This window comes from Triticum aestivum, chromosome 7B (genome assembly GCF_018294505.1).
Source record: "Triticum aestivum cultivar Chinese Spring chromosome 7B, IWGSC CS RefSeq v2.1, whole genome shotgun sequence".
NCBI lineage: Eukaryota > Viridiplantae > Streptophyta > Magnoliopsida > Poales > Poaceae > Triticum > Triticum aestivum.
The window spans coordinates 55,438,349-55,510,437 of NC_057813.1; positions in this window are offsets into that span (position 1 = coordinate 55,438,349).

Here is a 72,089-nt window from a genome sequence, read left to right on the forward strand (position 1 = left end):
CGCTCGCCTTGATGGATGTCTTTGAGAATTGCTTGGCCTTGCTCTGGCTCGACGCAACGCTGGTAGACACCAGTGACGCTGCCACTGACCAGCTCTCTGTTGACTATGGTGTAAGCTGTCGCTCAGCGTTGTACTTGCCGAGCAAGGATTTCATCAGTTGGCAGCTCTTTGCTCACTAGGAACTTGAGGATGGGCTGGGCCCGTGAGGGTGCTGCTATTTCTTCAATTGCCAGTACTGCGACTTGGACGAGGGCGGCTGGGCTGGGAGGCGGCGGGCTGAAGTCTGCAGCCGCTTGCTGGATTGATGAAGTCCCCGGGCCGAGTTCTGGAGTCTTCGGATTGGTCGCCGCAGTCCCCGGGCCAGGTTCTGAAGTCCCCGGGCCGGCTTCGACCGCGGCGTTCTTGGAGTCATTTGTAAGAATTTTCGTGCCACCTGCTGGGGCTCTTGAGTCGGATCCGACTTCTTCGGGGGGAGCCGGCACGAAGATGGAGTCTGATTCTGGTGAAGGCTTGACAGACGGCTTGAGGAGGCGCCGAAGGGCGACACCAGATGGTATTGCTTGGCGGGTGGAGCCGATTCGTGCCAGGGCGTCTGCTTGGTCGTTGTCATTTCTTGGCATGTGAAGGAACTCGCACCCCTCAAAATATTCGCTGAGTTGCTGTACAAGGAAGCGGTAGCTCTCCATGTTTGCATCTTTGGCGTCCCAATCGCAAGATTACTGCTGGACCACCAAGTTGGAGTCGCCATAACACAGGATCCAGCGAATGCCAAGTTCTTTGGCAAGCCGGAGCCCGTGAATGAGCGCCTCGTATTCAGCGACGTTATTGGAGGCGGCGAAATGGATCTGCATCGCATATCTGAGCTTGTCGCCTTTGGGGGAAGTGAGGACAACGCCTGCTCCCAAGCCGGTGCGCATCTTGGAGCCGTCGAAATGCATCCGCCAATGGGTGGAGTCGGGCGCTGGTGGCAGGTACTGGGTCTCGGCCCAGTCGACGAGGAAGTCGGCCAGTGCTTGCGACTTGATGGCGGTGCAGGGCTGGTATTAGATGGTGTAGGGAGCCATCTCAATGGCCCATTTGGCCACTCGGCCAGAAGCATCTCGGCTTCCGATGATCTCGGCTAGTGGGGCTGTGCAAACCACAGTGATTGGATGCTCCTGAAAGTAAGGCTTTAGCTTCTTGGCGGCAAAGTGCATGCCGTAGCACATCTTCTGGTAGTGGGGGTAGTTTTGCTTGGAGGTCGACAGTACTTCGCTCAGGTAATATACCGGTCTCTGGACAGGTAGCGCCTTGCCTTCCCCCTTGCGTTCAACTACAATGACTGTGCTGACTACCCGACTGGTGGCGGCAATGTATAGGAGCATGGGCTCTTTAGGAGTCGGGGCCGCCATCACGGGGGGAGTAGTCAACATTTTCTTCAACTGGAGAAAGGCTTCGTCCGCCTTGGGGTTCCACTCGAAAAAGGTCGTCTTCTTCATGAGCTGGTATAAAGGGAGAGCCTTCTTGCCCAGCGGACTGATGAATCGGCTGATGGACGCCAAGCAGCCGGTGAAGTTTTGCACATCTAGCAGTCGGCTGGGTACCTCCATCCTCTCGATGGCCTTGATTTTTACAGGGTTGCACTCTATGCCGTGTTCGGAGACTAGGAAGCCAAGGAGTTGGTCGGCTGGTACTCCAAAGACGCACTTCTCAGGGTTGAGCTTGATCTGGAATCGGCGCAGGTTCTCAAAGGTTTCCTTGAGGTCTTCCAGCAATGTTCCATGCTTTTCCGTCTTCACCACCACATCGTCCACGTAGACGTGGGCGTTTCTGCTGAGTTGCTTGAGGAGGCACTTCTGCATGCAACGCTGAAAGGTGGCGCCGGCATTCCTTAGGCCGAACGTCATGGTCAGGTAGCAGAAAGCTCCAAATGGCGTGATGAAGGCGGTCTTCAGTCTATCAGCCGGGTTCATCTTGATCTAGTGATATCCTGAATATGCATCTAAGAAGCTCAACAACTCGCACCGGCTGTGGAGTCTATCACCTGATCAATTCTCGGTAGAGCGAATGGGTCCTTGGGGCAAGCTTTGTTGAGGCTTGTGTAGTCAATACACATCCGCCACTGCTTGTTCTTCTTCAGCACCAGGACCGGGTTTGCTAGCCACTCTGGAAAAAATACTTCCATAATGAAGCCGGCTGCCAAGAGTCGGCCTATCTCTTCTCCAACAACTCTTCTCTTCTCTTCTGACAGGCGGCGCAAGGGCTGCCTGACGGGCTTCACCTCAGATCGGACATGTAACTTGTGCTCGGCGAATTCCGTCGGTACACCTGGCATGTCTTTAGGGGACCATGCGAAGATGCTCGATTCTCACGGAGGAAATCGACGAGCTCGCCTTGCTATTTGCTGTCAAGGTTTGCACCTACGACAGCATACCTCTCTGGGTGCTCCGGGTCCAAGGGTATCTTCTTCATTTCTTTGGCCGGCTTGAACGAACCTTCAGCTTCTGACTCCTTGGGGTTGGGCGACATCTCGGGCTGCTTGCCGACCATTGCCACAACCTGGTCAAGAAACCGCCTCTCAGCTGCGATCACCAGGGACTCGGCTAGTCGACTGCTTTCGGCCGCGCAAGCGGACGACTTTCTGTAGTCGCCGGCTATGGTCAGATTCCCCTTGGAACTCGGCATCTTCATCTTGAGGTAGGCGTAGTGGGGGACCGCCATGAACTTTGCCAAAGTAGGCCGGCCAAGCAATGCATGGTACGGGCTTTCGAGGTCCACCACTTCAAACCAAACGGGCTCTCGGCAGAAATGATCTTTGTCTCCAAAGAGGACGTCTACCAGGATCTTGCTGATTGGTGAGTAGGAAAGGCCAAGAACAATGCCGTGGAACACAGTCCGGCTGCTCTGAAGCTGTCTTTGCTTGATTCCTAACTTTTCCATGGTATCCTTGTACAGAATGTTGATGCTACCGCCTCCGTCTATCAGCACTCGCGAGAAGCGAGCGGCCTGCCTATCTGTGGCAAAGGTGGCACCTAAGACCAGGGCGTAGGAGCCCGGACTCGACATCACCCCTGGGTGATCAGCTCTGCTCCAACTGATAGGCTTCTCGGACCAGTGCATGAACTCTGGAGTACTTGATGCTACTACATTCACCTCTTGCTGCTGCTGCCGCCTGCTGTGTCGATCATCAGCCACACTGGTGAACACCACGTGGGCTCCGTGCTCTTCTGGGTACTCGTCTTGTACTGCGCCGACTGGCCTGACAGCTGGCTGCTGGGGCGGTGGTGGAGGCGGCGGCCCAGCAGGCGGGGGAGGCAGGAGGCCGTCTCCCTTGGCGATTTTGGTGAGCCAGTGGCATTTCTGGGTGGTGTGGCTCGACGGCTTCGCGCCGCTGTGGAACTTGCAGGGGCCATCTAGAGTCTGCTCGTAGGAGAAAGCTGGCTGCCAAGCCAGCCTGCCACCCTTCTGCTTCTTCGGAGCTGGCTGTCCCTCAGGCTGCTCTTCTTCGATCGTGGCCACCTGCCGACTGCTGGAAGCCGGCTGAGGGGCTTTGTGCTTGTGATCATTTTGATACGGGCGCCGGCTTGATTCTCCAGCCGGCATCTTGGGAGCTGGCGTCAGCACTTTTTCGGAGGCGTCTATCCAGAGCTCGGTCTTCATTGAGGAGTCGGCCGTGGCATACTTGTCCGCGATCACCAGTAGCTCATCAAGGGTTACCGGCTCGTCGCAGAGGAGTCGATGCTTGAGGAGAGTGCCTTCGCGGCACCCGGCGGTGAAGTACTCTATGGCCTAGACCTCGTGCACTCCTTCGCAGGAGTTGCGGAGCTCGGCCCAACGCGTGAGGTAGTCGCGGGTCGATTCGCTGGGCCCTTGTACGCACAAGGAGAGCTGTCGGGGCTTGGGAGCCCGCTTGTATGTGCTGGTGAAGTTGCGTATGAAGGCTTCGGTGAAGTCTAGCCAGCTGTTGATGCTGTAAGGCTTGAGGCTGTTGAGCCAGGTGCGTGCCGTGCCTTGGAGCATCTGGGGGACATATTTCATGGCAACGCGTCGATTGCCATTCGCTATGCGAACGGCGGTGGAGTAGTCGATCAACCAGTCTTCCGGCTTCACGGAGCCGTTGTACTTGGGCGTGTCTCTTGGGAGAGAGAACCCTTTGGGAAAGGGCTCGTCACGGATGCGGGGGCCAAAACACGGCGGGCCGACATCATCTTCTTCTTCCAGGGCCAGGGATCGCGCTAGGCAGTCGATCCGATGGCGGGCATCATTCTCGCCGACTCCTTCGCGGCGACCAAGTCGGCCGCTGAGAGTCGGATGATCGATGGGCAGCGGGGTAGGATATCTTTCCCCGCGAGGCGGAGGCGGCGGTAGGTCACCTCGTCGCTCCACTCCTCGGGGGCGGCCTTCTGTGTCGCGCTCGATGGTAATACGAGTCTGGTTGCGGCTAGCAGCCGACTCCTTCTCTTGTCTTGTACGGGCGCCATCCACAGTCGACGTGCGCGACGTTGCGCCATGCTCTCGATGAGGGGGGCTTACAACTCGGACGTTGGCTTCATGCCGGGTTGTGGCTGCATCGATCAGCTGCTGGATGCGTCTGGTTATGTAGGGGAGCTCGTCGGCCCCCAGTCCGTTTAGCTCATCAACGATCGACTGGGCGGCACGTAGGTTCTTGAGGGGCGTGGCGTAGACCGGGCGGTCCGCTCCCAACATGCTAGCGATGGCCGCGCCGTGTTTCTTGACGACACTGACTCGGCTTGGCCCTTCTGGAGGCGGCATGCCGAAGGCGGCGCGGTCGACTTTGCGCTGGTGGGCCTCCGTGAGGCGTCTCATGGTGGCAATCTTCTGGCCCTCCGCAAGGAGTGCAAGGCGGCGTGCCTCCAGTGCCTCGGCGTCACCGTCCGCCGGGATGGGGGCGGATAGATCGTGCAAAGTGGCTTGTAGGGCGTCGCGGGCGTTTTCGTCGGAGGTGGCGCCGTGGCTGATGACGAACACTTCGGTGACAGTGCTGCCGCCACTGTCGGCTCGTGGGAGAGGATCGTTGAAGACGATCACGTCGGAGGGGAAGGCGTCGAGCGATGCTGTGTCGGAATCGACAAGCATCGGGTCGGTGGAGCCGACCGACTCCAAGTCCGCGGTAGGCTCGCCGGAGACGTGGAGTTGGTCGAGGAGGCTGACGAGGCGGCTCTCGGGGCAGCCTGTGCCCGCATTGGATGCGGGCTCGTCGGAGATGCGAGCCTCGCCAAGAAGATCGGCAAGGCAGCTCGCTGCGCAGGCGTCGTCGATGCTTTGCAGTGCGTCGGGGCAAGCTCCATCGGGCGTGCCGGGCTGGCTACGCTCGCTGGGGAGGAAGAGGGTTCCCGTCCAAAGCAGGTCTCCGGACGACAGTGCACCAAACCCCACGGTGGGCGCCAAATGTCGGGTGGTTGGTGCGACATATGCCAAGGGATGGCTTATCATGGTGGGGGCGAGTAGAACGTCGCCGGTGCCTGGAAACGGATGAGGCGAAGGCATGCACGCTGGCGAACCTTACCCAGCTTCAGGGCTCTCCGTGGAGATAACACCCCTGCTGCTGCTCTGCGGGGTCTCCGCATGATCACTATGGCAAAGTGAGTACAAGGTTGCTCCATGAGATGTTTCCTGGAGGTAGGAGAAGGCAAGGCTAGCTTCCTCCTTCCTATATGATCTAGTCTAGTGCTAAAGAAGAGATCCCCCTTGCATGGGTGCCCCGTGGGGCTTTATAGGCCCGCCCCTAGGGATACAATGGTAATCCGGCTGGGTGCGGGTCCCAGCCGTCTGTCTCTCAGGCCGCCGTCTTCTCCGCCGACTGCTGGGGCCCGCCGACAGGCCTGGTACTGTAGCCGTGCTTCTAATGATGCTGGCTTGGTCATGGGGTCGTGGCAACAGTGCCGCTGCCTGACGGACGATCACTGTTGCCATTCCCTGTCTTGTCTGGTTAATGGCGTGTGGGGCCCGTGGGAGGGGCTGGCCGACTCCCGGGGGCCGACTCCCAATGGGTCCGTCTGGTGGCGCTCTTGCCATCTTCTGTACCCCCGCTGACGGGTGGGACCCGCCGTCAATGGGCCGTACATGCAGGCTGTCGTGGGCACAGTGCACCGCCCACGGGGGCTGAGGTCTGGGCAGGCATGGCAACAGTGCCACGCCGGATGGAGATCTCCATCGATACGGCACACTGTAGCCATGCCAGCCCTTCATAAGCGGGAGGGGGACGGGCCACGCGGTGACCGTACCCCGTCCCGTCCATCGTGGCGAAGGCAGGAGGTGGTCGGAGTCGCGGGCCGACTCCCCATAGCCGGCTTCTCTGGAACTCGCCAATAGGAGTCGGCTCCTCTCGAAGTCGTCCCTGGGACTCGGCCGTGAGGGACAGTCGGCGGCCTTGCCGCCGACTCCCAGAAGGCGGCTCCTTATCGCGGGGTCTTGAGGGGCACAGTCCGCCCCGATGTTTTGAAAGGTTCAAGGGCTCGGGTTAGCCTACCCATGGCCCAATACTCCGACAAAGGGATTTGGCTGAAACGGCACCAACATGCAGGAACAGGGGCATCGTGGCCATAGAGGAGGTGAAGAGGAGGCAGTGGAGACGCGCGAGGTAGGATGCCTACGAGGAGGTGCTCGTGGAGAGGCAGGGAGGCAAGCAGCAAATCGATGGGGAGGGCAAGTCAGGTCCGGTGAGCTCGCAAAGAAGGCCGGGCGTTGGCAGAAGGAGAGTTGGCCGAAGAGGACGGCTCGGGCAGGAGTGATAACCCACAAGTATAGGCGATCGTTTGTAGCCTTCTTCGATAAATAAGAGTGTCGAACCCAACGAGGAGCTAAAGGCAAAACTAATATTCCCTCAAGTTCTATCGACCATGGATACAACTCTACGCACACTTGACGTTCGCTTTACCTAGAACAAGTATGAAACTATTTTGCGAGAATAAAACTACGAGTACTTTGAGAGAATAAAACCATAAATAAATTGCAAGGCAATAAAAGTGGATAGCTTTTGTCAATGAGAAAGTCATTTGTCCCTAGGCAATATAACAAGTACCGGTAATCATTCTGGTAATTTTATATGAGGGAGAGTGAAAGTGCAACTATCCCTAGGTGGTTTTGGTAATTCCTAACAACATATAGCTCAATGAGCTAATGCTATTCCAAGATAAATATTTCAGGAAATCTCAATGATTGGCATGGCATGGATGAGAAAAGTGGACCCCTCAAAATGCTAAGGACAAAAGGATTGGCTCAAGCTCAAAGCTCAAGACTCTTCATTTTCTATTTTAGTGATCCAAGATCACATTGAGTCTATAGGAAAAGCCAATACTATCAAGGAGGGATGAGGTGTTGCTTAATGAGGTTCTTGCTCAAAATGCTTAGTGATATGCTCCAAAGCCCTCAACTACTTTCTCACATCCACATATGACCTAAACCAAAAGTCAAACTCGGCCCCACCGATTCTTTCTATCCGGCGCCATCGAGTTCAGATGTCATAGCCACTGCCACAAAGCCTAGGCAAATCGGTCTCACCGATAGGGATCTCGGTCTCACCGAGATGGGATTGTAATCTCTCTCTTTCCCTTTGTAACGTTTCGGTGTGACACCCCAAAATTTTTTAACATTGTTTTATTAATTAAAATTTTGCGAGGAAACTTAAACTTTTCTTTTCTGGATTTTCTTTTGATTTCAGAAACTTTCTTCCCTTTATTTTTGTGGAGTTTTACCCCAAGTGAGATCTTTTCAATTATTGTTGGACTTATTTTTCCCTCTCAAATAAAACAATTCTTTTATCAGTGGGATTATTTGCATAATTATTTTCCCTGATGCCTTATTTCTGTAAAAATGATTTTTCTAAGCTTCAAGGCCTGTTTTACACTGCAACCCTTTGATAAATTCATTTAAAAATTCCACCAAAATTTGGAGAGGTCATGTGATGTTTATAAACACTTTTATGCAAAAATATATTTCATTACTTGGATATTTTGAGTTCTACACCAAGTTTTCAAATCTGGTCCAGAGGACAGTTTTGCACTACAACCTATTTAAACATTTCTTTAAAACTTCTACCAAAATTTTGGGATGTCAACAGGAGTATATTAGTTAACTTTTTGCAAAAACCTAGTGATGTTCTTTGGAAAAATTGAGTGAACCATCCTCATCTTCATTCTGGTCCAACTGGATGGATTGTACTACAACTATATTATAACTTGCTCCTTTTGCTGTGATTCCTTTTCCGACTTGTAGCCCTTCCTGCTAGAACCTTAAGTCCAAGAGGTTGGACTCATTGGAACAATTCTAGTACATGCAATCATGCCTTGTTCTTCCTGTCCAGAACTGAAGTTTTGCAAAACTTGCACTAGCAAGTTTCTCCTTTGGGCAAACTAACCTCACCACCCTCTCTTTCATCTAAAGAGACCCCACTCTGGGAGATTTGACCACCCCAAGAAACGCCTAGATGCATGTGGCATTCTGTCGAACACTTTATGGGCATGACCAGATTTGACATGAGTTTTAGTTTGCACAATGATCTTGCTTCCCTGGCCTAACCACCATGTCAATAGACTCTTAGCTATTCGTAACCTAGGTCTGCTGATTTCCAGCCTCACCCGAGACCTCTAGCACGCCCTGGCATTTCGTCGAGCACGTCCCGTGCGTGCTCTGGGCGCGAGCAGAGCATGCATTTTGCACGTGCCGCGCCCGAGCCGACACGTCGCGCCCCTGGTTTTGCCCACGCCACAGAGCCGCGCCACGCACTCTCCCTCTCACCGCATCATGCCAAGCAGCCCTGGTGCCCTGCAGCACCACTGTCAGAGCCTTGGCGGCACGCCGGCATCCGCAGTGCGCCTCTGCCAGGTCGGTGCCACCCAAGCCTCTCCAGCTCGCCACCTGCCCCTGGAACAGCTTAGCCTCATCCTCTCGAGTGTCCTCTAGCTCTCGTTGTCGCCACGACGCCCTGACGCTACAGGGAGGAGGTTCACCGACGAACTTATCCGGCCGCCGCAAACCGACCTCGTTGTGCTATATAAGGAGGCCCCCGAACCCATTCGAGCACGGAGGCAACCTCAGGCCATCCCCATGGCACCCCACAGCCTGCAATCGTCGGAGGAAGGCCTTCTTCCCCGTCTCCGGCAACTGCAGCCGCCGCCACCGCCCCGGCCATTCCGGCACCACCAGAGCCTCCCCCTCTCCACTCTCTTCACCAGGAACTCCCTCTCCCCCTCGTGAATCCACCCCCCTGCTCGATTTTGATCGGGAGTCATTCCGGGAGAAAAACCACTTTGCCCGACGACCACCGTCCGCCGCGAAGCTCACCGCCGGCAGCTCCGTCCACCCCAGAGACCATATCAACCACCGGAGTGACCATCTTGATCCCCTGAGCACGTGGATGGCCTCCGTTTTCCGAACGGTGCCGTCATTCGCCGGCGAGCCTCACCGGAGCTCCGCCTCTGTTTCGGCCGGAGGAGGCGACGCGCCCGTGGACTGGTCAAACCTGACCAGTGGGCCAGGCGGGTCCACTGTCAGTGACCCAGTGCCGATCCACGCAGGCATAAGTGGAAACGTATTTTTAGAATACGCCTTCGATGTGGTCAGTCCGAATCGTTTTTCTTTTTCTGTTTTATTTTCTTTTTAAAACAGATTTTGACCATAGCTTTGACTGCCTATAACTTTTTAATGACAACTCCAAATGAATTGATTCTTTTTCCTACCTCTCTCAAATTTAATCTAGTTTATTTTAAGATTTATTTGAAAAATTTTCAAACAACTTTTTTGTGCTGTTTTGAATTTGTGTGTTAATTCAAATTTATTTAAAATAGGACTTTGGAGAGAGAGAAGCAAACTTTCAAAAGTTTTGGAGTGCACCCTGCCTTTCCACACATTGAAGGCAAGCATTCTGAACCCTGGCATAGTATTTTGCATGCATTGTTTGACACAATCATGACACCACCTCAATACGTGGGACTCATTATTTTATGTGGTCATGTGATCATTTGCATGAATGTTTATTGGAAATTTCCTTGATGTTGGAAATGGACATGCTTGTGATGATGATCATCCTCGTATGCCTTTCGTGCCTACCGGAAGGAAAATGGGAAAGTCTCTGTCTTGGGTAGACCCGAGCTTGTCCCTAGTTCCTCGTCGAGACGAGTGTGTCCGGCATGGCATGAGGGGTATGATGAGTGGTGACTCTTTCTGTTGGATGAAATATATTCGTTATGCTAATCATGCAGGGAATACTTAAAACCTCCTGAGTCGACCATAGATCGAGTCTTGTTCCAGCAAACCCCATACTTGTTTCGTACTACCACTCGTCTCTACAACAAGTAGAGTACGGTTCAGTAAGTTGTCAACCTCTTTCTAGCACACACCGTACAGAGAGGCCATGGTGGAAGATACCGGTTGTAGCTGGTAGGCAGGCCACCTGGTCCGGGGGCATGGGTGTTTCCGGTTGAGACCGAGAGAGGAGGCCACCCCTTAGATCATGCAATATAAATTTGATACCATGCTACGCGAGGTTGTAGCCTCCCCACTTAAAGTTTTGCTTGACATGTGTCGTGGGTGATTCCAGACACCGGTAAGTTAAGTTGGTGTGTGCAAGTTAGGTGTGTTTTCAACTAAAAGGCCGTAGACGGAATTAGTCCCGATGGACTAAAGGAATCCGCTACTCGTGGGTAAAGAGTACACCCTCTACAGATATTAAACCTATTCAAATAGCCGTGTCCATGGTTAAGGATTACAGTCTGGGATGGGTCAAGTGTCGGTCCTAGTGTCGGTCTTCGGAGGAGAAAACTGCTAAACCAGAACATGGATCGTGATTGGTGATTTATGATAATTATGACTATATGGACTAACCCCTTTATAATGTTTGAAGTATTGAGTATCCCTGGAACGGTTTTACCTCCAGGATATTCACTGTGATTTATTTTATAAGCCCTTTGTGTGGTGTAGCTGAGACGCCCGACTGTGGCATTTATTTTATAAGCCCTTTATGTGGTGTCGCTGAGACGCCCGACTGTGGCATTTATTTTATAAGCCCTTTATGTGGTGTCGCTGAGACGCCCGACTGTGGCATTTATTTTATAAGCCCTTTATGTGGTGTCGCTGAGACGCCCGACTGTGGCATTTATTTTATAAGCCCTTTATGTGGTGTCACTGAGATGCCCGACTGTGGCATGCTTGTTATTTATTTCATAATTTTATCACTATATGTTATTGCATATCCATAAATAACTTGCTTGGATGCACCAGAGATTCTAATATTTTTGTGACTGACGTCATGATCATAAAATATTTTAGTACAGAATTATCATTGTCATATTATACCCGTGTTCATAATGTTTGCGAGTACATTCAAAGTACTCACTGGCTTGTCCCTGGCTATTGTCTTGGCCAGATTTCTTGCGCGGAGAGGAGCGACCGTGATGACAGCCCTGGAACCTAAGCAACGGTGATAGCAGCCTCGCGAAGATAGGAGTTAACCTGGTCAGCTGTTCCTGTGGGAAATGGAGTCCCATAGACACCGATGATTCACAACCCGCTTCCTCCATCAACCACTAGAAACCATTTGTTGTACTCACAGGCCATAATGGTCTTGTACTACATATTTTGTATTTTTGCTTGGAGTTCTGTAACAAGTTGGTGCCTCATCAGCTAACAGTAATCCTGGGCTGGTGAGCACAAATGCCATTTTCTAGGAAATTAATACCCGAAAAACCAGTCACCACATTTGGTCCCACCGAGATGAGCGATCGGTCCCACCGAGATTACAATGTAAACTCTCTGTTTCCCTTTCGTAATGTTTCGGTCCCACCGAGATGAGCGAATCGGTCCCACCGAGTTTACCTGACCAACTCTCTGGTTAGCTTATTACCAAAATCGGTCTCACTGAGTTTGTGTAATCGGTCTCACCGAGATTTTGTTATGCCCTAACCCTAACCATATCAGTCCTACCGAGTTGCATGTCGGTCCCACCGAAAATCCTAACGGTCACTAGATTTACTGAATCAGTCTGACCGAGTTTCACAATTCGATCCCACCGAGATTGGTAAGTTGTGTGTAATGGTTAGATTTTGTGTGGAGGCTATATATACCCCTCCACCCCCTCTTCGTTCGTGGAGAGAGCCATCAGAACACCTACACTTCCAACTTACATTTTCTGAGAGAGAACCACCTACACTTGTGTTGAGGTCAAGATATTCCAATCCTACCATATGAATCTTGATCTCTAGCCTTCCCCAAGTTGCTTTCCACTCAAATCTTCTTTCCACGAAATCCATATCCTGTGAGAGAGAGTTGAGTGTTGGGGAGACTATCATTTGAAGCACAAGAGCAAGGAGTTCATCATCAACACACCATTTGTTACTTCTTGGAGAGTGGTGTCTCCTAGATTGGCTAGGTGTCACTTGGGAGCCTCCGACAATATTGTGGAGTTGAACCAAGGAGTTTGTACGGGCAAGGAGATCGCCTACTTCGTGAAGATCTACCCCTAGCAAGGGTGGGATAGACAAGGTTGCTTCTTCGTGGACCCTTCGTGGGTGGAGCCCTCCGTGGACTTGCGCAACCGTTACCCTTCGTGGGTTCAAATCTCCATCAATGTGGATGCACGATAGCACCACCTATCAGAACCACGGCTCAAAAATCTCCGTGTCTCCAATTGTGTTTGCCTTCTCAAACTCCTCCCCTTTACCTTCATATGCAATTGTGTTAAATTCTGCTGCTATACTCTAGAATTGCATGTGTAGGTTGATTGTTTGACTTGTCTAAGTTGCGAAAACCTGCCAATAATTAAAATTGGGAAAACGCTAAGTTTTTATTTGGTCATGTAGTCTAATCACCCCCCTACGATCCTACAAGTGGTATCAGAGGTTTGGTCTCCATTTGCTTTTATTTCCATAGCTTTTGGTAGTCATAGCCTTGGTTTCACAACCTAGGAGAGTATGGCGTCTAGCGAGGGAAATTATCACCGTAGAGGTCCTTACTTTGATGGTACTAATTTTGCTAGTTGGAAGCATAAGATGAAAATGCATATTCTTGGACATAACCCCACCGTATGTGTATTGGCTTGCAAGGTGAATTCTTTGATGGGAGAGAACCGAACCGTGAAGCTAGCGCAGAAGAGTTGAAGATGCTGCAATACAACGCTCGAGCTTGTGATATCCTCTTCAACGGATTGTGCCCCAAAGAATTCAACAAAATCAGCCGTCTTGAGAATGCAAAGGAAATTTGGGACACTTTGATTGACATGCATGAAGGTACCGACTCCGTCAAGGAATCCAAATTGGATGTGCTTCAAAGTCAACTTGACAAGTTCAAGATGAAGGATGGTGAAGGCGTCGCTGAAATGTACTCTAGGCTTGCTCTCATCACGAATGAGATTGCCGGCTGAGGAAGTGAAGAGATGACCGACAAATTCATCATCAAGAAGATCCTAAGAGCCTTGGATGGAAAATATGATACCATGTGCACATTGATCCAAATGATGCCCAATTACAAGAATCTCAAGCCAACGGAGGTCATTGGAAGAATTGTTGCTCATGAGATGTCACTCAAGGATAAGGAAGAGCTCCACAACAAGTCAAGTGGTGCTTACAAAGCCTCATGTGAAGCTCCCACATCATCAAGTGAGAAACAAACCTTCAATGAAGAATTGAGCCTAATGGTGAAGAATTTCAACAAGTTCTACAAGAGTAGAAGCAAGGAAAGAAGTTCCAAATCAAGGTCCTACAATGACAAAAGATCTTCGAGTCGAGAGTGTAATTGCTACAATTGTGGAAGACCCAGACACTATTCCAATGAGTGTACGGCTCCCTACAAGAGAAGAGAAGAACCACCTAAGAGAAGAAGTAGAAGAGAAGAATCACCACCAAGAGAGAGGAGGAGTAGAGATGATCGTTATGAACGAAGAAAATCCCATAGAAGCAAGGATTCGGAAAGGAAGGACAAATCATCAAAGAGCTACACAAAACAAAGACATCAAGCTCATGTTGGTGAATGGGTATCCGGCTCCGACTCCGAACATCACTCCGAGAGAAGCTATAACTCCGACTCAGAACATACTCAAGATGAAGGTGTTACCGGTCTAGCACTTGTGTCAACCAACTCCTATGACATATTTGATTCACCAAATGAAGGACTTGGAAGATGCTTCATGGCTAAAGTCCCAAAGGTATTACACCCCGAGTATGTTGATTTCAATAGTGATGAAGATGACTTGCTATGTGATGATGATTTACTTGTTGACAACTCTAGTGATGAATACTATGATGAAACGTCAATTAATCATGCTAATCAAGATAAAACGAATGACAATGATAAGGAGAAGATTGAGCTTCTAACTAAAGAACTAAACACTCTTAAGTTAGCTCATGAAACTATCTTAGGAGATCATCGAGAACTTTTGAGGACTCATGAGAAAGTATGTTTTGAAAAGCTCAACCTTGAGCAAGAACATGAGTTTTTAAAGGCTATCAATGATGATCTTCGCAAGAAAAGTTCTTCTTACATTGCCAAGCGTTTACTCTTATGTACCTACATGCCTCAAGTCAAGTCTAGTAACAAGAACAAGAAAGGTTCTTCTTCTAGTAGTAACAACAATCATGCTAAATCCAATGTTGTTGCTTCTAGTAGTTCTCTTAATTCCACTAATGATTCTCTTAGCCAAGTTACACTTGAGCAAAAAAACAACTTATTGAAGGGAATTATAGAGAAAGGTGTTTACAAGAGCCTTGCAAGAAGTAAACAATTCGAGGAAATTGTACGCAAGCAAGGAAGGCACCGGAAGAACCAAGGTGTTGTTTTTGAACAAAAGTTCAATGCCAATGGAGTTGAGTGGGAAGAAGATCAATACCCCAAGGCGAAGTTTGTTCCTCAACAAGAGAAGTATGATCCTACTTCTTTCAAAGGGACACAAGCTCAAGATGATCTTCCACCACAAGACCACAAGCAGAAAGGCAAGGACAAGCTTCAAGAGGAGATTGATGCATTTGAAGAAGCTCCTAAGGCCTTGGTCAAGTGGGTTCCCAAGACTACATCAAGTTCTACTTCATCAAGTATGACTACAACTCCAAGGTTTCCCATCAAGATGGTGTGGATCCCGAAGAAGAAGAACTAGAGAGTTGTTGAGGGTGACTCCGCCAACATACTTCACTCTTATCATTTTGGCGAGGACAAGTGCAACCAACGTCCACATCTTGCACGAGTTCATGGAGTCACAAACCCTCTTGTTGGTAAGACAAGGGACAAGGTAACCTAATGCTTTCATAGACATCATCTTGTGTGTGCATCACTCTATGTCTATGGATATCCTTGTTTGTTCCTTGTGGGACTAACCCGTGTAGGTATTGAAAGTGCAACTCACTCCAAAGGATTGCTCCAAAAGATCTACATCAACATAGGTCATCCACATCTTCAACACCTACATGAAGTCATCATTGACAAAACCCAAGGTTAGTTCATCCCTCTTAGGGGGAATCTCACATCTAGGGAGAGCTTTACTCTAAGAATTGAGCTAAACCAACCCTAATGACGTGAACACATCAATGCATTATGTAAAAGTGGCAACCCCACTTGAGCTTAAACGATGAGTATGACCTATGATCAAATGTTCTCACTTGACTCCTAAGTCAATATACTCATATATAGATGACCTAGTCATCGCCAATTGCTTGATAGATGCTAGAATTGGTTGTGCATGCTTTGCCATATATTTTATCTGCAATTCCATTGTGTGAGCATGTCGTTTGCATATTTTACTCATTCGAGGACATCCACTTGTTGTTTTGCTTGTTTGGCTTTTTTTTGCCAAGTGGATGGACAAGAATGCCTAAGAATCTTCTCTAGCTATCTATGCTATTCTTGTCTCAAACTCTATTCATGTTATATCACAAAGTTTTATCAAGTCAGATTCGAACCACTATGTGTGAGGAGCACTCGGAGTCCCCAATTCCTCATAAACTTAAACTTCCAAAATGTCTGTGGACATTTCGGTCTGACCAATTCATCCATTTCGGTCATACCGAGATCACTAAGTCGATCTAGGTTTTCAATCTCGATGCAACCGATTTGAACTTTTCGGTCACACCGAGTTGCAGCAACTGCTTGCAGTTATGCATCTCGGTGCCACCGAGTTGTTCCACTCGGTCACACCGACAGGGTTAGGCTATATATACCCCCAGGCCAAAATTGGAAATTTCTCCAAATCCCTTCGCCCGCGCTCAGCCTGCTCTGCCTCCCCGGGTCTCCGGATCGTCCTCCTCGTCACCAGCCACCTCCCGCCGCTGGTCTCCGCCATCGTTAACGGGAATGATCTCCGTTGTTGCCACTGTAGCAAGTCCACCACCGGTCCACCGCACTTAGGGTATGGACTTGATCCTTGTGCTAATCTCACTCCGATTCCTAGCACATTGTTTTGCCATGTATCTTGCCACGTTTGAGATCATCCTATCCAGGGAAATAGATTAGTTTTGACTGAAAATTTAGGGTTAGGTTTTCGCTGAACTCATCTCGGACCGACCGAGTTGTAGAAATCGGTTCCACCGATTTGGCTTAGGCCATTGCACATGTGATTCTCGGTCTGACCGAGAATTCCAAATCGGTGTGACCGAGTTCAGGACTTTGTGAAACCCTACAGCCTCGGTGCCACCGAACTGTGACTCGGTCTGACCGAGTTCACTAGTTTAGGTTCCAAAAGCTGCTTCGGTATCACCGAGTTTACAAATCGGTAGATCCGAAATGCTTTCTGTGGAAAACTAAAACTAAGTTTTTGACTCATTCTTTTGCAAAAACTTTTGTGCTCTATGATGCTCATCCCCTCTACTTCATCTATATCTATTCACAGGGTCTGCTCTCAGAGTTTCCACTATGTCAGATCAGAGTGACAGTCAGATCAGAGCTGAAGAGCAAGTTCACTTGAGTGAGGGCACTAGTCCCTCCAGTACTTCAGATGAGGGTAGCAGGAGCACACCCAGCAACTTTGCAAAGGCAGCCACCAGGGCTAGAAAGAAGAGAACCTAAGATTCTGAAGGTGAGGACTATGTGGCAGATGAGGATGAGGCCACATCTAGGAAGGTGCTGAAGAAGCAATATGGCACAACTGCTGCCATTAAGCCTGGTATGAACATGAAAGTTCTAGCCAAGAGGACTCCTATGTTGAAGGTCAGAGCAACAACTCAAGAGACTTTGGTATCTGAACCCAAAGAGCAAGTAGTGGCTGAGAAGAAAAGGAAAGAAAGAGCTAAGAAGACTATGGCCAGAGTAGTTGGAAAACCCTCTATGATGGAAGAAGAGGAAGAGGTTGCTGCACCAGTTGAAGGAGTCCTGGATAAGGGGGTATCCGGACAGCCGGACTATATACTTTGGCCAGACTGTTGGACTATGATTGAAGACTTCGTCCCGTGTCCGGATAGGACTCTCCTTGGCGTGGAAGGCAAGCTTGGCGATTCGGATGAAGATCCCCTTCTCTGTAAACCGACTCTGTGTAACCCTAGCCCCCTCCGGTGTCTATATAAACCGGAGGGTTTAGTCCGTAGGAAAAGAACAATCATAATCATAGGCTAGCTTCTAGGGTTTAGCCTCTACGATCTCGTGGTAGATCAACTCTTGTAATACTCATATCATCAAGATCAATCAAGCAGGAAGTAGGGTATTACCTCCATCGAGAGGGCCCAAACCTGGGTAAACATCATGTCCCCAGCCTCCTGTTACCATTAGCCTTAGACACACAGTTCGAGACCCCCTACCCGAGATCCGCCGGTTTTGACACTAACATTGGTGCTTTCATTGAGAGTTCCTCTGTGTCGTTGCTGTAAGGCTAGATGGTTTCTCCAACCTTCAACAACGCCGTTCTGGGTGAGACTTTTCTTCCCGGACAGATCTTTGTGTTCGGCGGCTTCGCACTATGGGCCAACTTGCTTGGCCATATGGAGCAGATCGATAGCTACGCCCCGGGCCATCAGGTTAGGTTTGGAAACCTAAACTACACTACTGACGTCCGCAGAGACTTGATCTTCGACGGATTTGTACCCATGTCAGGAGCGCCAAACGATCACGACATGCATGACCTAGATATGCAGTTGGACAGTATTCGGGACATCGCACCTGCTACAGCTCCGGACTTTGTTCCAGAGCAGGTCGTGCCTTCCGAGGACGGGTGGATGGGCCCCACCCCGGAGGCCGCACACTCATCGGCGTTGGAGCCGAACATGGACTCCTCTCCTAAGGAAATCTATGTCTCCAGACCCCCGGACTCGTCTCCGGCCGTATGTTTCGGACTGCGCGCATCCGTGCCCATCAAATCTAAGTGGGCTTCGGTTATGGAATTCACCACCGCGGATATCTTTCAGCACTCACCCTTCGGAGACGTGCTAGATTCATTAAGGTCTCTCTCTCTGTCAGGAGACTCCTGGCCGAACTATGTCCGGCTCGAGTGGGAAGCTGGCGACGAAGAAATTTGTTACCCACCCACCACCCACTTAATAGCCACGGTCGATGACTTGAACAACGTGCTTAACTTCGACTCCGAAGACATCGACGGTGTAGACGGCGATGCAGGAGGAGAACAGGAACTAGCGCCCACAGGGCGCTAGACTGCCACCTCTTCATATGATATATATATATATATATATATATATATATATATAGTGGATACTCCCAAAGAAACCAATAGCAATGAGGCAACAGGAGATAACCCCTCAGGGAAGAAATCAAAACATGGGCGTCATCAGCACCGCTCCAAGCCCCGCCACAGCAATAGCGGCACTGGAGAAAACAACCCAGATGGCACCGAAGAAGGATAAAATCCTGATCAGCCTACCTTCAAGCAGGCCGAACAAGAACACGGGCAGGTCCACCCAGATGAATAGGCGACGGACGGATACTTTGAGGACGATAACTATATGCCTCCTCCCGAAGAAAAGGTGAGCCCCGGTGACAATGAATTGGGCGTACCGGAGAATCCCATAGCGCAGGAGCGCTTCAAGCGCCAGCTTATAGCCACTGCAAGAAGCCTGAAAAAGAAACAACAACAGCTTCAAGCTGATCAGAACCTGCTCGCAGACAGAAGGACTAAGGCCCGGGCAGCCGAGGAATACGGACTCGAGCGCTGAATAAAATACTACCCAAAGCGCAGGCCTACACCCCGCCGACAACACACTGCGGCAAGGGGCTGCGTGCAAGACCAACATTACATACCAAGCAGTAACATAGAAAGCGCCCCGGGCACATCAGCAGACAAAAACAGAGTCCGCAAACCTTGGTGCAACAAATATAAGCGTCCCAAGGCAAAGAATGATGCCCAGGAAACATCGATCAACAAAGGAGCCCATAGTCCTCAACCCGTCCAGTGGGAGAAGAGACTTCAACATCTTAAATTGGGCCCCTCCAGCCTGAACCGCATACTTGATCGCTCCTGTCAAATTCATGGTACCCCAGGAGCGGCAGCCAATCATACCAATAGAGAATGCTGGGTCTTTAAACAGATCGACAGGCCGACACGTAAGAAGCATGAAGAGGTCCCAGGGCAAGAAGCCCAGATTATCAAGTCTAGGGGTCGATCACTCAAGGATCATACCCACCAATAAACTCATTTTCGAGTGTCGTCACTAGGCGCAAAAGCCAGTTAGGCCCCGCCACTCTAGAGATGGTCTTCGGATCACCCAAAATTGCCATACCAAAGAGCTAACTTTCGGCATTACACCTCTAGGCAGTAGCTATTCAGCACCGCCAGGGCACACTGCAACTCGACGCATTATCACCCAATGCCCACAACAGTTTAAAAACAAACCAGACCTATGTGATGTAGTCACAATTGCAGGAAAGACTGAGCTTCGCCTCGGCGCCGAAGAGTATTCGGCTACTTTATTAACAGAAGCAGCGCGTCACAGTTTTTTCAATCGAACTTGTATTCGACAGCCGAACTCCCGGACACCGACAAAGGAGTCCGAACTACTTCATGATACCCCAGCCTGATCATGGCTCATACAGATCCTCCAGCATAAGCTGGACGGGTCACATCCCACGGCTCAACCACTGCTCACACACGCCTTTTAGCATTATTTGCAGATTCACCTTCGCGCATAACTGGACCGGCGACTTGGAATCAACTCGGACACACACAGGGGGAATCTCCACCCCACCTGAATACAATTCGGATATTCCTCCGGACCCGCGCATAGCTCCCCACCGCCCCGTCCCAACAGGTTCTAACGTCTTGCCTCTCTTTTATAACATGCACCATACTCATACGCATAGACGTATTACTTAAATACAGCATGTAGAGTCATTTGACGCTTATCTGCTATTATTTCTCAATGACATTTTGTCATAACGGCATCCGAACATCGTGTTATGCCTTTAAACGCCAAGGGCTTCATTGCACCCGTACTACGGCGACTAAAGTCCGAAAACCTTCTCAGTCGTTCGACACCCTGAACTTATAGCATTATATGCATCAGCTCCGAATCATGTCTTGGGTCATTGGTTGGGTTTGCCCGACTCCCATGTTTTGGTACCTTACGTTCCGCAATATCGGCTAAGATAGCGCTGGGAGAACTACTGCGATTGTGTCCCAGTTCTTCCGGACGAACACCTCAGTAGAGAAAGCCGAAAACTGACTGTCATGATAAGGCGAGAGCTGGTCAGCTGTTCGAGAGGTTGTAAAATCTTTAAGGATTTATTCCGCATAATGCCATAATAAAATGCAGCGTGCGAAGGATCGGTCCACCGATCAGGCGCTATTAGAGCCCCTCGTGCGGTCTTCCAAACACCAGGGGCTGCGCCTCCCATACTCGAATTCCTATGGCTAAGTGAGAGTAATAAAGCCCTATAGTCTGATTGCCTGGTTCGCTATGCGGAACACCTCCTTCATGGATCCAAGAATGGGATAAAGAGTGTTCAGGTGTATCCCGAGCACCCCCGTAGTTCCTACGTGGGGGTAGAGGCTGATGACTGGCCAACTCTCAAGACTAACATATTAAACTACCGCGCAGCAATAAAATTTACACATAACAGGCACATTCATATAAGTGACTCTGTTTCGCCTTACAAAGGATAGCACAACTACTTTCAGGAAAAAATAATGTCTTTCGCACATTGCTCAGCGACGAGGCGGGCCCCTTTTAGGACACCATAATAATATAATTCGGGCTTGCGGTGCTCCTTCCCCTCCGGTGGCCCCTCGATCATCAGCTTCTCAGCATCAAGCTTCCCCCAATGCACTTTCGCACGGGCGAATGCCATTTGTGCCCCTTCTATGCAAACCGACCGCTAAATGACGTCCAGCCGAGGGCAGGCACTCACAATTCGCTTCACGAGCCCAAAGAAACTGCTCGGTATGGGCTCGGCGGGCCATAGCCGGATAACCAAATCCTTCATGGCTTGTTCAGCCGCCTGATGCAGTTCGATCAGCTATTTCAGCTGGTCGACAAACGGCACCAGATAATTCAGCGCCAAATACTGCGACTAGAAGAGCTTCTCTGCAGTTTCCTTCTTCTCAGCTCGACAGAATTGGGCAGCATCAGATGTGCTGCGTGGCGGATCCGCAAATGCCCCTGGAAAAATTAGGATTCAATGGGTCACCATGAATCTTCCCTGTGAAGGCGTAAGGCGCTTTGAATAAGAAAAAAACCTTACCAGCCGCAATCTTCCGCGCCTCCTGAATATCCTTCAGAGCAGCCTGGGCTTCCTCCTGAGCATCATTCGCGGTCTGGACAGCTTGGGCGAGTTCGGATTCTTTCAATGATAGACTCCGCTCCAAACTCTCGCTCAGCTTCCACGACCCTTGCCTCATGCTTCTCACGGAGAGCCTTCTCCGCGGCCGCTTTCTTTTCGGCCAAGGCAACAGCCTTCTTGAGGGCCTCAATTTCGGCATCTGCCCCTGGAGTGCGCGATACATATGCTTTAAGATAGACACTGTCGGATTTCGGGTTCCGGCAGACCGTTAAGGTTTGAACTCTGGGGTGCGCGCGGAGATCACTCCCCCTACCTATTCACGTCTCATCGCCTTGCAAAGGATCTAGACTACACGAAGAACAACACAAGGGACACGAGGTTTATACTAGTTCAGGCCACCATTGTGGTGTAATACCCTACTCTAGTTTGTGGTGTGGTGGATTGCCTCAGGGGCTGATGATGAACAATACAATGGAAGAACTGCCTCGCGAGGGGAGGAGTTCTTGTGGGGGTGATGCCTCTTGGGAAGGATTGAATCCGAATCCATCCCCTTCTACTGCGGTGGCTACCCCTATTTATAGAGCGAGGCCCTAGTCCTCTTCCCAAATATTGAGTGGGAAGGGCGCCAACAATTGGCCATTTTGAAGGGAAACATCTAGTACACATATCCTGACTAAAGTTGGTCCTCGCCTGCCAAAGGCTCTAATGATGACGCCGACTCGGGCTCCACGATGACCTCCATCCTGCCGTTCACCTGGTCTTGATCTTGTTGCACTGAAATGGTTGCCTTTGCTTGATACCCTTGCCTGCGCTTTCCTCCTTTGCACCAAAGAGGAAACAAGGACTCCGCGCAGGCCGGCGCCCGCCTGGCGCCCGCCTGGCTTCAGTCGTCATGGCTTGCATCACGGGCACCTCGTGAGGTACCCCACCTTGATCTCTCGGTCTCCTCGCGAGCCAGCTTGACGAGGCTGCACCTGAGGAAGTTTCCCGTCGTCCCCCCCATGAGGCTTGGACCCTCGCGAGGGTCTTGAGCTTGTGTTGACGAAGATGGGTCGTACTGGGCCACTCCTTGAGCCAGGCCGCAGGCCGCAGGCAGGAAAGTCTGGGTACCCCCGTTCCCAGAATGCCGACAGTAGCCCCCGGGCCCAAGGCACGCCCGGACTTGGCTTAGCAGAGAAGCAAAGGAGCAAGTGCGAAGCTCCGCGGGCCCCAACAGCCTGTGGCCTTGGGCGCCGCGTGGCGGTTGATTGGACATGGGCGTCACCGCTTCCCCACGATGCCTCGGCAACTGCATGACTTGAGTAAAGGGCGGCCCCGGGCCAGGATTACCTTCTTTGCCTTCACCAGTCATTTGTCCCAGATCCCCATTCTCGCTCTCCTTCTACTTGTTCCTGAATTCCCCCAGATCTGCTTCAACCCTGCATCCTAGCAAGCCATGTCGCCACGTCAGACTCCGGTCGGAGGCTGGTACTCGCCCGCTCTGGATCCTCCGAACGTGTCGGTGAAGAACCTCGCCCTCACGCGCCAGATGATGGCGGCGCAAGGCATCGTGGGGGCTGCTGCGCTCAAGGTTGGCTTCGCCCTGCCTGAGGACAAGGGGAGCACCTTCTACCCGCTCTTCATGAGCGCCATCACCGCCGGCCTGGTGCCTCCCTCTTCTGAGTTCTTCCTTTCTGTTCTTCGCCAGTACAACCTGCAAGCTCTGCACCTCCACCCCAACTCTGTTCTTCTTCTGGCGATCTTCGCCTATTATTGTGAGGCCCATGTTGGGGTAAAGCCCTCAGTGGCCTTGCTGCGCCACTACTTCTATCTTCAGGTTTCTCATGGCCCCATCACCGCATGCGCGAGCTTTGTCGCGTATTCCAGCTCCAACGCCATCTCAAAGCCTGGGAAGAGGATCGAAGGCTTCTGGAGCAAGTGGGTCATGGTGGATGCCGGGCGCATCCATCCTCGGCTGATGCTGCCTACGGGGAAGACTGAGGCCATCGACACCTGGTCCCGCACGGAGCTCGTCGATCCCCGCGCGATGCCGGTGCTGAAGAGGATGGACACGGACCTGTGGCCGGCCAGCATGGCGACGGTGAAGCTGACCGGGGCGACGTTCCTGAGGGAGTTCCTGGAGCACCGGGTGGCTCCGCTTCGGGAATATTCGCTCCCACTGTGGAGGCTTGGGGAAGCCGATGTCGCCCTCCGCCCGAGCTCCGCAGTCCTGGCCGATGGAGATCTGGCCGCGGTCCTCCAATCCTCGGTTGGGGGAGACGTGGCAAGACTGGAGGGTGCTCCTGCACCCCTGTTCCTTCGGGATGACTGGGAGCAGGTGGTGAATTCCATGCCCGCCTTCAACGGGGAGGGGCCTGTGCCCATGGAGGTTCCCGAGGACCTGGCGGCCCTGGCGACGGTGAACGTATCTTCAGGCGACTCCGACAGGGAGGAGGAAGAAGAGGGGGAGGAAGAGGAGTCCGACTCCGAGGCGACCAATGGGGAGTCGGGGAAGTCCCTCCCCCAGCATAGGTCCCGCGCCCTCCGCCTGATGCCGGACAACGACGAGAATGGCGACGAGCGAGGCGGGGAGAGTTCGCCCCTGATCCCGAAGAAGGACAGGACGGGGCTGGTTCTCCGCAGGCCTACTCCGGCTCCAAGGCGGTCTTAAGCCAGTTTCAATTCCTCTGACGTGCCTCCTACTTCCGAGTTTCCTGAGGCTGACCCCAGCAGCCGGCTCTCAGGCTTCAAGTTCGGACGGAGGTTGCTTGAGTCCGTGAGCGATGACCAATAAGTGCTTGATTTTCGTTTTGCTTCCTGCTTTTGTTGATGAGGCTTGACGTCCGTATTCCTTGGCTAGGCCAGTGCCTGCGGCGAAAAGGCTGAAGGGGGCCCCCGAGGCTTCGCCTGGGGCAACACTTCCATCCGTGGGAGAAGGAGGTGGCAAGGCTCGAGCCTCCCCTTCCCGGTCATCCTCGTGAGGCCAGGTGGGGCGTGCTGGTGTGAGCTCAGCTCCCGTGGCCCAGGCGACTCCCGAGGCGTCCTTGCCTGACGCTACTGCTGCAGCCGCCAGGGCTCAGAAGGTCCCGACGCATGGCGCTATGATCATGCTGCCGTCTTCTCCTCCTACTCCGCCAACCGCCATTTCTCCAACTCCTTCTACTATCTTGGATCGCGCTGCTGCTGAGCTGGACCAGCTGCGAGAAGATCTTCAGGGCACTGACCCTCGCCTGGTGGCCGGGCGCCTGGAGCTGGCCTCTGGCTGGGTCCGCTCGGATGCTTCAGTTCGAGCGGCGCTGGTCCAGGCCGCGACGGCCTGCGACGAGGAGAAGCAGGCCATCCTTCAAGCCAAGGACGCTCGTGACGCCGCCTTGGGTGAGGTTGCGGATGTCCGGGGCTGCTGCAAGGCACTGGAGAGCGAGCCGCAAGGCCTGCACGACCATCTCGCCAAGGAGGTCCGTGACCGCCAGGAGGAGGAGGAGGAGATGAAGACTCGTGAGGCTGCCGCCAAGGACCGGGACGCCGAGCTTGATGAACGCCATGGCCGATTGGATACGCTAGAATAGGCGTTGGAGGCGAAGAGGATCGAGCTGGACGGCAAGGCGAGGGTCCTGGCCGAGGACCGTGTGGCCTTCGTGAAGCTGGAGGAGAGGGCTCGCGCCTCGCTGAAGAGGCTTTATGATGGCGGCCTGGAAACACCGCTGGCCGGCGCCGAGGATGGCCCCACCAAGTTGCTTCCCTTCCTGGTCTGCGCACTTGAAGATGTCGCCATCGGCCTTGGCCCCACGGCTGAGGCCGAGGCACGTGTCCTTTCTTCTGCAGTGCTTGCGCGTGTCTTCACCCACGTCTATCTTCGTGACCCCAACATCGATCTTGACAGCCTGCTGGAGCCTGCAAGCGGCGAGCTTGCCGCTGACGCTGCTGAGGCGGTGAAGGGTCGAGCGGAAGCCCTGCTGGTGAAGTTCCGCGCCTTCAGCACCAAGCCAGGGCAAAATGCTGCTGACCCTGGGGCTCCGCGAGGTGAAGCCGCCCAGCGCAACTCCACCACCGGCGATGGCACCATCGGGAAGTGACCACTTCGCAGCTCCTGTCCTGTTTTAGTTCCTGCAACATGTATCATGCCTCGTGGAGGCGTTTAAACTTGTGTTTGGCGTTGTGAAAACAACCTATGGACTGTAATATTTTCTTTTGAATTCCTTGAGATTTGCGCTTTTCCTTCCTACTTGCTTGTGTTCTACGTCGGCAGGGCCCGTCCCGCGCACACCTCAGCCGCCGTTAGCCCCGACCGAAAACCAGGACGGGACCAAGGAGTGAGGGGCTACGTGACCAGTTAGGCTCCTGAGTCGCGATGCTCAGGAGTCCCCCTTGACGCGCGAACAGCAAGTAGGGGGGAGGTGTAGGAGTGGATCTACCGTTCTACGTCGGCAGGGCCCGGCCCTGCGCATACCTCAACCGCCATTAGCCTTTTGGAACTAAGGGGTCAGGGGCTACATGACCAGTTAGGCTCCTGAGTCGTGATGCTTAGGAGTCCCCCTTGATGTTCAAACGGCCTTCGTACCTTGGCTCTGCTCGGGGAGGGGCGTGCGATGAACCAGGCCCGAGGGGCCTGGCTGGGTGGCGTGCGCCTAGGCGTGACCCAGGCATAGCCCCCCGTGCCCAGCCCCCTCGCGCGGCACTCCCGAGGGGAGGCGTTACGATAGGGCCGGACGCTGAGCTCTGGGCTCCTTGAGGTTGATGCGGCCAGGAGCCACCCTCAGTTGTTTATCACCAGCGCGGAGCATAGCGCTTCCGTATGTGTACGGTCCTAGCCGCTCCTCGGCAGTGTCGTCAGCCAGCGCGGATCATGGTACTTCCACTGGTGTGTGGGAGGTGGCTCCCATCCGGGAGGAGCCCCCGGGGCGTGTACAGCCCCGCCCTGACACGTGGCTAGCACGGTAGGGCTTGACGAGGTGTATCTAGGCACCCGTGAGCCAGCGCGGGACTCACGGGGCCCTACCTCAAGGCGGTTTGCGCCTGGCTCTGGGCCTTTGTTTGTAATGTGCTCTTACAAATTTTGTTAGATGCCGATGCTCTACGTCCTCAGGTCCCGGCCCTCGAGCGAGCTCAGCCGTCGCTGGTATGCCAGGTCGCGATGCCGTGGACAAGGCCAGGAGGTGAGGGCTGGAGAGCCAGTAAGAGTCCATGAGTCGCGATGCTCAGGTACCCCCTTTTAACGTGCAAGCGGCTGGCATGGGAGAAGAAGGGTGCTGCCACATTCATCAAGTAATAATCATGGCAGGTCAAATGCATGACCTAAATAAACGCGAGAGAGATACATGCCACTGGGTCAGGCCCGAGCGGCTTGGGGATAATGCAGCCCGAGGGGCGCCCCCAACAAAGTAACCTAAAGATATGAACAAAGGGGATACATGCCGCAGGGATGGACCCAAGCGGCCTGGGAATGATGCAGCCCTGGGGGCACTCCCAGCTGAAAATGAAACTCGAAGGATGTCACCTGATGATGTTGGAGATGAAGGGATGCTGAAGTAGCGGACGATGTGCACTGCTGAAGCCGATCCTCACAAGCCCCCAGGCCCAGGAGCCTTGGGGGGCTCGGGGGCGCTGGCGGCTCTTCAAGGGCCATCTCCATCTCTGCCATGACTGCGGAATGCCTGACCTCTTGAGCCTCCAGAATGCTCCTCATGAGGCGCTGACGCGCAGCAGCCGCGTTCGGCAGGCCAAAATGCATGCGAACATAGCTGTGGGGTGGACCTTGGCAGCGTCCCACGCGTGAGGGCCACAAGCGCTCCTGAGAGGCGGCTCGGTTGAGCCCTGGTACGTCGATGCAGACGCCCAACCCACCATCCTCGCCTGGATGGGGAGCTACAGCGGGTAAGCAGCGGCTGCCACTCATAACAATTGACTCCTGCAGCTCCTGAATGATCTCGCTGATGAACTCCCGAGGTTTTGGCCCTCCTTGACTTGTTCCTTCTCAAGGGAAACATGCTTTGAAGCACGCCTCCAAGTGGTGCCCGAGCACCTCCCTCGTGATCTTGGCAAAGTCGATGGCCCTCCAGGAGAGAGCCCCCGAGTCTTGCCCGAGGAGGGCGTCGGGCGCGCCTTCCTATGCGACAGAAGGAGGCGCCCCTTGAACGGGCGTGGATCCTGAGGGGCCTGCCTCCCTAGGGTTCGGACTAGGCGATGCCTTCTTCTTCTTAGGGACTGCCTTAGGAAGTCTTCTGCTCCTGTGGTCTGGATCTTTGATTGACGCAGCCTGAAAAGCACGCTCCAGAGAACACACAGCATCCCTCTCCTCACAAGGCACCGTGATGACTCCACCGCTTCCTGGCATCTTGAGGACATTGTAGCCATGATGAGTCACTGCCATGAACTTGGCCAGGGTTGGGTACCCGAGGATGGCATTGTATGGCAGGCGAATGTGGGAAACATCGAAATCAATGAGCTCGGTGCGGTAGTTGTCGCGCTGCCCAAAGGTGACAGGAAGGCGGACTTTCCCTATCGGAATAGTGGAACCATCAGTGACTCCTGAGAAAGGCTTGGTTGGTTGAAGCTGATTGTATGTTACTTGGAGATTGTTGAATGTCTCGACGGACAGGACGTTGAGTCCTGTTCCGCCATCGATGAGGGTCCTGGTGACTTGCACATTGCTGATGATTGGGGAACAAAGCATTGGGAGGACTCCGGCCGTGGCTGCGCACTTGAGCTGATCCACCGAGCTGAACGTGATGGCACACGCTGACCACCTGAGAGGGCGCATGGCCTCAAGCTTGGGGAGGACAGCATTCACTTCACGAGCAAACTGCTTGAAGATGCGCTGAGAGGCTGGGGCCTGAGCGCCGCCCAAGATGCAAGCGATTGCGCGCGGCTCCTGGAAGCCCCCAGCCCCTTCGTCCTGATGATGGTCTTCATTCCTCCTCCGCTGTGGTGGCAGATGAGGGAGGCCTGCGTTGCCTTGTGGGCGATCCTCACGAGGCTGATCCCTCCAACCCCCCTCGCGAGGCTGGTCCTGCCAGCGGTCCTCGCGAGGTCGGTCACGCCACCCTTGGCGAGGTCCACGGTCTTCCCATCATCCTCCACCTCTTCCTCCTACTCGTCCATAGCCCCAGTCGATGTGCTCGGGGCGTCGGCCGGCATGCACATCTCGCACAGCCCTAAGCTCTTGGCATTCGTTAGTGTTGTGGGTGTGGAGGTTGTGGTACACGCAGTACCGGCTGCCCTCGGATGACTCAGGCTGATCCTTGCCTCGCTTGGTGTCTAGCTCTGCTGCAAGCACAACAGCCCCCTTGCGCTTCACGTCCTTGACCTTAGGCTTCTTCTCTTCTGGATCGGCTGCCGGAAGCTCGAGGAGGGAGAGGCGCCCTTCCTCAGCCCTGGCGCACTTGGTCGCCAAGTTGAACAGCTCCAGGGATGTGCACAGGTCTTCATGGATTGCTAGATCCTCTTTCATCTTGATGTCACGCACGCTGTTGGAGAAGGCTGAGATGATGGCCTCCTCAGTCACCCTGGGGGTCTTGAGGCGAGCGTTGTTGAAGGACTGGATGTACTTTTACAGGGTCTCTCCTGGCTGCTGCTCGATGCGGTGCAAGTCGCTCATGGCCTGGGGCCGTCGCGAGTGCCTTGGAAGTTGGCGATGAAGCGAGTGCGCATCCCGACCCAGGAGGAGATCGTGACAGGAGCCAGGTTCAGGAGCCAGGTGCGGGCACCGTCCTTGAGCGCCATGGGAAACCAGTTCGCCATGACCTTCTCGTCCCTGTTGGTGGCTTCTATGCCCAACTCGTAGAGCTGGAGGAACACCGCAGGGTCAACCACGACGTCGTAGCGTGGGGGCAGATCTGGCTTGAACTTGCCCGGCCAGGCCACGCTGCGCAGCTCGGCGGTGAAGGCACGGCAGCCTGCAGTGGCCACAGGAGGCCTTTGGTGACGGAGAGCTTGATCTTGGAGGTCCCCGCATGCTGCCACCAGGAGTAGCGCAGGGTCTTGGCACGCTGGAGCAGGAACGCTGTCGTGACGGGCCGGTGCGGGGAGCACATGGGCAGCTTCTTGAGGGCGAGGGATCTCTTGGCAGCTCTTCTCTTGTTGCGCAGGCGCCGGACAGAGCGGGTCCCATCTAGGGACCGCGCGCCTTGGGGCCAAGGCGCCTTCTTGAGGGGAAGGCGGCTAAGGCGCCTCTAGAGCTGCGTTGCCCGCACAGGGCGGGTGGAGGTGTAGTGAGAGGGATGGTGCAGGGGAGCCCCTAGCGGTGCTAACGAGCTTGGTGATGCGGACAAGCCACTCGTCGTAGAGGTCGTCGACGGGATGGTAGTGCAGGAGCTCTCGCGCCAGGAGCAGTGCGGCGTGCATGTTCTCAAGAGCGCAACGAGCATGGGACGGCGAACCGGCTGGAGTCAGCGACAGGGTGGTGGTGCGGCCTTCTCGCCGCACTGAAGGATGCAAGGACGACGCCTGCTGCTTGTTCCCCGCCGGGCCGGTGGCGGCGTGGACAGCAGGCGACGGGGAACGACAGGGAGGCCCTCCGATGGGGGCCGTCTGGGTGACATGGGCCGCGAGGGCAGCCCGGGGCTAAGCTCGGGCTCAACGAGCGTCATACATGGGTGCGACGGATGGTGAAACACAAGGCGGCGGAACGCGGATTCCGGCGCACCCCTACCTGGCGCGCCAAATGTCGGATTTCGGGTTCCGGCAAACCCTTAAGGTTTGAACTCTGGGTTGCGCGCGGAGATCACTCCCCCTGCCTACTCACGTCTCGTTGCCTCGCAAAGGATCTAGACTACACGAAGAACAATACAAGGGACACGAGGTTTATACTAGTTCGGGTCACCATTGTGATGTAATACCCTACTCTAGTTTGTGGTGTGGTGGATTGCCTCAGGCGCTCATGATGAACAATACAATGGAAGAACTGCCTCGCAAGGGGAGGAGTTCTTGTGGGGGTGATGCCTCTTGGGAAGGATTGAATCCGGATCCCATCCCCTTCTACTGCGGTGGCTAGCCCTATTTATAGAAAGAGGCCCTGATACTCTTCCCAAATTGAGCGGGAAGGGTGCCAACAATTGGCCATTTTGAAGGGGAACATCTAGTACACTTATCCTGACTAAAGTTGGTCCTCGCCTGCCAAAGGCTCTGATGATGATGCCGGCTCGGGCTCCACGATGACCTCCATCCTGCCGTTCTGCTGGTCTTGGTCATGTTGCACCGAAATGGTTGCCTTTCCTTGATACCCTTGCCTGCGCTTGCCCCCTTTGCACCAAAGAGGAAACAAGGACTCTGTGCGGGCCGGCGCCCGCCTGGCTTCGGTCGTCATGGCTTTCATCATGGGCACCTCGTGAGGTACCCCGCCTTGATCTCTGGGCCTCCTCGCGAGCCAGCCTGACGAGGCTGCACCTGAGGAAGCTTCCCGTCGTCCGCCCCGTGAGGCTTGGCCCCTCATGAGGGTCTTGAGCTTGTGTTCACGAAGATGGGCCGTACTGGGCCACTCCTTGAGCCACGCCGTAGGCAGGCAAGTCTGGGTACCCCCGTTCCCAGAACGCCGACAGACACAACTACTTACTTGTGCTAAAACTTACTAAAAGTTTCAAAACATACCTTGTTTATCCTCCAGCTGCTTCTTCACTCGGCCGAGTTCCTCTTCGGCCCACTCCAGACTCTGCTTGAGTCCGGACACCTCAACAGTATGATAGGAGGCAGTCATTGCAGACGCCTGATTCTTAATTCAATAGATCTATGTCATTAGCTGAGTCTCCTGCGGACAGAGCTTTGATCCCCTGTCCGGTTCCTGTCCTCTCCGAACAGTGCATCAGAGGCTGCCATCTATACTATGACAATCTTCTAACAACTCCTAAAAACATACCTCCAAGCCTTTTATAAGGTTGATGCAGGATTCATTCAGTCTGCTCTCGGCGGCCTGAATCTTTTCTATCACCACGCCCATAAGGGCGCGGTGTTCATCAATGATGGACGCACTCTCAAGTGCTGTCGATAGGCTGCCCGACACCTTTGGCTGGACGGAGGTCGCAGGTGGAGCAGGATCGCCCCCTCCAGTCAAGAGGGGCTGCCTGCCTAACCTCGGAGCCTTAAGGGTCTCCGGGACTGTGTCCGGTTGTGGGCCGAATCCACGATCGTCCCCACCGTCGAAGTTCATGGGAACCACCGCTCCCGCGTGTCCGGCCCCCGAGGTACGCCCCCTGGCTCAGGTCCTTTTTGGATGACACCTCGGTGTCAAAACTAGGCTTTGGGGAAGGGGCCCTGGGAGGTGTCTCGCTCTCCAAGGCATCAAAGCTCAACGAGTCCTCCGATGAGGCCTGTTGGGCAGGAGACCTCGCTGGACTCCAAAAAGTATGGTGCGAATCAAAATACTACATTCTAGTAAAGAATTGGGATGCATGAATATGTTCGTATTTCATGCACTTACGAGTTTACCAGGGGCTGGGCCCTGGGATCCCACTCCGGGCTGCTATCGGTAACCGTGGTGGACGCCTCGGGAATGGATGTTCTTCCCCTCTTAGGCGAATCTTCCTCTAAGGATGAGGAGGCTGTCCTTTTGTTCCTCCCCCTTGTAGGGGACTCGAGCTCTTCTTCCTCCTCATCCTCTCCCTCCTCCTCATCCTCTTCCTCCTCCTCGTCCTCGCCGGAGGAGGGATGGTCACTAGAATCTTCGGACTTCGTGTCCGAAGCACCGCGACGACGGAGACCGCTCCTGGTCTCCTTGGCCTTTTTGTTGGCCTCTTTCTTCGGCGCCTCGTAAGGCGCTGGGACCAACATCTTCGTTAGGAGAGGTCCCGCCGGTTCTTCCGGCAGCGGGGCCGGACAATAAATCCGCTCCGCCTTCTTCGTCCATCCCTGAGGTGATCGTGGAAAAGCACGTTAAAAAACATCTCCCTCGGGACATATCAATGAAACATACGAATAGCCAAGACATAAGTGACGACTTACCGGACTGGCGGGGTGGGACAGTTGGTACCCGTGGTCTGCGGTAGAGTCCGGCCATGGTTTGCCAGACTTGAAGACTACCTCCCAGATGTCCTTGTGCGAGGAGCCGAAAAGCTCCCGCAGGGTCTGGTGCTCGCCCGGTCATACTCCCACAAATCACAGCCTCTGTCTGACAAGGAAGGATCAGGCGAACCAGCATCACCTGGACCACGTCAACAAGCCTGATGGCCTTGTCCTCCATACCTTTGACGCGCTCCTGGATCACTAACAGTTCGTCGGACGACGACCAGTTCACGCCCTTCTTGGGCCAGGACGTGAGCCGCAAAGGGGCTCCAGATCGAAACTCAGGAGCAGCGGCCCACTTTTTGCCGCGCGGCTCAGTGATATAGAACCATTGTTGCTGCCACTCCTTGACGGAGTCGTTGAAAGTACCCGTCGGCCATGTGACCTTGGGCATCCTGCCCACCATGGCACCTCCGCACTCGGCATGTTCTCATTCACCACTTTGGGCTTCACATTGAAGATCTTGAGCCATAGCCCGAAGTGCGGCAAGATGCGGAGAAAGGCCTCGCACGACGATAAACGTCGAGATGTTGAGGAAAGAATTGGGGGATAGATCGTGAAAATCAATCCCGTAGTAATACATGATGCTGCGAACAAAAGGGTGAAGGGGAAACCCAAGCCCGCGGACGAAATGGGGGAGGAAAACGACTCTCTCATGGGGCTCCGGAGTAGGGACGGTCTGTCCCGCCGTTGGAAGACGGTGGCCAATTTTCTTGGCCAAATATCCGGCTGCCTGCAGCTTTTTAATATCCTTCTGCTGGACGGAGGAGGCCATCAACTTGCCTCCTGCTCCGGATCCGGACATTTTCGGAGGACCTTTGTTGGTGGGAAAGATGAATGCTTGGGCGATAGGGCTCAGGAGAAAGGAAAGGGGCGAGCAGAAAGAGAAGAAGGCGTGGGTAGAAAGGAGGAGGCCTTTCCCCTTTATAGAGGCGATGAAACGTTATGACTCCCCGCTTGCCTAATGGAACCTGCTCATTCCCCACTCACCATAATTGGTGGTACGGTTGGGTTACCCACGCCAGTATTGAAGAGGATCTCGCATTAAGGGGACACGATCTCTGCTTTGACAAGACGTGCCAAAGAAACCACCTCGCAATATGTGCGGAAGCAGGTTGTAGAAAACGGTTCGAATAATTGCCGAGCCATGGCATGATGTCACACTACGAAGAGTTGTCAGCAGATTAGATTCATGGATTATTATTCTCTCTACGGTGGTATATGGAATTTATCTTGAACAGCCGGACACGGTCCTTGTGTTCGAAATTTATCTTGAAGTATTCGTAGATGGAACCCGCCTCGCAATGCCGAAGACAATCTACGCGCCGGACTCATCGTCATTGAAGCCTGGTTCAGGGGTTACTGAGGGAGTCCTAGATAAGGGGGTACCCGGACAGCCGGACTATATACTTTGGTCGAACTGTTGGACTATGATTGAAGACTTCGTCCCGTGTTCGGATAGGACTCTCCTTGGCGTGGAAGGCAAGCTTGGCCATTCAGATGAAGATCTCCTTCTCTGTAAACTGACTTTGTGTAACCCTAGCCCCCTCCGGTGTCTATATAAACCGGAGGGTTTAGTCCATAGGACAAGAACAATCATAATCATAGGCTAGCTTCTAGGGTTTAGCCTCTATGATATCGTGGTAGATCAACTCTTCTAATACTCATATCATCAAGATCAATCAAGCAGGAAGTAGGGTATTACCTCCATCGAGAGGGCCCAAACTTGGGTAAACATCGTGTCCCTAGCCTCCTGTTACCATTAGCCTTAGACGCACAGTTCGGGACCCCCTACCCGAGATCCGCCGGTTTTGACACCGACACCAGCACCTAAAGCTCAAAAGCTTATGGGAGATGCTATAAGATCAGGGGCTGCTCCATCAAAGCCCAAAGAAGCTCCCAAGGTAGCTGCACCTAAGCCCAAAGCTGCACCCAAGAGGAACACCAGGAGTATTCCTGCTGCAGAGAAGAACAAGGCCCCAGTGCCTGAAGGTGCTATAGAAGAAGAAGAAGAAGATGATGAGTCACATGTCTTGAGGAAGTTGAAGCCCAAAATTGCAGATCACAATGATGCTCATCCAGTAGCTCAGGACATGAAGCTCAGGAAGGATGCAGGACTCAGACAGTGGAGATTGACTGATCCGTATGCTGTCAGGAGAAGGACTGCTGTGGACTACAGGTTCCATACAAAGGAACAACAGGACTTCTATGAGACAGTGCTGCTTGACAAGAAGCCTATAGTCTGTGATATGAGATGGGTGGACTGGAAGTACACCAGAAACAATGAAGAGCACTATGCTGGAGTTTATGATAGTTTCAAGTCTTGTGGAGTAGAGAACTTTGTTGGGCAGAAGCTCACAAAGTGGAATGATGAGCTTATTATGCAGTTCTACTCCACAGCTCATTTCTACCCAGATGGAAGGATTGTCTGGATGTCTGAAGGTACTAGGTACCAATCAACAGTTGAAGAATGGGCAAAATTGATCAATGCTCCTAAGGAGAATGAGGATGGCTTGGATGTCTATGCCAAGAAGAAGAAGGATCACAACTCCAAGGCACATATGTACAAAGATATCCCAGATGCTGCACTTGAGACACACAAGTTTGGATCAGTACATTATCTGTTGTCAGGATTGCCAACAATCAATTGGATCCTCAGGCATACTCTGTTGCCAAAGTTAGGTGATCACAAGATGATCAGAGGCCATGCAATCAACCTGCTTCACATATTTGATGTGCCTCAAAAGTTCAAAGTCATGAGCCTGATTGTGGAAACAATCAAGTGGACTGCTGCTGATCAAAAGAGGAGTTGTGGGTATGCCCCACAGATTCAGGAGCTTATCAACTCCAAGATGGGCACTGACACATATCTCTTGGACAAGGAACACCTGCCCATCTACCCAGACTTTGAGGACAACACTGTGGTTATGGATGAGAATGAACCATCATCTATGCAAGCACAAGAAAAGAAGGAGAATGCAAGGACTGAGAAGGCTGCAAAGATGCCAACTATTGATGAGGCATCTCAGTATTTCCTGAAGAGCAAGCAAGATCAGCTTGGCTACTTGATTGCCTCCACTCTGAGGATTGAGAAGGGCTTGGCCACCGTGACTCAAAACCAGGAGAGCTTGGAGAGAATCATAGAGCAGAAGTTCACTGAGATACAGTCAGTTGTTGAGCAACTATGGGAGGAAGTAGAGGAGAAGAAGGGATAGAGGATTTAGATGTGAAGGTCACTGAGATACAGTCAGTTGTTGAGCAACTATGGGAGGAAGTAGAGGAGAAGAAGGGAAAGTCTACCACAAAAGCATTTGCTAGAGTGCCCAAAGGTCAGAGATCTGCTGCAGTGCCAGTTACAGACACCAGAGCAACTTCATCTGCACCAGCAACAACTTCAGTGCCACCAGCTCCAGTAGCCACTCCACCAGCTCCATCAACCTCAACTGATGCCTTCGTCCTTGAAGTCATTTGTACACCACCACCTGAAGATAGTCGTTTTAGCACTATGAACTTTTTGGTAACTTGTTGCCAAAGGGGAGAAAATGTATAGATCATAGGCTTTGAGAGAGAGTGTTGCTTTTGTTCTCTCTTGTTTTTGGTGGTTGAACTTTATTTGTTTGCTTGTTTGAGATACTCTATGCTTTTGTGTGATACTTGGATGATCATGTGTTTGATCATATACTATGCTACATTATTGCTTGATTGGATGATATTATCTCTTATCCCCATATGATCATTCATTTTGCTTGGTGATGAGTGCATGTATTTAATTATTATCATTTTGATCGCTTCACCAAGATGTATGTGACATACAAGAGTAACCCATGATCTTAACTCATTGTGAATTTGCACTCCAAAGCAAATCTTAAACTATGCACAAATTTAGGGGGAGCTCTTTCTTTTCACATACTTCTTGAAGCGACAACGTTTTTCAATCTTATTATCATTTGTCGAAGGTTGTCATCAATTACCAAAAAGGGGGAGATTGAAAGTGCAACTATCCCTTGGTGGTTTTGGTAATTCCTAACAACATATAGCTCATTGAGCTAATGCTATTCCAAGATAAATATTTCAGGAAAGCTCAATGATTGGCATGGCATGGATGAGAAAAGTGGACCCCTCAAAATGCTCAGGATAAAAGGATTGGCTCAAGCTCAAAGCTCAAGACTCTTCATTTTCTATTTTATTGATCCAAGATCACATTGAGTCTATAGGAAAAGCCAATACTATCAAGGAGGGATGAGGTGTTGCTTAATGAGGTTCTTGCTCAAAATGCTTAGTGTTATGCTCCAAAGACCTCAACTACTTTTTTACATCCACATACGACCTAAACCAAAAGTCAAACTCGGCCCCACCGATTCTTTCTATCCGGCGCCACCGACTTCAGATGTCATAGGCACAGCCACAAACCCTAGGCAAATCGGTCTCACCGATAGGGATCTCGCTCTCACCGATAGGGATCTCGGTCTCACCGAGATGGGATTGTTATCTCTCTGTTTCCCTTCGTAACCTTTCGGTCCCACCGAGATAAGCAATCGGTCCCACCGAGATTACAATGTAAATGTCGGATTTGGGGTTTCGGCAGACCCTCTAGTTCGAACACTGGGGTGCGCATGGAGATTTAGCCCTCTGCCTACCTGCTCCTCACTGCCTCACTATGAACTAAGCAATCAAAGGGACAACGCAAGAGACACAGGATTTATACTGGTTCAGGCCACCATTGTGGTGTAATACCCTACTCTAGTGTGTGTGTGGTGGATGGCCTCTTGGGCTAATGATGAACAGTACAAGGAAGAACAACCTCGCGAGGGTATGTTCTTGGCTGGTGAGATGAACTGCTAGGGGAGTTCAGTCGCTCTCTCTACTGGGTTCTAGGTGAGGATCCGATTGTTCTCCCCGTGTCCCCCTCCCTTGTGGGTGGCTAGTCCTATTTATAAGCAAAGGCCCTGGGCCTCTTCCCAAATATTGAGCGGGAAGGGCGCCAACAATTGGCCATTTTGAAGGGGAACATCTAGTACACTTATCCTGACTAAAGTTGGTCCTCGCCTGCCAAAGGCTCTGGTGGTGACGCCGGCTTGGGCTCCACGATGACTTCCATCCCGCTGTTCTCCTGGTCTTGGTCTTGTTGCACCGAAATGGATGCCTTTGCTTGATGCTCTTGCCTGCGCTTGCCCCCTTTACATCAAAGAGGAAAAGAGGACACTGCGCGGGCTGGCGCCCACCTAGCGCCCTTGGTCGTCATGGCTTGCGTCATGGGCACCTCGCGAGGTACCCTGCCTTGATCTCTCCGCCTGCTCACGAGCCAGCCTGACGAGGCCGTGCTTGAGGAAGCCTCCTATCATCTGCCCCGCGAGGCTTGGATCCTCGCGAGGGTCTTGAGCTCATGTTGACGAAGATGGGCCATGCTGGGCCGCCCCTTGAGCCATGCCGCAGGCCGCAGGCAGGCAAGTCTGGGGACCCCCATTCCCAGAATGCCGACAGTAGCCCCCGGGCCCAAGGCGCGCCCGGACTTGGCTGAGCATGGAGGCGAAGGGGCAAGCACGAAGTGCCGCGGGCCCTAACTGCCTGCGGCCTCGGTTGCCGTGTGGCTGTTGATTGGACGTGGGCGGCTCTGCTCCCCCATGAAGCCTTGGTAACTACACGAACTGGCAAGTCCCTGCATGCAAAAACTAGTCATGATTACCTGCGATCGTGGAAGCCAGCGGTTGGCCTCCCCTGGCTATAAGTACGGAACGGCGTGAGCCACTCTAGTTCATCTTCCTCTGCTACTTCTCCTCTCCTTCATCCTCGCTAATGCTCCGCCTTGCCGCAATGGCTCCGATACGCTGGTTCTCTGCAGAAGAGAAGGGAAAGGCCCCCTGAGAGGGTCCTGACCCGCTTCCGCCAAAGTAGCGGTTGGTCCTCTACCGCCGAGATGAGGGCGCGCGGCAAGAGGTGTCGAGGCCTTGGTGCGAGCGACCGCCGCCAGGGTTCCTGCTGCCCTTGTATGCCCACCTTGAAGGCCCTGCAGGAGCTAATGCCGAGCGTCATAGTCGACGCCGCCGTCGGTGCCGGCGGGTCACAGCGATGCGCATTGTCCCTCCTCGGGTTCACGCCGAGGGCTCCTCCCGAGAGTTCGTGCTCCATGCCGCCATGCCTCCTCGATCTTGGATTCGCCTTCCTCCCTTATAGTGAAGCAGTGCGAGACGTCGATTCCGTCTTAGCTCAGTTTCTTCCTTTCGGACCTCACGAGGGCTTGGTGCTCTGCACTGATAGGTCCCGGTCCCAAGGCGGCTTCAGCCGTCACTGGTATGCCAGGTCGTGATGCCGTGGTCAAGGCCAGGAGGTGAGCGACCCAGGGTCTAGTAAGAGCCCCTGAGTCGCGATGCTCAGGAGGTCCCCTTTAGCGCTCAAGCGGCCATCGTTCGGTGAGAAAGGAATGTGACGTTGCTAACACGGAATTGCATCGGGTGCGGTGACAGTGCAGGGATGCCTAGTGTTTCCGGAGGGTGACTTATCTCGAGAGTCGGGAGCTGCTTCCTGGTGCGGCGCTAGATCCGCGCATTGTCCGATGAGGGATTGTCTGGCGAGGACCCTGCGTGCCTCTTCCTCCTCGCCTTTGCTCCCCTGTCTGCTCTACGTCATCGGGTCCTGGCTCTCGAGTGGGTCTCAGCCGTCGCTGGTATGCCAGGTCGCGATGCTGTGGGCAAGGCCAGAGGGTGAGGGCCGGAGAGCCAGTAGGAGCCCTGAGTCGCGATGCTCAGGCACCCCCCCCCTTTAACATGCAAGAGGTTCGCGCGGACGAGAGTGAAGAGGACAGCATGAGGGCCTCGCCCGGCGCTCATCCTTGGAGGGGTCCTGCAGGTCCACCACAAAAGGAGCGAAAGTACGCTATGACAAGAGGCGGTCACCCGTTAGTTGCTTTGGAGAGGCGACGAGGCGCTAAAGGCCTGATGAGGTGTATCGGGGCACCCGTGAGCTAGCGCGGGACTCACGAGGCCCTACCCCAATGCGGGTTGCGCCTGGCACTGGGCCTTAACTTGTGTTCCTGCAAATTCGTCCAGATGCCGATGCTCTACGTCCTCGGGTCCCGGCTCTTGAGCGAGTCTCAGCCGTCGCTGGTTTGCCAGGGCACGATGCCGTGGACAAAACTAGAGGGTGAGGGCTGGAGAGCCGGTAGGAGCCTTGAGTTGCGGTGCTCAGGTACCCCCTCTTTAACATGCAAGCTTGGTTAGTTGTCGATGCTCTACGTCCTCGGGTCCTGGCCCTCGAGCGAATCTCAGTCATTGCTGGTTTGCTAGGTCGGGATGCCGTGGACAAAGCCAGAGGGTGAGGGCTGGAGAGCCGGTAGGTGCCCTGAGTCGCGATGCTCAGGTACCCCCCCTTCAACGCGCAAGCTTGGTTCGATGTCGACGCTCTACGTCCTCGGGTCCCGGCCGTCGAGCGAGTCTCAGCCGTCGCTGGTTTGCCAGGGTGCGATGCCTTGGACAAAGCGAGAGGGTGAGGGCTGGAGAGCCGGTAGGAGCCCTGACTCGCGATGCTCAGTTGCTCCCCTTTAACACGCAAGCTACCGACACGAAGGAAGGAGGGGTGCCACAGATAGGCACCAAATAACAAGCATGATGGGTCGAATGCATAGCTAGAAGATAAACGCAAGAGGGATACATGCCGCTGGGTCTGACCCGAGCGACTTGGGGATGATGCAGCCCGAGGGGCGCCCCCAACAAGGTAAGCTAAAAGCATGGATAAAAGGGATACACGCCGCAGGGACGGACCCACGCGGCCTGGGAATGATGCAGCCCTGGGGGCGCTCCCAGCTGGAAATAAAACTAGGAAGATGTCACCGGATAGTGTCGACAATGAAGGGGTGTTGAAGTAGCAGGCGTAGCGGGCTGTGGGAGTCGTTCTTCACGAGCCCCCAGGCCCAGGAGCCTCGGGGGGCTCCGAAGGTGCTGGTGGCTCCTCGCGAACCATCTCCATCTCCGCCAGGACCGCGGAACGCCTGGCCTCCTGAGCCTCCAGGATGCCCCACATGAGGCGCTGGCGCACCACAGCCGCGTTCGGCAAGCCGTAGGGCACGCGAATGTAGCTGTGGGGTGGGCCTTCGCAGCGCCCCACGCGTGAGGGCCAGAAGCGCTCCTGAGAGGTGGCTCGGTTGAGCCCTGGGATGTCGATGCAGACACGCAGCCCACCGTCCTCGCCTGGATGGGGATCTGCGGCGGGTAAGTGGTGGCTGCCACTCATGACTCTTGACTCCTGCAACTCCTGTGTGACCCGACTGACGAACTCCTGAGGGTTTGGCCCTCCTCGCTTTGCTCCTTCCTGAGGGAAACATGCTCTGAAACACGCCTCCAAGTGGTGCCCAAACGCCTCCCTCGTGACCTTAGCAAGGTCGGTGGCCCTCCAGGGGGAGCCCCTGAGCCCTGCTTGAGGAGGGCACCGGGCGCGCCTCCCTATGCGACAGAAGGAGGTGTCCCCCGAGCAGGCGCAGACCCTGAGGGGCCTGCCTCCTGAGGGGTCGGGCCTGGGGGTGTCTTCTTCTTCTTGGGAGCGGCTTCGGGGAGCCTCCCGCTCACGTGATCTGGGTCTTCAAGTGATGCGGCCTGAAAAGCTCGTTCCAGGGAACACACTGCGTCTCTTTCTTCACAGGGCACCGTGATGACTCCACTGCTTCCTGGCATCTTGAGGACGTTGTAGCCGTGATGAGTCACGGCCATGAACTTGGCAAGAGCTGGGTAGCCGAGGATGGGGTTGTATGGCAGGCGGATGTGCGCGACGTCGAAGTCAATGAGCTCGGTATGGTAATTGTCACGCTTTCCGAAGGTAACAGGAAGGCAGACCTGCCCAATTGGGATTGTGGAACCGTCGGTGACTCCTGAGAAAGGCTTGATTGGCTGAAGCTGATCGTATGGCACTTGGAGATTGTTGAACGTCTCGACGGACAGGACATTGAGGCCTGCTCCACCATCGATGAGGGTCCTGGTGACGTGCACATTGCTGATGATCGGGGAGCAAAGCATTGGGAGGACTCCGGCTGTGGCCGCGCACTTGAGCTGATCCGCTGAGCTGAACTTGATGGCGCACGCCGACCACCTGAGGGGGCGCGTGGCTTCGAGCTTGGGAAGGTCTGCATTCACTTTGTGGGCGAACTGCTTGAAGATGCGTTGAGAGGCTGGGGCCTGAGCCCCGCCCAGGATGCAGGCAATCGCGCGTGGCTCCTGGAAGCCCCCATCCCCCTCGTCCTGATGATGGTCCTCGTTTCTCCTTGGCTGCAGAGGCAGTGGAGGAAGGCCTGCGTTTCCTTGCGGGCGATCCTCGCGAGGCTGATCCCTCTAGTCTCCCTTGCGAGGCTGATCCTGCTAGTGATCCTCGCGAGGTCGGTCACGCCACCCTTGGCGGGGGCCGCGGTCTTCCCAGCGTCCTGCGTTCTTTCCTCCTCCTCTGCCGTAACCACGGTCGTTGCAGTCGGAGCGCCGGCCGACCCTTCCTTCTCGCACGGCTCGGAGCTCTTGGCATTCGTTGGTGTTGTGGGTGTGGAGGTCGTGGTACACACAGTACCGGCTGCCCTTGAGAGACTCGGGCTGATCTCTGCCCTGCTTGGTGTCTGGTTCTGCCGCGAGCACGACAGCCCCCTTGCGCTTCACATCCTTGGCCTTGGATTTCTTCTCTTTTGGGTCTGCGGCTGGCAGCTCGAGGAGGGAAAGGCGCCCTTCCTCAGCCCTGGCGCACTTGGTCGCCAGGTTGAATAGCTCCAGGGAAGTGCATAGATCTTCATGCATCGCCAGCTCCTCCTTCATCTTGACGTCACGCACGCCGTCGGAGAAGGCCGAAATGATGGCCTCCTCGGTCACCCTGGGAATCTTGAGTCGTGCGATGTTGAAGCGCTGGATGTACTTTTGCAAGGTCTTCCCTGGTTGCTTCTTGATGCGGCGCATGTTGCTCACGGCAGGCGGCCGGTCGCGAGTACCTTGGAAGTTGGTGATGAAACATGTGCGCATCTCATCCCAGGAGGAGATCGTGCCTAGGGCCAGGTTCAGGAGCCAGGTGCGGGCCCCGTCCTTGATTGCCATGGGAAACCAGTTCGCCATGACCTTCTCATCCCCGTTGGCGGCATCGATGCCCAGCTCGTAGAGCTGGAGGAACTCCGCAGGGTCGGCCGTGCCGTCGTAGCGAGGGGGCAGGTCTGGCTTGAAATTGCAGGGCCATGCGACACTGCACATCTCGGTGGTCAAGGCACGGCAGCCTGCTTTGGCCACGGGAGGCCTCTGGGGACGAGGGGCTTGGTCTTGCGGGCCCCCATGCGCTGCAGCTGGGAGCAGCACGGGGTCTTGGCGTGCTGGAACGGGAGCGTGGTTGCGTCGGACCGGAGGAGGGAGCACTCGGGAAGCTTCTTGGGGGCGAGGAACCTCTTGGCAGCTCCGCTCTTGCTGCACTGGCGCCGGATGGGGTGGGTTCCATCCAGGGGCCACTCGCCTAGGGGCCAGAGCACCTTCTTGAGGGGGAGGCAGCTGAGGCGCCCACGGAGCTTCATTGCCCCCGCAGGACGGGGCGTGGTGCAATGAGAAGGACGGCGCGGGGGAGCCCCCTGTGGCCCGGACGAGCTCGGCGACACGGTCGAGCCATTCTTCATAGACGTCATCGACCGGGCGGTAGCGCAGGAGCTCATTTGCCGCGATGAGTGCAGCCCGAGCCTCCATGGCCGCGCGGGGCGCGCGGGACGAGGAACCAGCCGGGGCGAGCGAGGGAGTGGCAATGCGGCCGTCTCGCCTCATGGACGGATGCTGGGACGATGCCTGCTGCTCGTTTCCCGCCAGGCCGGTGGCAGCGTTGACGGCGGGCGACGGGGAACGGCGGGGGTGGCCGCCGACGGGGGCTGTCTGGGCGACGCGGGAAGTGAGAGCGGCTCGGCGCATGGTGCGGGCCCGATGAGTGTTTGACATGGACGCGATGGTCGGGGAAGAATAGGGCGGTGGAAGACAAATTCCGGCGCCCCCCTACCTGGCGCACCAAATGTCGAATTTGGGGTTCCGGCAGACCCTCTAGATTCGAACACTGGGGTGCGCGCGGAGATTTAGCCCTCTGCCTACCTGCTCCTCACCGCCTCTCTATGAACTAAGAAATCAAAGGGACAACGCAAGAGACACAGGATTTATACTGGTTCAGGCCACCATTGTGGTGTAATACCCTACTCCAGTGTGTGTGTGGTGGATGGCCTCTTAGGCTAATGATGAACAGTACAAGGAAGAACAGCCTCGCGAGGGTCTGTTCTTGGCTGGCGCGATGAACTGCCAGGGGAGTTTAGTCGCTCTCTCTACTGGGTTCTAGGTGAGGGTCCGATTGATCTCCCCGTGTCCCCCTCCCTTGTGGGTGGCTAGTCCTATTTATAGGCAAAGGCCATGGGCCTCTTCCCAAATATTGAGCGGGAAGGGCGCCAACAATTGGCCATTTTGAAGGGGAACATCTAGTACACTTATCCTGACTAAAGTTGGTCCTCGCCTGCCAAAGGCTCAGGTGGTGACGCCGGCTTGGGCTCCACGATGACTTCCATCCTGCCGTTCTCCTGGTCTTGGTCTTGTTGCACCGAAGTGGATGCCTTTGCTTGATGCTCTTGCCTGCACTTGCCCCCTTTACACCAAAGAGGAAAAGAGGACACTGCGCGGGCTGGCGCCCGCCTGGCGCCCTTGGTCGTCATGGCTTGCGTCATGGGCACCTCGCGACGTACCCTGCCTTGATCTCTCCGCCTCCTCGCGAGCTAGCCTGACAAGGCTGTGCCTGAGGAAGCCTCCTGTCATCCGCCCCGCGAGGCTTGTCCCCTCGCGAGGGTCTTGAGCTCGTGTTGATGAAGATGGGCCATGCTGGGCCGCCCCTGAGCCACGCCGCAGGCCGCAGGCAGGCAAGTCTGGGGACCCCCGTTCCCAGAATGCCAACAGTAAACTCTCTGTTTCCCTTTCGTAACGTTTCGGTCCCACTGAGATAAGCGAATCGGTCCCACCGAATTTACCTGACCAACTCCCTGGTTAGCTTATTACCAAAATCGGTCTCATCGAGTTTGTGTAATCGGTCTCACCGAGATTACGTTATGCCCTAACCCTAACCATATCGGTCCTACCGAGTTGCATGTCGGTCCCACCGAAAATCCTAACGGTCACTAGATTTACTGAATGGGTCTGACCGAGTTTCTTAATTCGGTCCCACCGAGATTGGTAAGTTGTGTGTAATGGTTAGATTTTGTGTGGAGGCTATATATACCCCTCCACCGGTCTTCATTCGTGGAGAGAGCCATCAGAACATGCCTACACTTACAACTTACATTTTCTGAGAGAGAACCACCTACACTTGTGTTGAGGTCAAGATATTCCAATCCTACCATATGAATCTTGATCTCTAGCCTTCCCCAAGTTGCTTTCCACTCAAATCTTCTTTCCACGAAATCCATATCCTGTGAGAGAGAGTTGAGTGTTGGGGAGACTATCATTTGAAGCACAAGATCAAGGAGTTTATCATCAACACACCATTTGTTACTTCTTGGAGAGTGGTGTCTCCTAGATTGGCTAGGTGTCACTTGGGAGCCTCCGACAAGATTGTGGAGTTGAACCAAGGAGTTTGTACGGGCAAGGAGATCGCCTACTTCATGAAGATCTACCCCTAGTGAGGCAACTCCTTCGTGGGTGACGGCCATGGTGGGATAGACAAGGTTGCTTCTTCGTGGGCCCTTCGTGGGTGGAGCCCTCCGTGGACTCGCGCAACCGTTACCCTTCGTGGGTTGAAGTCTCCATCAACGTGGATGTACGATAGCACCACCTATCGGAACCATGGCTCAAAAATCTCCGTGTCTCCAATTGCGTTTACCTCCTCAAACTCCTCCCCTTTACCTTCATATGCAATTGTGTTAAATTCTGCTGCTATACTGTCAGGACCCCGATTCTATGCCACACCGATCTAGCATGTAACACCTCATATCACTTTATGGCCTCACGCACAGTATTCCCACGGGTGTCGCCTTACCATGCCCGGGACCGTTTGTGCCTTTTGGCACACGTATATGACAGTGTCGCTAGCATCCATATGACAAAGAACCCGGGCTGACATGGCTAGTCGTGAACCCAAAGTGGCACTAACTTACAAGGACATGCATACATGACCCAACATCGAACGTGTTGGTCATCAGCGAGTGAATCCGGGCTGTAGCAACTGGGCTAGCAGGACTCCGGTAAACCGGGCTGTAGCAGGCTAACAGGACTCCGGTAGATACCGCGTGACATTTCCCCGAAGGGACAGACACAGGAACGAAGAAGGACACATGCCGGCCAGCCTAAGTGTTCCGGAGCGGTAGCAAGCTACCAGGGCTCAGTGGAAGCACTAGGAGACATTTCCCGGTAAGAGAGGCTACTAAGGATAAACAACTAGATAGTCAGATCCCACACATAGCAATACACATTACACGTACGCATAACATGCAAGTATGTGCTGTACAACATGGCATCACAGCATAACTCAACAACTCATATAGATAAAGCTCAAAGAGCCATCATAGCATTTATTGCAAACAGGGGTCACAAGACCCATCATACAAAGCATACAAGCAACAAGTGGAAGCATTACATGTCTGGGTACAGACATCTACAAATGAAAAAGGCTGAAGAGCCTGACTATCTACAACATCCGATCAAGATCGTAGCTCAGGTACAAGCTACTTGTCGAAGTCCACGAGAACACTAGTAAGACCGAAGTCTCCGCTGCAAAAACATAAATAAAGCAACATGAGTACAAAGGTACTCAGCAAGACTTACATCAGATCCTATCATACATGCATTTGTATCAAGAGGGTAATGTGTGGTTTAGTTGCAGCAAGCCAGCTTTGACTCTGTGGCTATCCTGTTCTACGACTACCAGAACTTCTTTGAGGTGATATGGCGCACACGAGTCCACTAATCACCACACAATACACTACTATGGATTCATCCCCGTCTCCCTACGAGAAGGCCATCCATAGCACTCACACTTGTCTTGAGCATTTTAGAGTATCCACTTCAAGTTGTCTATGTACCATGTAAGCATCCAAGAAGTCCATATCTGTGGACCCGGCTATTCGAATAGATCATGTTAACCCTGCAGGGGTGTACTTCTTCACACACGCTCTCGCCACTTACCGCCATGTACACGTCATGTATCTCGGCAACCTTCAAGCGGAAGCCTGGCGAGGGTGTCGGCCACGACCTGACTAACCACACAAGACTCTAGTCCAGGTTTATCGCCTATTCGGGTTCCATCCGCAAGGAGATCCGGCCGGGGTTTCGCTCACGGCCCCAAACAATGTGTGCAGGGTTCCCAAGCCCACCATCCGGGTGCCACTCGGTACACCAGGCCACGTGTGCCTAGTCTGTCCCAAGCCCACCCTGCCGGGTGCCACTTGGTAGAAAAATAGCACTACCTACAAACACCAGAAACTAGTTGCGACTCCTGGACAGAGACCAAGTTGGTTAATAAGTCAAGAGAGTCAATTAAGGATCCCAATTTGTGGTAGTATCGAGTCATTGGACAACATACATAGAACTCAGTGCTTAAGGACGGTTCCAGTGAGACAACCCACCATGTACTCCTACATGGCCTCTCACCGCTACCTTTACCAAATCGTGTTCACACACTTAACTCTCAGCATCAGAACATAGCACTGTACTCCAATTCATTCCCAATGAATCAGACCTGACACACTCTAAGCAATAGCAGGCATAGCATGGTAGGAACACAACAATGGCTTCAATCAACTCCTACACATGCTAGTGGGTTTCAACTATTTACTGTGGCAATGACAGGTCATGCAGAGGAATGGGTTCAACTACCGCAACACAAAGTAGCAGATGAATCGTTGTTGTCCTAATGCAATAACTGAGAGCAGGAGCGAAAGAGTATGATTTTATCGGAATGAACAAGGGGGTTTGCTTGCCTGGTAGATCAACAGGGGGGCACTGCTCCTCAGACAGGTACTCTGGAACATTCTCCGGAGCAGAACCTATCAAGAAGGAACGGTGTCGGCAATCAATACTCAAGCATATGCAACAATATGATGCATGAACATGGCATGAAGATGTGATGTTGTTTGTGCTAATGCAACTAGCTGTTATCTGGATGGAGTCCATTTGAACCAAAGATTCAAATGCAACTCCAAGTTAAGCTCTTATATATGCGATTTACATGTTTTCACTTATACAGTAGGTATAAGTTGGTTTACCATGCATGAAACTAGTGCAGATGGAAAGATTGCATTTTTCTGATAATTCTTCATATATAAATTATTTCAATCTGAGCTACGGTTGAATTTCTATGATTTTTTGAAGTTTGAATCATTTTCTGGAATTTTCTGAGTTATTTTAAATCCAGAAAATGGATAACTGCGTCAGCATGACGTCAGCATGACGTCAGCAGGTCAACTGCGGCTGACGAGGGTCAAACCTGACGTGTGGGGGCCACACGTCAGTGACACGGGTTAGACAGGGGGTTAGTTTAGCTTAATTAAAGATTAGGGGGCACTAGGGCGCACATGTCAGCGTCAGGGTTTAGGTTAGTTGGTGATTAGGCTAATCACCTGACGGCGGGGTCCACCTGTCAGGCCGGTGAGGTCAAAGCGGTCAAACCCGTCGGCGTTTAGCCGCCGGCGAGGCCGAACGCGGCGGAGGGGCTCGGGACCGCGTCACCGGCGACCAAAAAGGCCGCGGAGACCATCTGGGAGGAGCCCAGGCTCGCGCGCATCCAATGGGACATGCGGGAGACCGTGAGGGTGCTGGAGCTCGCCGGAGCGGAGCTCGGGGCGGCGGCCGGAGTTCGGCCGGGTGCGCGTAGGTGCTGCAGGGCACGTGGGAGTGAGCAGAGAGGCTCTACGGCCTCCTAGCGTCACCAGGAGCACTGTGACGCGCTAGGTTGCGGGCTGCGGTGGCCAGGGCGACAGCGGCGACATGGACGGTGGCGAGGAGCTACGGCCACGGCGAGGAAAGGGGCTACGGCATGCAGGCGGCTAAACGGAGAGAGGGGAACGGGGCAGGAGCTCACTGCGGTTCTGGTGGTGTCTTGAGCGGGCTTGGGGGAGGCCGGACGGCGGCTTGGTGGCGAGGACGATCTCCGGCGGCCGGAGATGAAGACGGCGGCGATGGCGACTCTCCAGGGCCTCCCGAGGCGCGTGGCTTGACGGAGAGGTAGCCAGCGATGTGGCGGAGCTTCTGGGCGCAGCGGCAGGGCGAGGGGTGGCCGGTGGCCACGGCGGCGAGCAGCGGCGCTCTCCGGTGCACTCGGTGAAGAGAGGGAGAGGTAGCCAGAGGAGGAGGGGAAATGAGAGAGAGGGAGAGAGGTGCGGGGCGTCGTGGCGACCTCCAGGGAGACCAGAGCGATGAGGAGGGAAGCAGGAGGTGGCGGCGACGTGGCCACGGCCGGCTGTGGCGCGGGCACGCAGCTGCTTTGGGCGAGGGGGAGGAAGATGACAGAGGAGGAGGCCAAGTGGGCTGGGCTGGCAACTGGGCCGGCCAGGCCGCACAGGAACGGACTGTGCAGGGAGGTAAGCGCCAGGTAAGTCTCTTCTCCCTTTTATTTTTCTATTTTCTGACATTTGTTTTGATTTAATAAAAATACTAAATCATTTTATTTACTTATGCCAATTTTCGTAGGAACTAGTGGTATTATTCCAGAACTCCTCAACAAATGGCATAATTTTTGGACATATATTATATATATAACAAATATATATCCAATGCAAATATTTATGCATTAATTCCAAATGCCCAAAATAAATACTTATGGGCTCTTAAAAATATTGGTTTGATTTGTATCTCTGTCCAATATTTTCAGAGAGCAACATGGGCATTTTCTTGGACCTTTTTGGAGCAATTTTTATTTGGGTCATTTTCAGAAATGATTCTGAGGGTTTCGCAAATCCTCATTTCATAATTAAATGGAATTTAAACATGATGCACACATGACTAGCTAGTCTAGGTCATACCAGAACTAGGGATGTGACAACTTGCCCCCACTTGAAAGAATCTCGTCCCGAGATTCAGGGGTCGACGGAAAGAAAGTGGGGTACTCCAGTCAAAGACGATCTTCTCGCTCCCAAGTAGCTTCTCTCTTGGAATGATGAGACTACTGAACCTTGAGAAACTTGATGTTCTGACATCGAGTAACACGCTCTGCTTGATCAAGATTGCAACCGGGTACTCTCGGTATGTGAGGTTATCTTGGAGATCAAGCGTTTCGTGGTCCACTCCGCGGATGGGATCCGAGAAGCAACGCCTGAGTTGAGAGACGTGGAAGACATCATGAACTCTGAGAAAGATGTGGGGGTAGTTCCAACTGGTAGGCAACCTCTCCTCGTTTAGCGAGAATGCGAAAAGGACCAATGTAACGAGGAGCCAACTTGCCCTTGATACCGAAACGATGGGTACCCTTCAAAGGAGTGACCCGAAGGTAAGCTTTGTCGCCAATTTCATAAGTCATATCCTTATGATGACGATCATACTGGCTCTTCTGACGAGACTGGGCTGTTTTCAAATTCTCACGAATGATGCGAACTTGCTCTTCTGCCTCCTGGATCATGTCCGGTCCAAAGAATTGTCTTTCACCGGTTTCTGACCAGTTCAAAGGTGTTCGACATCTTCGTCCATAGAGAACCTCAAAAGGAGCTTTCTTGAGGCTAGATTGATAGCTATTGTTATAAGCAAACTCGGCGAAAGGAAGACATTTCTCCCAATCCATACCGAATGAGATAACGCAAGCTCTAAGCATGTCTTCGAGAATTTGGTTGACCCTTTCCACCTGACCACTCGACTGAGGGTGGAAAGCGGTACTGAAGGAAAGATGGGTTCCCATGGCAGTTTGGAAACTCTCCCAGAAATGAGAAGTGAAAAGACTGCCACGGTCTGAATTGATCTCTAGTGGAACACCATGAAGTGATACTATTCGAGAAATATATAAGTCAGCGAGCTGACTAGCGGTGATACTCTCTCGAACAGGAAGTGCGCCACTTTGGACACACAATCAATGACTACGAAGATAGCATTATTCCCTCTCTTGGTCCTGGGAAAGCCGGTGATGAAGTCCATACCAACTTTATCCCATTTCCACTCAGGAATGGCTAAAGGCTGAAGAGTGCCAGCAGGTCTTTGATGCTCTGCCTTAACGCGACGACAAACATCACAGTTGGCAATAAACTGAGCAATTTCTCTCTTCATCCTAGTCCACCAGAACCTCTGGTGTAGGACCTGATACATCTTAGTACTACCGGGATGAATCGTGAGAGGAGATTCATGCGCCTCCTTAAGAATCAATTGTCGAAGATGTTGCTTCTTGGGGACCACCAGGCGGTTCCGAAAGAAAACAACACCTCGAGTATCAACAGAGAAACTACCAGCAACTCCCTTCTTAACGTTATCCTTGATTCGAGAAATACCCGTATCATATTGTTGGCTAGTTATGATCTGATCCTCAAGAGTAGGTTTCACCACCAAGGTAGAAAGGAATCCTTGAGGAGCAATGTGAAGATTAAGCTTACAGAATTCCTCATGGAGAAGTGGTTGGCCTTGCTGCAACATGAGATTGTTGCAATAGGATTTACGGCTTAGCGCATCAGCCATGACATTAGCTTTGCCTGGGGTGTAGGTAATCCCTAGATCATAATCTGTGATCAACTCCAACCAACGTCTTTGCCTAAGGTTCAGATCCGGTTGGGTGAAGATATACTTGAGACTCTCGTGATCGGTGTAGATCTCGCAACGTTTACCAAGGAGGTAATGTCGCCAGGTCTTGAGTGCATAGACTATGGCTGCAAGCTCTAGATCATGTGTAGGATAATTCTCCTCATGTCGATGCAACTGTCGAGATGCATAGGCAATCACATGACGATCCTGCATAAGAATGCAACCTAGTCCCTGTCGTCAGGCGTTGCAGTAGATAACAAAGTCCTTTGTGAAATCCGGTGGCACAAGTATGGGAGCAGAAGTCAGGCGTCTTTTCAGTTCCTGAAAACTATACTCACACTGTGGGGACCACTCAAACTTTTTATCTTTCTTGAGAAGTTCCGTGAGAGGTTTGGCTACTTTGGAGAAGTTTTCAACAAAGCGGCGACAATAGCTGGCTAGACCAAGGAAACTCCTAACTTGTTTAACATTTCAGGTGGAGTCCAATCGAGAACGGCCTTAACTCTCTCGGGATTGACACCAATGCCCTTACCAGAGATTACGTGGCCTAGGTAGGTCACTTCTGGCAACCAAAATTCACACTTGGAGAACTTGGCATAAAGGCGGTGCTCTCTGAGTTTTTCTAACACAAGTCTAAGATGTTCGGCATGCTCTTCCTCGTTCTTCGAGTAAATAAGAATATCATCGAGGTAAACCACGACGAACTTATCTAAGTACTCCATGAAGATCGAGTTCATCAAGCGGGAGAAAGTGGCTGGGGCGTTGGTTAGGCCGAAGGACATGACGGTGTACTCGTACTGGCCATAACGAGTGACAAAGGCTATCTTGGGAATGTCCCCATTTCTGATCTTGATTTGGTGGTAGCCTAACCTCAGATCCATCTTGGAGAAGACTGAGGATCCAGCGAGCTGATCATATAGATCGTTGATCCTGGGGAGCGGATACTTGTTCTTTATCGTGACCAAATTAACGGGACGATAATCTACAACCATCCGGTCCGTACCATCCTTCTTCTTGACAAAGAGGACGGGGCAAGCCCAGGGAGAAGAACTAGGACGGATGAAACCCTTTTGCAAGGACTCATCAAGTTGTTTCTTAAGCTCAGCTAGTTCTAAGGGTGCCATTTTGTAAGGTCTCCTAGAGATTGGAGCAGTTCCTGGAACAAGATCTATGACGAACTCTACATCTCTGTCAGGTGGAACACCTGGCAGTTCCTCTGGAAAGACATCTGAAAAGTCACGGACTACCGGGATATCTTCAAGGTCTGGAAGAGGGTTGGCATTAAGAGAATAGAGCCGACGCTTTGCAACTCTAGTGGAGACAGTGACTATCTTGCCGGATGGGTGTGTAAGCTAAACAGATCTTGTGTAACAATCAATCTTGGCATGATGAGCTGTCATCCAGTCCATACCCAAGATGATGTTAATATCTAAGGACTTGAGGGCTACAAGTGATGCAAGGAATACAAGTCTATCAACAAGGATTTCATTACCATGGCTGATTCTGGTGGTCTGCCATCTAGACCCTGGGGTTTGGATTTCAAGCGGAGTTGGCATTACACAAAATGACATGTCGTGCAAGTTAGCATAGCTTTCAGAAATGAAGGAGTGAGATGCTCCAGTATCGAATAGAACCGATGTTGGGTGACAGTTGACAAGGAGTGTACCAAGAACAACATCCGGATCATCATGAGCGTCTTTAGCTGAGACGTGATGCACACGTCCACGTTCAGTGGGGGCTGACTTGACACTGATCATCTTGCATGGTAGCTTAACACAACCAACGGTCTTCTCAGGCTGGGGTGGAGCATAACTGGCCTGAGGGCAGTCACGTGCATAGTGTCCTGGCTTCCCGCATGTGAAGCAAGTCCCTGAGGTTGGACGTGGACCCGCACTGACACGTGGTCTACCAGTAGGCCTGGGTGGAACATACGATTGAGCTGGGGAAGGCACCACATGGGATGGCCTCGGTGCATATCCAGAAAGAAGAGCGGAGTTTGGAATCCAAATCCGACGCTTCTGAGAACTGGAGCCGGAGGAAGATCCCAAATCACGGGTGTGCTTACGAGACTCCTCGTAAGTGAGTTGAGCTGTCTCTGCATTGATGGCCTTGTTCACAAGAGCTTGGAATGTATCACAATGATGTAGGTGGAGATCACGACGCAACTTGGGGTTGAGACCCTTCCGGAACCTAGCCTGCTTCTTGGCGTCCCTGGACACCTCTTCTGTGGCATAGCGGGCGAGGTTCTCAAACTCTCTACTGTAAGCATCAACAGCCATCTTACTCTGGGTGAAACTACAGAACTCTTCTCTCTTGCGATCGATGAGGGCCTCAGGAATGTGATGCTCGCGAAAAGCCTCAGTGAAATCCCTCCAGGTAGGAATCTGGCCAGCTGGAAGCATAGCCTCATAGTTCTGCCACCAAAGACTAGCAGGACCTTCCAGGTGGTATGTGGCATAGGTGACCTTGTCATCTTCAGCAATGTTCGCGGAACGCAACTTATGAGTGATGCTACGGAGCCAGTCATCTGCATCGAGTGGCTCGATGGAATGATGAAAGGTAGGTGGGTGCAAGCGGATGAAGTCATGAATGGTCGCAGACTTATTGGACTGATGTGCGGTGTTCTCCTCGATACGTGCCAACAAGCGGTTAGACTCACGCTTGTTCCTCTCCATTTCTAACATGAACTCTGTCAACGAAGGCGGGTCGGGAGGATCCTCATCCCTACCATCTCCGTGGTTCTGGCTACGAGCAACAGAACTTCGCTTAACTGATGACATCCTGAGAAACAAAACCAAGGATGGAATCAACATCATCTATAGGCTATAGAATGTAAGACAAGGGAATTAGTAACTCTCAAACTCCTAGGGCAATTCTGGCAGCATAACGGCAGTAAAATGCTCAAAATGAGACATCCTGCCAACAATGGGGTAGCAACATACTCAACATCACCACTCAAGGTTCTGAGATCATACTAAACAGACTATACCGAAAGTACTCGAAAACCGGGATATGACTCTGATCAATCAATCCTATGGAACTACAGAGTAGTAACACGTGATCCTGATAGACGGAAAAGAGAGACTAGTTCCTTAACCCCGTAGGAAAGATAGGATGACTCAGATCAGAAGGCCATGAGGTAAAGGAGTAAAAAGAGCCTTACGTTCCTTCCCACAATCAATTCCCTTACATAACTAGAGAATTTCTAGACTCAACTTCGACCAGTTTGGCTTGGTAATCCTACAGGCAGTCAGGCTCTAATACCAAAGCTGTCAGGACCCCGATTCTATGCCACACCGATCTAGCATGTAACACCTCATATCACTTTGCGGCCTCACGCACGGTATTCCCACGGGTGTCGCCTTACCATGCCCGGGACAGTTTGCGCCTTTTGGCACACGTATATGACAGTGTCGCTAGCATCCATATGACAAAGAACCCGGGCTGACATGGCTAGTCGTGAACCCAAAGTGACACTAACTTACAGGGACAGGCATACATGACCCATCATCGAACGTGCCGGTCATCAGCGAGTGAATCCGGGCTGTAGCAACTGGGCTAGCAGGACTCCGGTAAACTGGGCTGTAGCAGGCTAACAGGACTCCGGTAGACACCGCGTGACATTTCCCCGAAGGGACAGACACAGGAACGAAGAAGGACACATGCCGGCCAGCGTAAGTGTTCCGGAGCAGTAGCAAGCTACCAGGGCTCAGTGGAAGCACTAGGAGACATTTCCTGGTAAGAGAGGCTACTAAGGATAAACAACTAGATAGTCAGATCCCACACATAGCAATACACATTACACGTACGCATAACATGCAAGTATGTGCTGTACAACATGGCATCACAGCATAACTCAACAACTCATATAGATAAAGGCTCAAAGAGCCATCATAGCATTTATTGCAAACAGGGGTCACAAGACCCATCATACAGAGCATACAAGCAACAAGCGGAAGCATTACATGTCTGGTACAGACATCTACAAATGAAAAAGGCTGAAGAGCCTGACTATCTACAACATCCGATCAAGATCGTAGCTGAGGTACAAGCTACTTGTCGAAGTCCACGAGAACACTAGTAAGACCGAAGTCTCCGCTGCAAAAACATAAATAAAGCAACATGAGTACAAAGGTACTCAGCAAGACTTACATCAGATCCTATCATACATGCATTTGTATCAAGAGGGTAATGTGGGGTTTAGTTGCAGCAAGCCAGCTTTGACTCTAGTGGCTATCCTGTTCTACGACTACCAGAACTTCTTTGAGGTGATATGGCGCACACGAGTCCACTAATCACCACACAATACACTACTATGGATTCATCCCCGTCTCCCTACGAGAAGGCCATCCATAGCACTCACACTTGTCTTGAGCATTTTAGAGTATCCACTTCAAGTTGTCTATGTACCATGTAAGCATCCAAGAAGTCCATAACCGCGGACCCGGCTATTCGAATAGATCATGTTAACCCTGCAGGGGTGTACTTCTTCACACACGCTCTCGCCACTTACCGCCATGTACACGTCATGTATCTCGGCAACCTTCAAGCGGAAGCCTGGCGAGGGTGTCGGCCACGACCTGACTAACCACACAAGACTCTAGTCCAGGTTTATCGCCTATTCGGGTTCCATCCGCAAGGAGATCCGGCCGGGGTTTTGCTCACGGCCCCAAACGATGTGTGCAGGGTTCCCGAGCCCACCATCCGGGTGCCACTCGGTACACCAGGCCACGTGTGCCTAGTCTGTCCCAAGCCCACCCTGCCGGGTGCCACTTGGTAGAAAAATAGCACTACCTACAAACACCAGAAACTAGTTGCGACTCCTGGACAGAGACCAAGTTGGTTAATAAGTCGAGAGAGTCAATTAAGGATCCCAATGTGTGGTAGTATCGAGTCATTGGACAACATACATAGAACTCAGTGCTTAAGGACGGTTCCAGTGAGACAACCCACCATGTACTCCTACATGGCCTCTGACCGCTACCTTTACCAAATCGTGTTCACACACTTAACTCTCAGCATCAGAACATAGCACTATACTCCAATTCATTCCCAATGAATCAGACCTGACACACTCTAAGCAATAGCAGGCATAGCATGGTAGGAACACAACAATGGCTTCAATCAACTCCTACACATGCTAGTGGGTTTCAACTATTTACTGTGGCAATGACAGGTCATGCAGAGGAATGGGTTCAACTACCGCAGCACAAAGTAGCAGATGAATTGTTGTTGTCCTAATGCAATAACTAAGAACAGGAGCGAGAGAGTAGGATTTTATAGGAATGAACAAGGGGGTTTGCTTGCCTGGTAGATCAACAGGGGGGCACTGCTCCTCAGACAGGTACTCTGGAACACTCTCCGGAGCAGAACCTATCGAGAAGGAACGGTGTCGGCAATCAATACTCAAGCGTATGCAACAATATGATGCATGAACATGGCATGAAGATGTGATGCTGTTTGTGCTAATGCAACTAGCTGTTATTTGGATGGATTCCATTTGAACCAAAGATTCAAATGCAACTCGAAGTTAACCTCTTATATATGCCATTTACATGTTTTCACTTATACAGTAGGTATAAGTTGGTTTGTCATGCATGAAACTAGTATAGATGGAAAGATTGCATTTTTCTGATAATTTTTTATATATAAATTATTTCAATCTGAGCTACGGTTGAATTTCTATGATTTTTTGAAGTTTGAATCACTTTCTGGAATTTTCTGAGTTATTTTAAATCTAGAAAATGGATAACTGCGTCAGCATGATGTCAACATGACGTTAGCAGGTCAACTGCGGCTGACTAGGGTCAAACCTGACGTGTGGGGGCCACACGTCAGTGACACGGGTTAGACAGGGGGGTTAGTTTAGCTTAATTAAAGATTAGGGGGCACTGGGGCCCACATGTCAGTGTCAGGGTTTAGGTTAGTTGGTGATTAGGCTAATCACCTGACGGCGGGGTCCACCTGTCAGGCTGGTGACGTCAAAGCGGTCAAACCCGCCGGCGTTTAGCTACCGGCGAGCCCGAACGCGGCGGAGGGGCTCGGGACCGCGTCTCCGGCGACCAAAAGGGCTGCGGAGACCATCTGCGAGGAGCCCAGGCTCGTGCGCATCCAATGGGACACGCGGGAGACAATGGGGGTGCTGGAGCTTGCTGGAGCGGAGCTCGGGGTGGCGGCCGGAGTTCGGCCGGGTGCACGCAGGTGCTGCAGGGCACGGGGGAGTGAGAGGAGAGGCTCTACGGCCTCCTGGCGTCACCAGGAGCACGGTGACGCGCTAGGTTGTGGGCTGCGGTGGCCAGGGCGACGGTGGCGACATGGACGGCGGCGAGGAGCTACGGCCACAGCGAGGAAAGGGGCTATGGCGTGCAGGCGGCTAAACGGAGAGAGGGGAACGGGGCAGGAGCTCACTGCGGTTCCGGTGGCGTCTTCAGCGGGCTCGGGGGAGGCCGGATGGTGGCGTGGTGGCGAGGACAATCTCCGGCGGCCGGAGATGAAGACGGCGGCGATGGCGACTCTCCAGGGCCTCCCGAGGCGCGTGGCTTGACAGAGAGGTAGCCAGCGATGTGGCGGAGCTTCTGGGCGTAGCGGCAGGGCGAGGGGTGGCCGGTGGCCACGACGGCGAGCAGCGGCGCTCTCCGGTGCGCTCGGTGAAGAGAGGGAGAGGGAGCCAGAGGAGGAGGGGGAAATGAGACAGAGGGAGAGAGGCGCGGGACGTCGTGGCGACGTCCAGGGAGACGAGAGCGATGAGGAGGGAAGCAGGAGGTGGCGGCGACGTGGCCACGGCCGGCTGTGGCGCGGGCACGCAGCTGCTTTGGGCGAGGGGGAGGAAGACGACAGAGGAGGAGGCCAGGTGAGCTAGGCTGGCCAACTGGGCCGGCCAGGCCGCACAGGAATAGGCTGCGCAGGGAGGTAAGCGCCAGGTAAGTCTCTTCTCCCTTTTATTTTTCTATTTTCTGACATTTGTTTTGATTTAATAAAAATACTAAATCATTTTATTTACTTATGCCAATTTTTTAGGAACTAGTGGTATTATTCCAGAACTCCTCAACAAATGGCATAATTTTTGGACATATATTATATATATAACAAATATATATCCAATGCAAATATTTATGCATTAATTCCAAATGCCCAAAATAAATACTTATGGGCTCTTAAAAATATTGGTTTGATTTTTATCTCTGTCCAATATTTTCAGAGAGCAACATGAGCATTTTCTTGGACCTTTTTGGAGCAATTTTTATTTGGGTCATTTTCAGAAATGATTCTGAGGGTTTCGCAAATCCTCATTTCATAATTAAATGGAATTTAAACATGATGCACACATGACTAGCTAGTCTAGGTCATACCAGAACTAGGGATGTGACATATACTCTAGAATTGCATGTGTAGGTTGATTGCTTGACTTGTGCTAAGTTGCTAAAACCTGCCAAGAATTAAAATTGGGAAAAGGCTAAGTTTTTATTTGGTCAAGTAGTCTAATCACCCCCCTCTAGACATACTTTCGATCTTACAGAGAGGCATGAGATAACATATTTTCTCTACTTGGATCATATTCACTTATGATTGGAACTCTAGCAAGCATCCACAACTACTAAAGATCATTAAGGTCGTGAAACCCAACCATAGAATTAAGTATCAAGTCCTCTTTACTCCCATACGCCATGACCCACTTATCCGCGTTTAGGTTGCCGCCACCCCTGCAACACTGACAATAAGCAAACCATGAACATATTGCGACACCCTACAATGGGGGTCCCGCACGTTTGCGTGAACCAGAGGGAACCATAGGATAGCACCAAAAATAAAATATACAATCATACCAACCAAGATCACGATTAACCCATAGGACAAAATGGATCTACTCAAACATCATAGGATAACCATAGATCATTGGGAAATAATATATGGAGTTGAGCACCATGTTTAAGTAGATATTACAACGGGGAGAAGGGGTGTTACACCGCTGCATAGAGGGGGAGAGAGTTGGTGTTGATGGTAGCAAGATTGTTGATGAAGATCGCCGTCACGATCCTAGCCCCGACGGCGATCCGGCGCCACCGGGAGAGAGGGCGAGAGAGCCCCCTCCTTCTTCTTCTTCCTTGGCCTCCCCCCTAGATGGGAGGAGGGTTCCCCCTCTAGTCCATGGTCTCCATGGCGATGGAGGGGCAGGTGCCCCTCCGAGATTGGATCTCCCTCTCTGTTCTCTTCTGTTTCGCGCTCCCCAGATCTGGCCGAAAACCGTTTCTTATATTCCCACAGATCCGTAACTTTGATTGCACTGATCTTTTTACACGATTTTTTTCCTGATATAAGTTTCCTTGCGCCCGAAGTACAGCTCCAACCGATGTACGAGATGAGCAGCACCCACCACCATGCGCCAGGGGCCTGGGGCATGCCCTGGTGTCTCGTGGTACGTGTCGGCCTCCATTTGCGGTGATTCCAACTCCCAAAAATCACAAATATTCCAAAATAATTCTCCGTGGAGTTCCATCACGTTTGGACTTTGTTTGATATGGATTTTCTGTGATACAAAAACATGCAACAAACAGGAACTGGCACTGGGCACTAGATAAGTAAGTTAGTCCAAATAAATCATATAAAAAGTTGCCAAAAGTATGTAAAAGTTGAATAATATTGGCATGAAACAATAAAAAATTATAGATACAATGGAGACGTATCAAGGAGCTCCTCAGCACAAGGAGGAGGCCGATGGAGATGCGCATAGAATGGGCGTAGGCACGCACGCGGAGGCGAACAATGGCGGAGCGGCGAGTTGAAGGAGATGGCGAGGACGTGGACGCCGACATCAACTGGTCCATGGCAGGAGGACATGGCGAGCAGGCGGCGTCCATGGCTATTGCACGAGCTCAATGTTCCCTGAAGAACAATAGAGAAAGGGGGTGATGAGAGGGAGCTTCGGTCACAAACAAAAAAGAAGAAGAGGCAGCAGGATGGATCCAGGCGATGGCTCACCAGAGGAGCAGCGGTGGCATGGGGCGGCATCGGTAGCAAGGTGGAGCTCGGGAGTGAGGCAAGCGCTTGTTGTCTCTTCCTGGCGGCGGCGCTAGGAGGGAGAGATTGATCGAGGGGAGATCTAGGGATTGGGCTTCCTAGGGTTATTGGTTTAGGCAGGGGCCGCGACTGGGCCTCGGTGCAAATGGGCCAGCCTTGCTGAGGTGGGCTATCTATCTCTCTACTCTTTATCTCCATGTGAAATAAACAGAATTTCAAAGAAAAGAAAGAATGGGTCAAGGAAAGAGGTTAAATTTTCTGGACTCGCAAAAATGTGCTTGTTCCAAGAAAAATGGAGTGGGCCAGATTGCATGAATTCAAAGTCATTTGAATTTAATTCAAAAGGTTTGAACAAGAACTAGGATTTAGAAGTGTCCAAAAATGTTGAGAATTTAGGAAGAGCCTCAATAAAAGGGAAAAGAATTGTTGGCAAAGTTTGGAAGTAAAACTTGAAGTAGAAGAGGCATGGAATTAAATTGCAAGTGTGTTACCGTGATTCCAAAGTTAATAGAATGTTTTTAATATAGCTCCCTAATAATAGTAGGAGACTTTGCGTATGTTTTAAAGAGAAATCACCATGTGGATTTCCCTCAATACAAATGGATCAGATATCCATGCAATTAATTTGTAAGAAAACATTTAAGTTGGTAATGATGACATGACGCAATGCAAATGATGCAATGATGAATGCAACAAACAAAACAAATCACATGACGAAACTTGGAATACATGGAAGGCATCTGAAGCGTCAGTGTCGGGTCATTACAAAAACCCCATTAAAAGTGAAGATATTTCTTCGGTATCTTTGCGAGTTGCGTTATTTTTTTACAAAAGACAACCTCACAAAGTGTACTTGGCATGGAAGTCGGAGACACTCACTCAGTTAGTTTTCTTTGTTTGTTCTTTGTGCCTGGTGCCGCCTCTCTCTCCCCCCTCTTGAGTCCTACAAATGGCCACCGTCCCAGTCTCTCTGCCTCTCTTTGTAATATTCCTGATATATATCTAATACTCCCTCAGTCTCGAATTACTTGTCGTAGAAATCGATGTATCTAAAACTAAAAATACGTCTAGATGCATCCATTTCTGCAACAAGTAATTCCGGATGGAGGAATGGAAGTTATCGGTTCTTCGGGAACCCCTATGTTCAAAAATGATGGAAGTAGGCAATATTGTTAATGTCACAAAGATGAAACAATTAAATTTGAATGAAAGATCGCTCATGCTACTTGGCCTCAAATATTCATGTGTCTTCTAATTTCTGTCTATATTGTAGGGTCTCAAATATGTTTGGTTACCGGCTACGTAGCATCAGTGCAAAACTTATAAGTCCTGGTAGGGTGATGGCACTTAGTTGTCACTTTGGATGTAGATAAATGATGTATTCTTTAACAAAAAGAAACTCTCCATCTTATGTAGGTTATCTACTCATTAAACATTGCCCCGACTTGTTAAATTCTTTGATAACTATAACACCATGACTTGCTTATGGCACCATGTGTGCATATGGAGCAGGTGACCAACAGGATTTTATGCAGCATGGATGACAGTTTGGTCTTTGGATCAGCCCTCTGTCACCTTGGATACTTAAATTCCTTTCCAGTTCCAACCTACATCTACTAGTCTCTCTTTTCTTTGATTATATGGAGTAAATAGCATAAAACTACTAGTTTACAGGCTAGGATTCCAGAAAACTACCAGATTTTATTTTTTCTTAGAAAATTACCAAACACGCGGTCGACTGTTTCAAAAAACCCAAGACCTCATTCACTAGCATTTTACCGTTTTCCTGATGTGCTGGACCCACCGGTCAGGCCAGGTGGCCATGCAGGCTCACGACACAGCCGTTGATGGCTGTTAGCCCGACCGGTCCGGTCGGAACCAAAGGAGCGGGTATGGTCGCACTCCCTCTCACTCTCCCCCTCCTCTCCCCCGTAGTGACCTAGGTGGGCGATGGCGGTGCTGCAGCCAAATGCCGTCGGCGGCAAGCTTTTGAGCCAAGGCGTCACCAGCCAGGAGGGCGGTGGACATACAGAGGTTGAGAAATGGCTAGGCAGCTTGAGCTTCCCGGTGGAGTGGTCGCCGCGGCCATCACCGCCCGAGGCTCAGGTACATTCGGGGAGCTCAGATCCGGTAGTCCATGCGGCTAGGGCAGTGGCGAAGTGCATCCACGCGGATCCAGATGGCGGCCACAGGTGGGCGTCGTCGTTTGGTGGAGTAAGGTAATAAATTTCAGTACCATTCATACTTTTAGTTCAAGTTTAAAAATTAGGGTTAATAGTTTTTGTTAGGAAATAAGTACTTTAATTAGGGTTAGAAGATAGTGTAGTATTGCGAATGAGCAGTGCAATTGTTTGTTGGCATGCTACTGCATTTTTTTGGTTATGTCACTGTAATTAGTACATTTTTAGTAATGTTTAGTGCATTTGGTCATTGTTTTAAGCTTCAGTTAGAGTGAAGTCTGTTTAAAACCTCAAAGTTGTACCGATGGTCGAAATCAAAACCTAAATTTTAAATCCCTTAAATCAACATCATGTATTTACTAATCCTGGTCAATTTCAACCCTATATCTGTTTGCCGCACCGGGAAAAACAGAATCCTGACCAGGATCACTCACTTCTCTCACTTACTATGTGGGCCTACATGTCATCTTCTTCCTCTTCCCCTTTTATGCAAATCCATCAAAGAAGACATCCTAAACCGCTCAAGCTAAAAAGGCACTACAAAGTACGAACAAACACTACTAGGACACAACAGCATGGATCAGCAATGGACTGACTAATAGTAGCTTGCTTAGCGTTCACACCTCGATGAATACTGCACGAAACCGAGCTAGCACATTAGCCCCCGTAGCACACCATTGCCGTTGTCTCGTCCTTAGCCGTCTCTGGGAGCTGATCACATTTGGCATGCAGCGCACGGCCAACGCGCCGCACAAGCAGCCGTACATGCCAGATGTCCTGCCAATGTTGTTCGACATTGTCGCAGGCTCCCAGGAGGCCGAGATTGGATAACGCGGCCCCGACAAGATGTCGAGCGCTGAAGCGGCCATCAGAAGAGCGCGAGCGAGACCTCGGACACCTTAATCGTCTATGATGCGCTACTGCAATACTACAGAAGGACCTCCTGTAGCATCACCATTCCAGCAAACACTTGGTGTGCGTGCAACCATGACCTCCCCTACATGTCACCTTGCCTCCAATCTCGCTCGAACCACCCCTGCAGCTCCGTGCGACTGGCATGCCCGCCTCCCTGAGCTACATTCATCTTCTCTGCATCGATTTCTTTGACCACTGCTCGTGCTAGGTGGCTGCTCTGCCGTGAGAGCACACCAAGTGCACCGTGGACGACGCGCACGGTGACCATACCGGCGGTCATGCCTCTCACTCTTCTTTCCCACATGCTACCCCTGGAATTTCCTGTTGCCCTATAGCCTGCCCATCCGCCAGCATCCCAGCATAAGGTACACCAGTTGCCGAGCCTGCCGAACGGCATGCCGCAGCTTTTGGGAGTGAGACAGAGGTTGTAGGAGAGAAGGTAGACATGACATGTGGACCCGTGTAGTCAGTAAGGGTAGAGTAGGATCCTGGACGGGATTGTTACATTCCTACCATGCAAACCGTTCTATACGGGTCCATAGTTGAGATTGACCAGGATCAATAAGTAGAGGGTACCAATTTCAGGAATTTAGAGTTTCGGATTCGATTTCAACTAGCCGTATGAGTTCAAGGTTTAATATAAACTTTACTCCTTGAGTTAGTTGAAAAATAATTGTTTGTCAATTTAATCTCCTACAGGTTAGATGATGAGATTTGGGACATGAGACTACATTTTCAAGGAACAGATAATATGGAGAGAAAGTATTCAGTTTCTTCAGATATTTGTTATCTGACCATATTAGCATTGGTTGAGTTGGAGGGGTATGGAATGGATGCTTTTCTGACTTTTGTAAAGGAAGAGGGAAAGAGCTTGGAGGGGGTGGAGCTCCTGGATAGTGAGGAGGCATTAGAGGAAATGCTTGACTTTTTTGTTGATAAGAAGCTCCTGAACATCACTGTCAGAAAGGCTACTGATCCAAGCCCAGCAGATGTTAATATGGATCACATCTTGCTTGAGGAACATATTCCCATTAGTAATGTTGGTGAGCAAGTTGTTCATAGTGTTTCCCAACAAGGTGTCCTGTATCCACTCCATAATGCAACTTTGGCACCAGTAATCCCCGAGGAGCCCTATCTTAACATATAGCAGAGTTGTAATTTCAACAAGGGAAAAATGTTGTGGAAGAAGAAGATGTAGAAGTAGAAGATGGTGAAGATGAAGATGAGATGGACAAATCTTCTTCAGATTTTGAGATTTTAGGGGTGATTACAGAGGGCAGAAATATCATACAAGGCTTGGTATAGGGGTGAAGATGGGGCTGGCATAGGGATAAACCATAAGCCTAGGGAAGAGGAAGATACTATAGAGCACTATTGTGGAGCAAACTCAGAATCATCTGAGTTTTGGGAGGAAGACAAAATCCTTTTTGAACATGAAGAACCTTCAGTTGTACCAGAGAAAGGAGCAAAGAAGCTAAAGCCTGTCAGAAAACCAGGCCCAACTAGCAAGTCACATAGTGAGCCTGAACACACAAAGTTTGAAGATTTTGTGCCTGAACCTGATGGATACTGCTTTCCAGGTGATTTTGGCCTTAGTGATGAAGAAGAAGTTCCAAGGTTGCCTTCTGGTAGGAAGAGATGGTTGAAGAAGAGGAAGGAGAGGAGATGGTATGATCCATCACTCCCTGATGCACATGAGCAGTTTGCATTGCATTTTTGCTTCCTAAATGTGGTGGAGTTCATAGAAACAATACGAAATTTCCATGTAAGGACACTTAGGAATTTTGAGTATCATAGAAATGAACCAACTAGGGTTATTGCACTGGTATAAAACAATGCTTTGGTTGAAGCCCAATTTACACATTAGTCCCGGTAGCATTACGAACCGAGACTAATATGAGCATTAGTCCCGGTTCGAGCGGTTAGTGTGCCGGGCATGCATTAGTCCCGGTTCAAATGGGACCTTTAGTCCCGGTCTGAGACACCAACCGGGACTAAAAGGTGTGATGCCCTTTAGTCCCGGTTGGTATCTCAAACCAGTACTAAAGATTAGACCTTTAGTTCCAGTTCGAGCCACCAACCGGGACTAAAGGGGTTGAGGCTACACCTTTAGTCCCGGTTGGAGCCACCAACCGGGACTAAAGGGGTTCTAAAAATTGTTTTTGTTTTTTCATTTGTTTTTCATTTTTAGTTTCTGTTTTGAATTGCTTATATCTTTTATGATATTTGATGTTTTTCAGTGATTCTTTTTGCATTAGATTCAGAATTTTGTCTAGTTTCTGTTTGTGCCATTAGTTTTCAAATTTGAATGATTTAAATATGAATTTGTTCAAATTTTCTTCAAACCCTAGATTGTGAATAATTTGAGTTTAAAAATAGTTTTTAATTTAATTATTTTTGCACCTAGTCACATGTTAGATTGTTGTCACAGTAAGATTTATTTGGTTATTTTAAGAATAATTTAAATTAGGATTTTAATTAAAACAATATTGTTTTGCTTATATAATTGTTTTAGTCCTTTAATTGTTATTTTAAATTATTTTTAGTTAGTTCTTTCTGTAGATTTTAACATGTTGTAGTATGCTTCCGTTAGAGAACGGTAGATAAATTTTTATAATTAATTAATATTAATTTTGATACTATTTTGTATTAATAGTTGTTTAGCCTTTAATAATAGTTGATTGAATTAGTTTTGATATATTAAAAAGTAATTCTTTTTACCACTTTAATAGAACGTGACTCTCGCTTGGTTAACCTTAGTTGTTACTCTGGCTGGGACGATGCCAGCAGATGTAGTCGACAGTAGGATTGGATGGACACCATCCCGGACTAAAGGGGTCCTGCAATTTCAAAACTCTACCCCCCCCCCCCCCCCCCGGTATCGCCATTTGAGTTAAAAAAACAAAAGAAAATGATAAAACTTCAAAAATTAAAATCCTTGGAGATGTAGTTATGTTACTACATCTACTAGTTAGAAAAATTAAAAAACATAAATTTCGACATGTTTTGCCAAAAAAAGTGTTATGAAAAAGTAAAACGTCTATAACTTTCACATACAATGTCGGAAAAAAACGTATAATATATCATAATGTTCAGCATGAAAACCCAGTTCCAATTGCAATGGCCGTAGGCCGTTTTGCAAATTTTTAGAATCCACAAATTCTGAAAGGAAAAAAGTTATCCTCAAATTTAAGTTTTTTTTTGATTTTTTGAACAAACTATGGTCAAACTACTTATTCAAGAAAAGTGTTACGAAATAATTATTGTTTTTTAGAATAATAGTTTCAAACTCAAGCGGTGCTTCATGCTGAAGTTCAACTCCTAAGGGTTAATAGGATTGACAGCTTACTATTGTCAGGAAAACAACAAGTGCAGACTTGGAAACTAGGAGGAATAGAACTCGAAAGTTAAGCATGCTTAGGCTGGGGTAGTGAGAGGATGGGTGACCAGCCGGGAAGTTAGACGATTTGGAATGAGTGGTCCATATTTGAGCAGTGATGAGGGGTGATTAGAGATTAAATTGTCAAATAAATCAGAAATTTGAAAATCGGGATTTTTTTTTCAAAAAAACGATATTTTTTTCAAAAAAATTTAGAAAACCAAATTTCAAGGCCCGTTTTCTAGTAAAGGTTGCTTGGTGCTCTGATAGAAAGCAAGGTTGTGAGTTTTATATAGTGGCCTCTAGAATAGCTAATGAGTCAACTTTCAGCATCAAGAAGATGAATTTGGATCACACTTGTGGAGCAAGTGGAGAGAGCACCAATGTTACAGTCAATTGGGTTGCCAAGGTTTGTGAGGATACCATTAGATCAAACCCTGGAGCTGGTGTTGAGACAATTATGACATACACAAAGAAAACAGTTGGTGTTCATGTGCCTAAAAGCTTGGCATATAGGGCAAGGAAGCAAGCAGTTGAAGTTGCGCAAGGAGATCACACACTCCAATATCACAGACTAAGGGACTATCTATAGTGTTTGCCAGATACTAATCCAGGCAGTAGATGCATAGTGACAACAAAAGAGGACCTAGAAAATCCAGCTCCTACCCCCAGATTTCACTACATGTTCTACTGCCTTTTTGCATGCAAGGAGGGTTTTCTAAATGGATGCATGCCATTTATCGGTACATGATCCTTACACATATATCTAAGATGGTTGCATTCATGTTATTTACAACTAATGTGATCATATCTTCAGGTTAAGATGGTTGCTTCATCAAGCACAGCACTGGACAATAGATATTGGCAGCTACAGGCAGGGATGGGAACAGCAACATCTTCCCCATTACCTTTGGTGTTGTTGACAAGGAAGAGACAAACAGCTGGCATGGTTTCTCACACAGCTGAGAACTGTTATTGGAAGTGGCAACAAGTTTGGCAAGTACACAATTATGTCTGATAGGCAAAAGGTATGTGCTCCACTACTCATGACCACCACACTTTAAACTTACCATCATACTTAGCCATCATTCTAAGCCATCATACTTAACAGGGATTGTTGAATGCGATCAATGATGTATTTCCTGACTCCCCATAGAGGTTTTGTCTTAGACATATATATGCCAACTTCCAACCTACTGGTTTTAGAGGGGAGGAACTCAAGAAACACTTAGATCAGTGATGACCCACAAGTATATGGGGTCAATTGTAGCCTTTTCGATAAGTAAGAGTGTCGAACCCAACAAGGAGCAGAAGGAAATGACAAGCGGTTTTCAGCAAGGTAATGTCTGCAAGTGCTAAAATTGTAAGTAACAGAGTAGTTTGATAGCAAGATAATTTGTAACGAGCAAGTAACGGTGGTAGTAACAAAAGTGCAGCAAGGTAGCCCAATCCTTTTGAGGCAAAGGACAGGCAAAAACTGTAACAACCCGGACACACCCACCACTGGCCGTTACTCCTGGCGGGATCTAGAGTGGCCCCACAGATCAATACTAGTCTTTTCTGCGCACTTTGTCCTCACTCGTGCGCACCCGGGAGCAACTTCTCGGTCGGTCACCCATGTTGAAATTACTCCAAGCTGAGCACGCTTAACTTTGGAGTTCTTTCCGAATGGGCTCCCAGAAAAGAAGGAATTCCTTATTGATATGAGTAGTCTATCATCCCTATTAAGCCAGGCTATCACATACACCCCCACTCAAAGGAACCGACGTCCTCGTTGGGCCACATGAACGTTCCCTCTTGGCACATACGTCTGCGCATCCAGTCTGGTACATGTGCCATGTCGTGTGCCACAACGGGTCACAAACGTCATGAACAACATGACCGCGCACCTGTCTGCAAACACCCTGAACACACCCGCCGGTGGTCATTACTCCTGCGGGATCTAGACTGGCCCCACAGATCAATACTAGTCTTTTTTGTGCACTTTGTCCTCACTCGTGCGCACCCGGGAGCAACTTCCCGGTCGGTCACCCATCCTGAAATTACTCCAAGCTAAGCACGCTTAACTTTGGAGTTCTTTTCATATGGGCTCCTAGAAAAGAAGGAATTCCTTATTGATATGAGTAGTCTATCATCCCTATTAAGCCAGGCTATCACAAAAAGGTCTCTTATGATAAGCAAAGTGTTCTTGAGGGTACACGGGAATTTCATCTAGTCAATTTCATCATGTTGGCTTAATTCGTGTTCGCTAGTTTGATAATTTGGTATGTGGGTGGACCCGTGCTTAGGTGCTGTTCTTACTTGAACAAACCTCCTACTTATGATTAACACCCCTTGCAAGCATCCGCAACTACAAGAAAAGTATTAAGAATAAATTCTAACCATAGCATTAAACTTTTGGATCCAACCGGTCCCTTACGGAATAGCACATAAACTAGGGTTTAAGCTTCTGTCACTCTCGCAACCCATCATCTAATAAACAACCCACAATGCATTCCCTTAGGACCAAATATGGTGAAGTGTCATGTAGTCGACGTTCACATGACACCACAAAGGGAATCACAACATACATATCATCAAAATATCGAACACATATCAAGTTCACATGATTACTTGCAACATGATTTCTCCCTTGACCTCAAGAACAGAAGTAACTACTCACAAATGATAATCATGCTCAAGATCAGAGGGGTATTAAATAACATAATAGATCTAAACATATAATATTCCACCAAATAAACCATATAGTAATCAACTACATGATGGAATCAACACTACTAGTCACCCACAAGCACCAATCTATAGTTCCGGTACAAAGATTGAACACAAGAAATTAACTAGGGTTTGAGAGGAGTTAGTGCTATTGGAGATGTTGACGGAGATTGCCCTCTCCAAGATGGGAGAGTTGTTTGTGATGATGATGACGATGATTTCCCCCTCCAGGAGGGAAGTTCCCCCGGTGGAATCGCTCCGTTGGACGACAAAAGTACTCCTGCCCAGGTTCCGCCTCTAGACGGGGGTGGTTCGTCCCAAAAGTCCTCTCCTTATTTTTCTAGGTCAAAATCACTTATGTACCAGAAGAGGGGCATTGGAGGTGGGCCTAGATGAGCACAACCCACCATGGCGTGCCTGGGGGCCCAGGAGCGCCATGGTGTCTTGTGCTCACCAGGGTGGCTGAGGGAGTCTTGGATAAGGGGGTATCCGGATAGCCGGACTATATGCTTTGGTCGGACTGTTGGACTATGAAGATGCAAGATTGAAGACTTTGTCCCATGTCCGGATGGGACCCTCCTTTGCGTGGAAGGAAAGCTTGGCGATTCGGATGATAGATCTCCTTCTGTGTAATCGACTTTGTGTAACCCTAGCCCCCTCCAGTGTCTATATAAACCGGAGGGTTTAGTCCGTAGGACAACGACAATCATAATCATAGGCCAGCTTCTAGGGTTTAGCCTCTATGATCTCGTGGTATATCAACTCTTGTAATACTCATATCATCAAGATCAATCAAGCAGGAAGTAGGGTATTACCTCCATCGAGAGGGCCCGAACCTGGGTAAACATTGTGTCCCCAGTCTCCTGTTACCATTAGCCTTAGACGCATAGTTCGGGACCCCCTACCCGAGATCCGCCGGTTTTGACACCGACATTGGTTCTTTCATTGAGAGTTCCTCTGTGTCGTCGCTGTAAGGCTCGATGGCTCCCTCAACCTTCAACAGCGCAATCCAGGGCAAGACTTTTCTCCCCGAACAGATCTTCGTGTTCGGTGGCTTCGCACTATGGGCCAACTCGCTTGGCCATCTGGAGCAGATCGACAGCTACGCCCCTGGCCATCAGGTCAGGTTCGGAAACTTGAACTATACGGCCGATACCCGCAGAGATTTGATCTTCGACGGATTCGGACCTACATCAGGAGCATCGAACAGTCACGACGAGCACGACTTAAATCTGTTGTCAGACAATATTCGGGATATCGCCCCTGCATCTGCCCCGGACTTAAATCCGGGGCGAATCGCGCCGTCCGAGGACGGGGGGATGGACCCCGCCATGGAGGTCGCATACTCTTTGGCGGTAAAGCCGAACACAGATTCCGCCGTTAAGGGAATCTGCGTCACCGGACCCCCGGACTCGTGTACGGATGTGGGTTCCGAACCGCGCGCGCCCGGGCCCATCAAGTCCGATTGGGCTCCAGTAATGGAGTTCACTGCTGCGGATATCTTACGGCACTCCCCCTTTGTTGATGTGCTAAATTCATTAAGGTCTCTCTCTCTGTCAGGAGATTCCTTGCCGAACTATGTCCAGCTCGAGTGGGAAGCAGGCAATGAAGAAATTCGTTACCCACCCACCACCCACTTAATAGCCATTGTCTTTGATTTGACCGACGTGCTTGACTTCGACTCCGAAGACATCGACGGTATAGACGACGATGTAGGAGAAGAACAGGAACCACCGCCCACAGTGCACTGGACAGCCACCTCTTCATATGATATATATATGGTGGACACCCCCAAAGAAAACAATGGGGATGAGGCAATAGAAGATAACCCCTCAGGGAAGAAATCAAAGCATGGGCGTCATAGCCCTCAATCCGGTCAGCGGGAGAAGACACTTCAAAATTCGGGCCCATCCGGCCTGAGCCGCATACTCGACCGCCCATGTCAAATTCGTGGTACCCCAGGAACCGCAGCCAATCATACCAATAGTGAATGCTGGGTCTTTAAACAAGTCGGAAGGTCGGCGCCGAAGACAATAAGAAGGGGTCTCAGAGCAAGGAGCCCAGATCATCAAGCAATACAGGGCAAAAGAAATCTCTTCCGCCAACATGGTGAACATGATAAACACCGTCCACATCCCCAAATGGGAGCGGACGTGCACTCTTCGGGACGTCAACTCGACAAAGCAAGTTGCCCCACCATATAAAAATACGACCGATCATCTTCGATCGACTAGACCGTCTGGCCAATATCAACCAGCAATATCCTCCTATTGGCGAAGACAACAGTCCAAACTTGCTGCACTAGGACACAATGCGCCGGCTAGGAATGGATCACTTAAGGATCAAACCCAGTCAAAACATCATTTCAAGGTGTCATACCACGTGTGAAGGTTAGTTGTATAGGCCCCATCACTCTGAAGATGGTCCTCGGATCACCAAAAAGCCACCATACCGAAGAGTTGGTCTTCGACATTACCCCTCTAGGCAGTAGCCATTACGCATCGCCAGCATGAACTGCGATTCAACGCGGTATCACGCCATACCTATGGCAATCTTAAAATACCAGGCCCACGTGACGTAGTCACAATTACGGGCAAGACCGAGCTTCACCTCGGTGCCGAATAGTATTCA